The sequence below is a fragment of the Bidens hawaiensis genome, unplaced genomic scaffold, assembly GCF_021521415.1.
Source record: "Bidens hawaiensis isolate Kalapana, Puna unplaced genomic scaffold, B.hawaiensis_p1.1 tig00013771_1, whole genome shotgun sequence".
In the NCBI taxonomy this organism is placed as follows: domain Eukaryota; kingdom Viridiplantae; phylum Streptophyta; class Magnoliopsida; order Asterales; family Asteraceae; genus Bidens; species Bidens hawaiensis.
The window spans coordinates 157,285-229,373 of NW_027492176.1; positions in this window are offsets into that span (position 1 = coordinate 157,285).

Sequence of the window (72,089 nt, forward strand, 5' to 3'; positions counted from 1 at the left end):
AGGTTCGTTGTCACTTTTACAAAGGGATTTTAAAGATAAATATGGAGATTGCTTTGTAGTAGTTTCATGGGGTTTTGACGCTGAAAAGAACATGTGGTGGGTTAAACGAAAGACCGGGGCCATTGAGTATTATAAGAAAATGAAAGATTTTGGATCTTGGACTAAGGTGGTTCTCAGTGACTTGATAAGCTCTCCATTCCACAACCCAACTAATGATAAAAGAGGTAGAGATTTCTGGAACTTTCTGAGAAGCCAAGTTGATAAAGGCTTTCTGAACATGCCAACTGCAGAATCTGTTTTGAAGAAAGCAAAAGGGGTCAAGGATCCAAAGACAAGAAAGACAATGGTCAGCGATATGTGGCCTTCTACAAAGAAGGCCACTCATATTCATGTGCCTAAAGCTATTACAGATGGTACTCTGGATAACATGAGACTCTGGATGTATGATAGTGAGACTGCCACCGTTGTTATACGTTTGTAGAAGGGCAAAGGGCAGTACCGATTTGTTGATCCAAGAGATTTGCAAAAGCTTGGAGAGAAAGACATCAAGACCCTCGGTACATTTAAAATAATAGCTGATCCGATTTTTGAAATGGCTGCAAAAGAATTCACAAGTATGGCAGCCTCCATTATCAGGTGCAAGTTTTGGGCAGGTGCTTTGAAAGATGCTGACATTGATTATATGGAGCATGACTGAGAACCAAGCTACAAACCAAGTGGGGGATTGTTGGGCCTAGCATAGATGGTTTTTACTTAGTTTGGTTACTTTGTGTTTGGGTTGCATTTGTTAACCGAGATCCTTATGGATCTCGGTGGGCTTTTGTAAGGCCCCGTAACCGGTAGCCCTACCTTGGTGTTGGATTTACTCATAAACGCAGTTCTAAATATCAGAGCTAATTAAAACTTTACACGGAATATAACTTCAACCATAACATATTACAAAACTGTCAAATCTTGTCTTAACAAACATTCAAATTTATTTAAACATAAAACATAGTTTTTGTAAACATCATAACATTTCCTTGAGATTCCAGTATCTTCGATTCTATGCCATGTGTCTTCAATCACGCGAGCTGCCTCAACCTATTTGCCTGCATGCATACTAATAGTCAGCTACGCTGAGTGAGTTCTAGTTAATCACATCACTTACTTTACATACACATATACGTGCCCGGAGGTACGCATTACATAGTTAACCTGTCCATCATTCATCATACACAATCATAACTAACCTTACGTTGTAAAGAGAATTCGCCCTACATACCTCGGATATTATTAGGGTCCGGTACCCTCCATCCTTGGATATTATAGGGTCCGGTCACCCTTCATCCTCGGATATTATTAGGGTCCGGTCGTCCTTCACCCTCGGATATTATTAGGGTTCGGTCGCCTTTCATCCTCGGATATTATTAGGGTCTGGTCGCCCTTCATCCTCGGATATTATTAGGGTCCGGTCACCCTTTATCCTCGGATATTATTAGGGTCCGGTCTCCCTTTCTTCCATACCTTTATAACATACTTTTCTACATACATAACCGTAAGTTTCATAAATACATACATCAATCATTCTTTTTTCATACAACATACTTATATCATCAAACCATTACCTGTCAGTACATGCAATATCCGAAGATCGTTCATGTACCGACAAGAAAACATTCATACACTTCACATAATACATATATGGCAAACACTTATCACTTAGGATAAGTTTATTAACTAATCACATCGAGTATGCACACAGCTTCGAACACATAACAAGGAATGGGGCTAGAAACTCATCTGAATGAGGTTACGTTCACCGTTAATCGTAATCCCCTTCTTGAGCTGTGCCCGGCTAACTGTATAATATTCACATGTATCAATTAACTATTACTACTCGTATCGTAATTCTGTCTTTATATAAACCCACAACGAACGGGGGTCCGGGGGCAGCGGGGTTCTAGGGGCGGCAGCCCCTAGCGGGGTCCAAGGGGCAGAACCCCTAGCTTGGGTTAAGCTGCCAGGTCAGATTGGAAAATATTTATTTCCATTAACTGTCTTAACACATTTTGCATTAACATTTTAAGTTGTTTTCTAAGTTGGGCTTGTTTGTTAAGCTTAGGATAATGGGCTAGTTTGCTTTGTATGGGATATGGGCTTAAACTCGTGGACTGAGCTATGTCAGGCCCAACAGTCCATTTTGGTCAATCAGATTCAGCCCCGAACCCAACAGAGAACTTGGCCGAGAACTTAGTGTTGGCCGAGAACCCTTATGGTTTGACCGAGATCCCTTCAAAACCGAAAACCCATGTTTTCGGCCGAGACTCTGACCGAGAACACAAGGTTGCCGAGAACCTTTCTGGACAATAACCCTTGCTGGCCGCCTGTTGACCGAGAACCATGAGGTTTGACCAAGGATCCTCAAACTTGGCCGAGAACCCTCAGCTCATTTCATCCTTCTATCTTTTCATTTCTTTCGTAGTCCAGTTAACTGTTCTATGGTTCAAATCATGAACTTTAACCACTTTTCTTTACCATTCGTATTCGTTTTACACCCATTATCATCACGGCTTCAATATCTAACCCATTTTAGACATAAAGCTTAAATCTTTATAGAGTTAAAACGTTTTAGGCTAGATCTAGGGTTTATCTTTGAGCCGTATACTACCATAAGTCTATAAGGTTCATTTTAATCATCAAGTTTGCATTTTTATGGAACATCTAGGCCCGATCTACTCTAGGGTTAAGTTTCATGGCTAACTGTCCATAAAAAAGTAATCTTGAAGGCCAAGAACATACCTTTATACGGTTAATAGGCCACGGCTTGACTTGTTTATCAACCTTTATCTTGTATCTAGCTTGCGTAATCGATATGTATTGGTATTCGGCTTGGATTTGGTCTTGGATCTCTCTCTCTCCCTCAGACGATAATAGGAAGGGTTTGTGTGTGTGTTTTGAGTGTGTAGGGAATATTATGGATAAGATGGATGAAAATGGAAAGATTTATGGTTTAAGGGGTATTTATACTCCCTTAAGCCCATGGACCTAAGGCCCATCTTTTCTTTTTAGTCCACAATTAACTCCATCTATTTAGCCTACTTATCTCTCTTCCTTCATTATTTTATTATTCCCGCAATAAGGCAAGTAAATATTTTCCGTCATGACAATTTAATAAAAAATATTATTATTTGAAATTTTAGGATGTTACAAGTCTTTCCTCCTTAATGAGGTTTCGTCCCCGAAACCTAACTCTTACTTAAACAAACTAGGGTATAACTTGCGCATCTCATCCTCAGATTCCCAAATAGCATTCGACCCCTTACGATGCTTCCGAATCACTTTCACCAAGGTTATAACTTTGTGAGGAAGTTGCTTCTCCTTGCGATCAACAATCTCTATCGGTTGCTCGATTTAGTTTAGTTGTTCATCAACCTCGATGTCCATCAATGGCATGTGAGACGTGTCATCAGCTAGACACTTTCTCAGATGAGAAACGTGGAAGGTCGAATGAATTCCTTCTAACTCATCGGGTAAATCTAGTTTATAATCTACTTCACCCACGCGAACCTCGGGCTTAACTTCCCTCTCTTTCTAAAATGAATAATTCCCTTCCAAGGAGAGACCTTAAGCATCACTTTGTCGCCAACATTAAACTCATTCGGTCGTCGCCGCTTGTCGGCATACGACTTCTGTCTGTCTTGAGCAGCTTTCATTCTTGCTTTGATCTAATCAAACTTTGATGAGGTTTCTTGCACAACTTCTAAACTTCCCATATCCTTCTGACCAATCTCTCCCCAACACACAGGAGTTCTACACCGTCTACCGTAGTGCATATCAAACGGTGGCATACCAATACTCGAATGGTAGCTATTGTTATTGGAGAACTCTGCCAGATGCAGATGATCATCCCAACTTCCACCAAAATCTAAAACACAAGCACGTAGCATATCCTCAAGGGTTTGGATCGTCCTCTCAGACTGCCTCTGTTTGAGGATGATACGCCGTACTGATGTTCAACCTCGTTCCCATAGCTTCATGGAATTTCTTCCATAATCTCGAAGTAAATCAAGTATCTCTATCAGACACGATCGATAGCGGTACTCCATGCTTAGATACAACCTCTTTGATGAACAAACTTGCAAACGTTTCTGACGAGATGGCCTCTCGTATAGGCAGAAAGTGAGCACTTTTGGTCAGACGGTCCACAATCACCCAAATGGTATCCTGATGCTTAGCTGTACGAGGTAGCTTAGTTATGAAATCCATAGTGATGTGTTCCCATTTCCAATGAGGTATCTCAAGCGGTTGCATCTTACCATAAGGCTTCTGATGTTCGGCTTTGACTTGTGAGCAAGTTAGGCACTTACTAACATAATCCACTACATCATCTTTCATTCCTGGCCACCAGTAATGTCTTTTCAAATCTTGGTACATCTTTGTAGCTCCAGGATGAATCGAGTATCTTGACTTATGAGCTTCATCTAATATTCGACCTCTGAGATCACCATGGCGTGGGATCCACATACGGTCGAACCTAGTCTTAACACCATGAATGTTTTCCATCAACTCATTTTGCTGGCTGTAAATTCTTTCCTTTTTTACTAACTTCTCGTCTACTAACACTTCTGACTGCACTTTGATGATCTCTTCAAAAAGACTTGAATTCATAATCAGCTGGTATGGCTTAATTGTTGCAAGGACTTCCTCATTCTTACTGCTTAGCGCATCGGCGACCACATTAGCTTTACCAGGATAGTATTTAATGTTGCAGTCGTAATTCTTAATCAACTCCAACCATCTTCTCTGTCTCATGTTCAATTCCTTCTGTTCGAAGAAATACTTTAGACTCTTATGATTGGTGTAAATGGTACACTTAGTATCATACAGATAATGTCTCCATATCTTAATAGCATGCACTATAGCTGCTAGCTCTAAACCATGCGTCGGATAAGTACTATCATGGACTTTCAACTGTCTAGACGCATAGGCTATCACTCTTCCTTGTTGCATCAACATGCAACCAAACCCTTGATGCGAAGCGTCAGCACAAACAACCAAATCCTCATCACCTTCGGGTAGAGCAAGGATTGGAGCTTGCATGAGTCTCTTCTTTAATTCTTCAAAAAATTCTTCTTGAAACTTACCCCAACTGAATACTACCGACTTTCGGGTCAAACCGGTCAACGGTGCGGCTATCATGGAGAAACCTTCGATGAATCTCCTATAGTAGCCAGCTAACCCTAATAAGCTTCGTATATCAGTTGGATTCTGTGGGGTCTTCCAATTCGTTATCTCTTCAATCTTGGCTGGGTCCACGGTAATCCCTTCAGGATTGATCACGTGACCTAGAAATTGCACTTCCCGTAACCAGAACGCGCATTTCGAAAACTTAGCATACAACTTCTCTTTCTTCAGAGTCTCCAATACCTCATTCAGATGCTCAGTATGGTTAGACTCACTCTTTGAATAAATCAATATATCGTCGATGAAGACAATAACTGACTTATCCAACATTGGCCGACACACCCTATTCATCATGTCCATAAATGCTGCAGGAGCATTTGTTAGACCGAATGACATCACGAGGAACTCGTAGTGTCCATACCGCGTTGTTGGGTCAAGAAATTGACCTAAGGGGAGATTGTTGAGTCAAAGATTTGACCTAAATGAAGTACATGGAAGATTGGAATCTTCTCAACCTCCTCTGAATTTGTTAAGTAATGGATCCGAGCACACCTTAGACCTCCGAGCAAGCTTTTACTTAGCCGAGTATGATATTTTGCCTACCGGGCAAGGTTTATTTCAAATAGTCTTCTTAAGTAGTTATCCGAGCAGGGTTTGCAAATTAGTGTTTTTCCGAGTAGGATTCACTAGTTTATGTAAATCCGGGCAAGGTTCGCTTTATTAAGCAAGTCTATTCTTCAGAACCAAGTATATTACTCTTCCAAGTAAGGTTTGGTTAACCAAGTCCAAGAAGCCAAGTGATTGGAAGACCAGGCAAGGTATTCATTAATAAGTATGATCCGAGTATGCTTGATAATCTAAAGGAATATTTCTAAGTAATATCGAGTAAGGTTCAGCTCGAGAAAGGAACAGTACTCCCGAGTACACTTTGCTAATAAGTTATTTTATAGCAAAGAGCTGAAATGGATCATTGAAGAACAAAGTTGCTAGTAAGGAGTTGTCGGGCAAAGTCTGGCAAATTCTAGAAGACTGAAGTCTACTCGGTGAGTATTTTACTTAGTGAAATACTCTTTAAGTAAAGTCTACCCGGAAAATGATCCCGAGCACACTTCTATGTTACCAAGTTATGAAGGATGGACTAGCATACTCGGAAAGACAAGATTGATGAAAAGCCTACCCGGAAGACTTGTTTTACACTTAGTTTATTTTGAATATGTAATCTGAGTATATATGTTTGTATTTGGGGGTTTCTAGAAGGAATGACAGCTGTCCTAGGTTGGCAGGCCTATAAATAGAATATTTAGGCCACGCCGCCTAAGGGAGCACAATATGGATAAGACCGACACAATTAATTGAGAGAATATTGTGTGACGGCTGTCTTAGGATTCCTAGAAAACCCTAAATCGATTATCCTTTTGTATGATTAATATTATATAAATGGAAATCTTTTGAGTGAATCTTAAGTGTGCTTTCTACATTTGATTATTCATTACAACCGTATGTTTGTTATTGATTCCGCCTTTAACAAACGGATATCTTTCTAAATATAGTAACCCGTCATTAACTCTATTGTCGACACATCAATCTGTGTGAGTTATGACATGATTAATTAAGATCCAGGTGAAATCGAGGGGACCGACAAGTGGTATCAGAGTTTGTTTCTGCTATTTTGGAAAGATTGTTGCTGATTGAAGATTTGAAGAAGAATGACGTAAGCAGACCTCTGTTCCATTGATTTGTGACGTCAGCAGGCCTGTTTTTTATTTTTCTTCCAGATCTACAATCTACCGGTGTTTTCTCTTCCTTATTTCAATTAAAGTTCTAATCTTTATATCTAAATCTTGTTCTAATCACATCAGACACGTCAGATCTGAGTATTCTGTTTTCAGATATGATTATTTTGAATTTTTTTAAAGGAAACTGATTTTTAATTTTTCAAAATGTCTGGATATGAGGAACAAGAGGTGTCTACTAACAAGATACCAAGGTTGTATGGACAGGAAAACTTTATCAAATCGAAAGTACTCTTTGAAGCAGCCATATGCTACAACGATATTGATATGTGGAACTCCATCAAGAATGGTCCACAAACTGCTGTTGAAGAAGGTGCAAATGCTACTGCAACTGCTGCTGTAAGTGAAAAAATGAGAAAGGTGGACGACAAAGCCTTAGCTATGATTAAGCTAGGCTTGTCTTGGGAGATTCTGACCAAGGTGGCTCATCACACAACTGCCAAGCAAATGTATGATGCCATCCTTGACATGTATGAAGGGAATACTTGTTGGGTTTTAACAAGATTATCAAAGTGATAAAATCCTTATTTTACCAAAAACGCAGCGGATATAAGTTTTAAATCTTGTTAGTTTTAGTGTATAGAACCAATTCAATACATGCAAAACCCAAACCCGAATCCAAATACGAATTACACACTATCAAACACATGCATGTCACTATAAGTTCATGCATGTTAAACTACCTTTCAAGTAACCAAAGAAGTGTGAAAAGGATGATGATTGAAAGGCAAGAACTTGAATATGGAAGCTCCTCAAGCTAGTATACCCAAAGCTTCAACAACACACCTTCTTAGCTAGGATTTAAACACTTGATTAACACCTTCTTCCTTGCCTTAATTTGGCCGAAATCAAGAGAAAGAAAGGAAGAGAGAATTGATGTTTACTTGCATGTATGTTGTGTGTGTTATATGAAAAATGAAAGAGAAAAGTTTGGTTTTATTCAAAGCCATCTTTCTCTCCACCAATCAAACCCTTTGCATGTCTCCACTCAATAATAAAAAAAATAATATATTTGAAAGAGTTATTATCTTTTTCTTTTATAAAACTTTAAACATATATATATATCCATACATATATACTTTTATAGGTTTATAACTTATAACTTATAAAACCTATTATATGTTAAGAGACATGCTTGGTTATTATTATTCACATATTGTTATTTAACCAACTTAAATAACACTATGTAATGTTCTTTCATAAAACATAAATCATCCATATGATTTGTTTATTACACAAGTACATTTTATTTAGAAACCCCTTTCCAAATAACTCAAGTGTTAATATTCATTTGTTATGATCACATCATATATGAACGAATATTATCGGTGTTTGTCTAGCTTTTTATTGGGTATGACCCGACTTGGATCATAACGTACTAGCCACATCAATTTAATATGTCTCTTGGGCAGACCGAGTCCAACAATCTTCCACTTGCACAAGATACATAGAAGATTGATGCAAGTAGCAAATACCGCCTAACTACGGTTTACTACCCCTAATACGTATGACGAAGTGCCATTCAATAACATCATCCCTTTCAAGTCCCATACTTGAAAATGATTTAGGTGAAACTATCATTTATCCTTTCGCCACAAATGTCATGTTAAATCCAGAGACACAGAGTGATCATTCTCTGTTGATTTAACTTTTCAGGCCTTAGACATTTAACTCTCAACGAATAAGAGAGACAAATCCCTTATTGACTACATACGTCTCTTACTATCACCTTGTACTATACTTGAGCTTAGCCTTATGTACTGACATATTTCAGAGTAACGAAGAACTAAGTCAAAGCATAATGGTCGATGAATATCAAGACCCAATATGTATCTCCGGTCGGAGGATCCTATGAAGTTCGCCTTTACTCAAATTTACTTATGATCACAAACCCCAATATTTATCCCTTAAATATATATGAACATTGGCAGCAACCTTTTGCTATATTCATACCTCATGAATATCTACCAATCCAGGTTCATAATAGTCTTACTTTCACATTTGTTCCCACAAATATGAATGACTACGGACGTTTAGAATAATTCAAATTATTCACAGATTTAAACATACTAAAATGGAACATAACTCAAGAACATGACCATAACCAAAACCATATGATTGAGTTAAAATAAAATTGTTCTAATATCCAAATACAAATTTTGATCAAATCCAATCAATAGAATATCGAAGTCCTAATGCGCAAGTATGACCCTCATGCTTCGGCCTTTCAAGGAGTTTCGTGAGTGGGTCTGCAATGTATTGATCAGTGTGAACTTTGCGAATACATATCTTTCCCTTTTCAACTTCATCCCTTATGTAGTTAAATCTCCGCTCAATGTGCCTAGTCTTTTGATGTGCGCGGGGTTCCTTTATTTGAGCAATCGCACCCTCGTTGTCACAAAAGATTTCTAGAGGGTCCTGAACGGTACGGACTACCCCTAGATCGGTAATGAACTTTCTAATCCATGCAGCTTCTTGAGCTGTCAATGAGGCGGCGATGTATTATGATTCAGTGGTGGATAAGGCTACCACATCTTGTTTTGCACTCTTCCATGAGACAGCACCACCATTGAGAACGAAAACATATCCCGATTGTGATCGAGAATCATCTCGATCAGTTTGGAATCTTGCATCAGTGTAACCCTTTACAACGAGTTCCTCCTCACCAGAGCCATATATTAGAAACATATCCTTAGTCCTTCTAAGGTATTTCAATATGCTCTTAACAGCCATCCAATGGCTAGTTCCCGGATTTTGTTGGTATCGACTTGTCATGCTCAAGGCGCATGACACATCCGGTCTAGTGCAAATAATGGCATACATGATGGATCCTATAGCAGATGCATATGGGATACCACTCATTTTGTCTTGCTCATCCTTTGAGCTTGGACATTGAGAAGCACTCAACATCGTTCCTCTTTGAATAGGTACCAAACCTTTCTTAGAGTTTTCCATCTTGAACATTTTCAAGATCTTGTCAATGTATGCACTTTGATTCAAACCTATCAACCGCCTTGATCTATCCCTATAGATCCTTATTCCCATAATATAGGCGGCTTCACCAAGATCCTTTATGGAAAAACAGCTTCCAAGCCAGGCTTTCACACCTTCCAAGGTTGGAATGTCATTTCAAAACAGTAATATGTCATCGACATATAATACCAGAAAGGTAATGATGCTCCCACTAGCTTTCTTATACACACAAGCTTCATTAACATTTTTGATGAATCCAAATTTCTTAACTTCATCATAAAAACGGTGATTCCAACTCCTAGATGCTTGTTTCAATCCATAGATTGATTTCTTCAACTTGCATACTTTGTTAGGATGTTGTGGATCGACAAAACCTTCAGGCTGAACCATATAGACATCTTCATTAAGATGCCCATTTAGAAAAGCAGTTTTGACATCCATTTGCCATATGTCATAGTCATAATATGCGGCTATGGCAAACAATATCCTTATAGACTTTAGCATCGCCACGGGCGAGAAAGTTTCATCATAATCAACCCCTTGAGTTTGAGTGAAACCCTTTGCTACAAGTCTAGCTTTATAAGTATCCAAGTTTCCATGCATATCAGTTTTCTTCTTGAAAACCCACTTACTTCCAACCAGCTTGGAATTTAGAGGTGGAGCAACCAAGTCCCATACTTGATTGTCATGCATGGATTGCATCTCAACATTCATGGCTTCTAGCCATTTGTCACAATCAGATTGCGACATTGCATCTCGGTATGTGGTGGGTTCATCCGAATCTACCACATAGCATCCATCCATGAAAAATCCATATCTCTCAGGTGAAATGCTAATTCTACCAGATTTGCGAATGTTTTGTGTGTTTTGATCAACCATTTGATCATCCTCAACAACCTCTTGTTGATTGCTAGTGTCAACCAAACGTGTATCGGCTTGTAGTTCTCGATCCTCTTCGAGTTCTACAGTTCTATCAGTTCCTTCCATAAGGAACCTTCTTTCCAAGAACTTAGCCTTTCGAGCTATAAACACTTTATGCTCGCTTGGATTGTAGAAATAATATTCCATCGAATCCGTGGGATATCCTACAAATATACACTTAGTGGATCGACATTCAAGTTTGTCAGGGGTGTAGATCTTAACATAAGCCTCACAACCCCATACCTTTAAATATGAAAATTTTGGAGCCTTTCCATGCCATATTTCAAAAGATGTCCTATCCACTTTCTTGGTTGGTGCCATATTTAAAATACGGGCAGCGGAGATCACAGCGAAACCCCAAAATGATAGAGGTAATGAGCTTCTAGCCATCATGGATCGAACCATGTCCAATAAAGTTTGATTCCTCCTCTCGGACACACCATTATGTTGTGGTGTTCCAGGTGGAGTAAGTTGTGAGACAATCTCACAACTCCTTAGATGTTCTAGAAACGCATCATTGAGGTATTCACCTCCTCTATCAGAACGTAGTACTTTGATTGTTTTGTTGAGTTGATTTTGTACTTCATTTTGGAAGACTTTGAACATTTCAAAGGCCACATTTTTGTGTCTTAACAAGAACACATACCCATAGCGACTATAGTCATCGGTAAAGGTAATGAAGTATCTCACCATTTCTTGTCATTGTCTTAAAAGGTCCACATACATCCGAATGTATGATACCTAATAACTTTTTCGCCCTCTCATTTGTTCCATTAAAGGGCTCTTTAGTCATCTTTCCCAATAAACCAGATTCACATTCATCAAATGAATCAACATTTGATTTCAAAAGACCATTCTTTCGAAGTGTATGAATACGATTCTTGTTTATGTGACAAGGACGACAATGCCAAAGAAAAGTATTACTCAAATCCATTTTGAGTCTTTTGGTGTTAGCTTGGTACAACGAGTTATCAATGTATGAGTCATCATGAATTAATTCATAAATGCCATTAAACGGCATTGCTTTAAAATAAAAAACATTATCCATGAAAACATAAATACCATTATCAACAAACTTAAAGTCATAACCAGATTGTCTTAATACAGAAACAGAGATAATATTCGTAGTCAAACTAGGGGAATATAAAATGTTTTTCAAAATAATTTCCAAACCATTTGGAAGTTTTAAAACATAATCTCCTCGGGCTTGGACGTCAACCTTTGCTCCATTGCCCATGAAAAGACTTATATCTCCTTTCTTCACTTCATTTCTTCTTTTGAACCCATGCAATGAATTGCATATATGAGTTCCACATCCGGTATCCAATACCCATGTATTAGAAGAAATAATATTAAGATCAATGTGAATCATGAAAGTTGTACCTGAGGTTTGCCCCGCATCCCTCTTAGCTTTCAACTCCTTGAGATAGGTCGGACAGTTTCTCATCCAATAACCTATCTCACCACAACCAAAGCACGGATCCTCAGTGCTAACCTTTAGCTTCTATGGTTTTGGTTCCGCCTTTGCCTTTCCCTTGAACCCCTTCTTGACTTGCCCCTTGCCAACGGCAACCCTTGCCTTTGGTTCCGGGTGATGCCTTTTCTTTGAGCCACCCTCATTGATCGCAAGAACGGGTAAAACCTTTTTACCCATGCCGGCTTCGGCTGTCTTAAACATTGCGTGAAGCTCACCAATACTTTTGTCCCATCCGTTCATGTTGTAGTTCATGATGAATGTCTCAAACCTTTTAGTTAAGCCATTTAGGATCAAATCCGTGGCTAACTCTTTTGAGACGGGACAGTTAAGCCGTTCAAGCCGATCAATGTGTGTCTTCATCTTAAGTACATAAGATGAAACAGATTGGGTTTCTTCCATATGACATGCATGAAGCGCTCGAACCGTTTCGAATCGCTCAACCCGGGCTTGAGTAAGGAACATTTCCTAAAGCTGGGTAATCATGTCATACGCCCCATGATTCTCGAAATCCTTTTGGATCTCAGGAATCATTGTTCCCAACATGAGGCAAGAAACTTGCACCGAATCCTCGTTGTATTTCAGCCAATCCGCATAGGCATCCAAGTTGTTGACATCGGGTTCATCGAGAATAGGATCGTCTAATATATAGGACTTCTTTTCTTGCTTGAGAACAATTCTCAAGTTTCGATACCAGTCCATAAAGTTGTTAAAGTTTAGACGATCCTTATCCAGAATTGATCTTAGTGATAGATTATACACGTGTGGGATAATTGCGTTTGGTGCGTTGTTTGCGGCCTTCTAAAAGAATTTAACAAAGTTCAAATTAGTATTTTCGATATTAATAAAATTTTAATCTTTAATACCCTTTAAATGTCTTCAAGACAATTATTGATTAAAATCTAGAACCCAACGTTTCATTCAAATAGTAGTTAGGTGACCTTTATCCTACTATCCAAATTAACAAGGTAGTCAACGTTTGACGATTGCAACCCTTTGCAACTTCTAGTTTTATGGGATCGGTTAAACATCATATGTTTAGTTGGTATGTTTAATCCCATCAACACCTTTGGATGCCATGTTAAGGTGACCCTATAGTTATGGTTTCCAAATCAAGTTGTCCTACTTACACACACGTGTGAGTTTACTCATACAAGTGGTTAGGTGATCCTAATGCCAAAAGTATTTGTAAAATCACCTTAAGATCACAAGTTTTCTTAAAAGTGCTTAGGTGATCCTAACCCACTATCAAGTCTACAAGTGACTAAGTGTCGTATAAAAGGATGATGGTGTTTAACTTGTTTTTAAAAGGGATTTTAATTTTCTAAATTCTAGATTGGAAAACTATTTATTGTACCTTTCATTTGCATGCATTCAAATGTATGGTACTTAGTTGAAAAACCCATTTTCAAAATTCCTTTTAATAAAACCCCTTTTATTATGAAATCATTAGCTATTAATAAAACCAATTTTATTACCTAACGATTTCTAAGGAACCAATTTTATGCTAGTTGATTTTTAGTTGTTAAGCAAACCATATTGCAAATAATAAGTAAATCAATCATGCAAGCATAAAATATACACAACCACAAGTTCATAACCATAGCCTCCTATTGTTGACCACACTTGTTGACCGAAGACAAGTGTGTCAAAAATTCTCTACTAAGGGACCCAAAAGAACATGCACTTGTGTCGGTGAACTCCCACTTAATTCCGCATCCATATGCTCCAAGTGTTTACTTCCGGTGTTGTGGTCTTCATCATTTTATTTGGGCTTCCATCCATGCATCTTCTTTAACCAAATATATCCTAATACATTTTTCTTGTAAAAGAAATACATCTAATCTACTTATTATTACAAGCCATATGAATGAATAAATAGATTACAAACCCAAATAAATATTACAACCAAATCGAATGAACAAACAACCAACACAATCATTCAACCAAACACAAGGCCATGGCTAGGTTATGAACATCTATTACACATCCAAATATGCAATAATACAAGACCAAAATGGTTCCCCTTTTTGCCTCAAAACTTTCGGCCAAGCTTAAGCAAACCGAAAGTTTCGGGTTTTGTCCAAAACAAACTAAACAATCATCCAAATGACTTGGTTTTTCAAGATTACCACATGCATGTAAAGTATAACCTTGAAAAACCATGGGGTAACCAACACCCCTAAAATTTTTGGCCAAATGGTGAAACCCACCATAAAACCGAAAAATTTTGGGTCTAATGAAGCATGCATTCGTATAAGCGGCTCTGATACCATTGTTGGGTTTTAACAAGATTATCAAAGTGATAAAATCCTTATTTTACCAAAAACGTAGCGGATATAAGTTTTAAATCTTGTTAGTTTTAGTGTATAGAACCAATTCAATACATGCAAAACCCAAACCCGGATCCAAATACGAATTACACACTATCAAACACATGCATGTCACTATAAGTTCATGCATGTTAAACTACCTTTCAAGTAACCAAAGAAGTGTGAAAAGGATGATGATTGAAATGCAAGAACTTGAATATGGAAGCTCCTCAAGCTAGTATACCCCAAGCTTCAACAACACACCTTCTTAGCTAGGATTTAAACACTTGATTAACACCTTCTTCCTTGCCTTAGTTTGGCCGAAATCAAGAGAAAGAAAGGAAGAGAGAATTGATGTTTACTTGCATGTATGTTGTGTGTGTTATATGAAAAATGAAAGAGAAAAGTTTGGTTTTATTCAAAGCCATCTTTCTCTCCACCAATCAAACCCTTTGCATGTCTCCACTCAATAATAAAAAAATAATATATTTGAAAGAGTTATTATCTTTTTCTTTTATAAAACTTTAAACATATATATATATATATATCCATACATATATACTTTTATAAGTTTATAACTTATAACTTATAAAACCTATTATATGTTAAGAGACATGCTTGGTTATTATTATTCACATATTGTTATTTAACCAACTTAAATAACACTATGTAATGTTCTTTCATAAAACATAAATCATCCATATGATTTGTTTATTACACAACCCTTTCCAAATAACTCAAGTGTTAATATTCATTTGTTATGATCACATCATATATGAACGAATATTATCGGTGTTTGTCTAGCTTGTTATTGGGTATGGCCCGACTTGGATCATAACATACTAGCCACATCAATTTAATATGTCTCTTGGGCAGACCGAGTCCAACAATACTGAACTAAAGAACATAAAGAAGCAAAGATTGAAGCAACAGTCGGAAAGATTCAAGTATAGGGATGGAGAAAGGTTGAAATCAATACTAGAACGTTTTCTAAGTATTGTGAATGAGTTGAGGACAACTGATTAAGTAATGACTGACTTTGATTTGAATACAAATTTACTCAACTCAATGCCAAATGAATGGTATACAGCTTGCAAATTCATCTTTCACAAGCAAAATTTCAATGAATTGAAATTGGATGATGTGGTATGCTTTTTTCAGGCTGCAGAACTTGAAATGATAGAGAATGAGATGATTAAGGAAGATAGACCCTGCTTCAATGTTTCGAATGCATTGATTGCACCCATGGGAAATCTGTCTACCAAGAACCAACAACAAATTCCCATCATTGAAGAACCGGTTGAAGATAATGTTGTTACTCCAAAATCTTTCATTGGAGGTAGCACAAGTAATCAAAGAAATCAGCAGAGGTTCAATGTGCAACTGATTGACGATACCAATTCTGCCTCCAAGCCAAGTGGAAATGTTTCTTATACTGGCACAGGACACGGTCAAAGCAATGAAACACAAGCTTTGTTGTCAATGTTTACTGAGTCATATAATGCATTTGTTGCAAAGAATATAATTCACACAAGTGTGGTACAAGATGATTTAGAACAAATTGATGCAGATGACTTGGAAGACATGGATTTGAAGTGGCAAGCTGCCATGTTGGGTTTGAGAAGTAAAAGGCTGTATAACAGAACTGGTAGGTCTCTGGTTTCTGGTCCTAATGACAGGATTGGATTTGACAAGAAAAAGCAATCTGCTACAATTGTCAGCAACCTGGTCATATTGCAAGAGAATGTAATCAACCAAGAAACTTTCAAATGAATCAATTCCAGAATCAACAACCAGGAGGTCAGCATCAATATCAACAACAAAGAGGTCAGCAAAATTACCAACAAAATCAGCCAAGATTCAACAACAACAACAGTCAGATGAACAACTTTAACAACTTCAATCCCAACAACAATTACAACCCCAACTTCAACAACTTTCAGCCTCAAATGAATAATCAACAACAAAGTATGCAACAGACTCAAGGTTTTCAAATGAATAACAATCAAAACCTTCAAGCAGCTCAAAATGTTCCAAACAACACTGTTCCAGCAAATCAAAATAAGATCAGAAATCAAGGAAATGTGGCAGTGACTACACAGCATGAAGGAAATTTTGATTGGATCAATCATGAAGAGCATATTGCAGATGATATCTGGAAAGCAAATGTGGCATTCATGGCCATAATTGAGAAAGAAAAAGGATCATCATCTCAGGTACACTATGCTCCTACAGTTGATTTAAATGAACTTATCATTGAATTGAAAACAAAGGTAGGCAAGCTGTAAAGTGAGTGTTTTAGAAAACAAAGCATCATCAATGAGTATGAGGCAAGTGAGTTGATCAGTGATGAAAAGATTAAAAGCTTTGAATATGATTGCATGATCATTTACAGAACTCAAACTAGATACACCACTGAGATTGATGGATTAAAGAAGATGTTGGTTGAAGAAAAGGTGCAAAACACAAGACTAATGGTTGAACTGAATTTCTGAAGAATTTGATCTCAACAGGCAATATATGTGGTATACTGAACCAGGTGAAGGAACAAGACAAATACAAAACAGTACCACCTCCATTCAACAACAACTTCATGCCAAAAGTTGACAAAGAGAAAAGAGATGCATACTTGCAACAATTCAGAAATGTCTTTCAAGACAATGAAGAATTTGTTGATTTGTACAAAAAGGTAGAAGTGAATGAAGAAGGAGAGTTTGTGATTAAGAAAGAAGTAAAAGAGAATAAGTCAATTGGAGTTCAAGTCTCTGAGGATGACTTTGATTCAGTTGAGTTGGATTAAGATGATTTGAGTGATCAAATTACTGAAAAGGAAATCAAAGCTGCTGAAAGAGGAAGAAAATATAAGAAACCTGAATCTGTTGATAAACTTCCAAAGTATCCACCAGTCCCACCAAGATTGAAGAAACAAAATGATAAAATGAAAAGAGAACATTTTTCTTTTGATATTTGTGAAAGGAGGAAGATAAACTACAAAGCAGTCAGACCACCAAGAAAGGCTGTTTTGGATAAGATAAAGCAGAACAACAAAAAGAAGATGGTGACTGAAAAAGTTGATACAGAAAATTTTATCCCAGTTTATCCAATCTTTTCTAGTCATGAGGTGTTGGATGTTGGAGAAGTGGAAACTATGGAAGAGTATGAGAAAAGACAGTCAAGGGTTAGAGAAAGCAGTGATGAAGAACCTATGATTATGGAGAAGATTGTCTTTGTCAAAAGCAAATTTGAAAGACAAGACATCAAGATTGAGGAATTTGTTCCTTTTTCAATTGATTTTGATGGTTTAAAGAATCAGAAGACTCTAGGAGTCAAGACACCTAAGCCAAGTGAAAGATACAAGAAACCAAAAGAACATGAAATATTCAAAAGCAAGGTTTGGTGCAAAATGTGTGATGAATATGGTCACCACACAGATTCATGTAATGAAAGATTCAAATTCAAACCATTTCATGTACCAGATGGAACAAAGTATGGGCAAGACTTTGTCCTGTACAAAAAGAAGTATGATGAATATCTGGGAAAAGGAAAGGTGTGTGGAAATGAAACCATGAACAAAGAAGAGAAGAAATCCGAAAAGGAGACAAGGATTGAAAAGAAAGTGGCTGAACTAGCAAGAAGAAGTAAATCTCTAAAGAAGAATGAGAAATTGACCAAAACGAACTATCAGTCTGTGAAAATCAAGCAAGATACTCAATCAGTCAAATCTGATAGCTCACAAGGATCATCAAGCAGTGAGAAGACAAGAAGAAAAGATGCACATTCTAGAAATAAACTAACAGAACTTACTGGTGATGAGAAGTTTCTATTAAGAGATGGATATGAACCACATGGTTTCCTTTGGAAACCTAAGACTGAGAGTAAGGTTGAGCAAGATGCTGATGTGAGAGACTACTCTGAGAAGAAGGACTATGTGATAAAGGAGTATGCCAATGACTCAGATGAATACCACTGCCCAACCTCACTTGTCAAAACTCCAAGAGAGTGTGGTTATATAACTGATCATTCAGACAACTTAGAATTGACTCATGAAGATCCTAAACTAACAACACTCACTTCCCAAGCTGTGTCTGAAACTGAATCTGATGAACTGCAAGTTGATAAGGCTTGCACTTCATCACTTAACTAATCAAATTTTCTTTGTATGAGGAGGAACCGTCCACTCCTCTAAATGACATATGGTATATGGATAGTGGTTGTTCTAGGCACTTGACTTGTGACAAGAGATCTCTTGTCAATTATGAAGAGAAGTATGAAGGTCCAGTAGCTTTTGGGAGTGATGAGAATGGTGGAAAGATTGTTGGAAAAGAAATCTTAACAAATGGAAAAGTCTCATTTGATAATGTATTTCATGTTGAAGGTCTTCAGTACAATCTGCTGAGTATATCACAAATGTGTGATAAGGGTTACAAAGTCAGTTTTGATGATTCACACTGTTTTATTTTTAAACCTGAGTTTTTAATTCCACCTGAAATGATTATGATTATGGCACCAAGAAATGGTAACTTGTATGAATTGAATATGAAAGAAGCTGTTTCAAGAGGAGGTGCATGTTTTGTTTCCAATGCCACTGAAAATGAGTCAAAATTGTGGCATACGAAACTGTGTCATGTGAACCTGAAGAACATAAATAGACTTGTCAAAGGTGAGCATGTCATAGGCTTACCTACAAGAGAATTCAAGTTGGAAGATCATTGTGATTCATGCCAAAAGAGAAAACAACACAAATCTACTCATAAGCCAAAGCTCATCAACTCAATTTTGATCAAGTACATGAATTACTTCACATGGATCTCTTTGGTCCTCTGAGTGTACCAAGTTGGGAAGAAAAGATATTGTCTGGTGATCATTGATGACTATGCAAGATACACCTGGGTTTATTTCCTAAGTACCAAGGATGAGACTGCAGAGTTGATTAAAGGTTGTGTAACAATGATTGAGAACAAGTTGAATAAGATAGTCAAGATGATGAGAAGTGACAATGGCACTGAGTTCAAGAATGGAGTTATGCAAGAATTCTGTGAAGCAAAAGGAATACAACAACAATTCTCAGCTCCTAGAACTCCTGAACAAAATGGTGTAGCTTAAAGAAGAAACAAAACACTTATTTCCTAATCTGCCTGTCAATTTTTGGGCTGAAGCTATAAATACAGCCTGCTATGTTCAAAACAGGATACTTGTCAACAAAAGGCTTAACAAAACTCCATATGAAATATTTCACAACAGAAAGCTTTACATTAAGTTTTTCAAGACCTTTGGAAGCAAATGTTTCCTACAGAACACAAGAGCCTATTTGAACAAGTTTCAAACAAAGTCCCTGGATGTTTCTTTGTTAGATTTTCTACATACTCAAAAGCCTACAGAGTCTATGTAAAAGATCACTTGAGTGTTATAGAATCTTCTTACATCATTTTTAATGAGAATCAATTCAATACAGTTGAAGGTACAGCACGGCTGTTTGATCATGAGAAGTTAATAAGGTCTTTCAAGATTTATACTGAAGACTTTGATGAATCTTTCTACAAGACCAGTCAAATTGAAGAGAAAAAGAAGAAGTCATTGGACTTGGAAGAATTATGGAAGAAGGTTGCTGAAAAAGAAAAGGAGTATACTTTTGTGAAGAACTACCCATGTGATATTGGTGAACCTAATCAAGAAAAGAATCACAATATTGAACATAATCATACTGAGAACAATCAAGACAATCAAGATGCACAAAATGATCAATTTCAGAATGAGGGTGACACAAGCAACCAAGTAAGTGGAGAAGAAGCTGCATCTACTGCAAGATTTCAAGATCTATTTCGAAGATTGAACTTCGAAAATAATGGTGCATCTACTTCAAGACAACATAATGATGAAGCACCAGAATTTCATGATGCAGAGACTGATTTGATCATTGAAGAACCAGAACTCAATGAGTCAAATCTTGACACAACTATGTCTACAGATATGATTGTTCAAACTCCTTATGTGGAAAAGAATCATCCTTCTGAAAACATCATTGGTGATTTGCATGAAAGAGTTACAAGAAGTCATTCTGAAATTGCAAACATTTGTCTTTACTCTTGTTTTCTATCCCAAATAGAACCAAAGAACATAGCACAAGCATTAAAAGATAATAGTTGGGTGGAAGCAATGCAAGAGGAATTGGCACAATTTAGAGACCTGCATGTGTGGGATCTTGTTGATAAGCCATTTGACAGATATGCAATTGGAACCAAATGGGTTTTTAGAAACAAAAGGGATGAAAGGGGTTTAGTGATTAAGAATAAAGCTAGACTTGTAGCACTAGGATGTCTTCAAGAAGAAGGAATAGACTTTGAGGAAGTTTTTGCACCAGTTGCAAGACTTGAAGCTATCAGGATGTTTCTTGCATATGCTGCCTCAAAGAACATTAAAGTGTTCCAGCTTGATGTTAAGTCTGCATTTCTAAATGGAAAGATTGATGAAGAGGTGTATGTTACTCAACCTCCAGGTTTTGAGGATCCAATGTATCCAAATAGGGTGTATAAGTTAAACAAAGCCCTTTATGGTTTGCATCAGGCTCCTAGAGCATGGTATGATGAGCTTTCAAATCATCTTCTTGAAAATGGTTTCAAAAGGGGAGCCATTGACAAGACACTCTTCTACAAAAGAAAGGGATCTGACTTGCTTCTAGTAAAAGTGTATGTGGATGACATCATCTTTGGTTCTACAAATGAACAAATGTGTATGGAGTTTGAAGGGGTAATGAAGTCCAAATACAACATGAGTTCTATGGGAGAAATGAACTTCTTTCTAGGATTGCAAGTTCAACAGAAGGCTGAGGGGATTTTCATTCATCAAAGAAAATATGTGCAGAACATCTTGAACAAGTTCAACTGTCATGAGTACAAGACTGCTTCAACTCCAATGGACACCAAAGAAAAGATGATTGCAGATGAAAAGGGGGAGCCTATAGATGAACATGAATATAGAGCCAAAATTGGATCTCTGATGTATTTGACTGCAACAAGACCAGATATCATGTTTGCTTTATGTTTGTGTGAAAGATTCCAATCAAGTCCAAAAGTCTCCCACATGAATGCTGTTAAAAGAATATTCAGATATATTAAGGGAAGACCAGACTTAGGGATTTGGTATCCAAAGAACCAAGCTTTTGATCTGATTGCATATACAGACAGAGACTATGATGGCTGCAACATGAGCAGAAAGTCAACCTCAGGAGGATGTCAAATTTTGGGTGAAAGGCTAGTGTCATGGCAATGTAAAAAGCAGACTACAGTTTCAATCTCTACTGCAAAAGTTGAATATGTTGCTGCATCTGCCTGCTGTGCACAAGTTCTATGGATTCAAAATCAGATGCTGGACTATGGTTTGAATTTCTTGAACACCCCTATTCTTATTGACAATAATGCTGCATATTTTACTGTTAAAAATCCTGTTCAACATTCCAAAACTAAGCACATTGAAATCAGACATCATTTCATCAGAGACTGAAGTGAAAAAGGTTTGATTAAAATGCAAAGGGTTGATACAAGTGACAATTTGGCTGACCTATTCACCAAACCACTTGATAGAACCATTTTCAACTTTCTTTTGAAATCTGATTAAGGATGTGTGCCTGGTTGTGTGTCTCTCTGTGATAACTGATTATTTTATTAGAAATTACACAAACTGAATGTTGATTGAATATGTTTTGAATATGTTTTAACTGAATGTTGATTGAAATTGCTTTGAATATGTTTCAACTGAATGTTGATTAAATATGCTTTGAATACGTTTCACCTGAATGTTGATTGAATATGCTTTGAATATGTTTCAACTGAATGTTGATTGAATATGTTTTGAATATGTTTCAACTGAATGTTGATTGAATATGCTTTGAATATGTTTCAACTGAATGTTGATTGAATATGTTTTGAATATGTTTCAACTGAATGTTGATTGAATATGTTTCGACTGAATGTTGATTGAATATGTTTGAAGTTAACTGATAGGCGCTTAAGGAAATATCTGTGCAATTTGTTTGAAAATTGATGATAATTCTTGACTATCAAGTTACCTGATCTGATGTTATGATAAGTAGTTTGATCTGTTTGGGTGAAATTAAATGCTTATCTGATGTCATGAGTAATCACATGTTTATGGTTACTTGAATATGCTCTTTATCTTAACTTCTATTGTTGTTAAGATAGGATAGACATTGAATGTTATTACAGTCTGTTTTTCTTGATGATGTTAAGAATGATTAAGATTTGATTGTGTGATGCAACTGTCTATGTCAAAATTAAGTGATTCAATGAATTTTATAATGAATTTTGCATAAATACTTTATTTTGGTCAAAACATGAGCAAGTTGATTAATGGTGTAGAGATATGATAAGATTATTCAGTTCAAGCTTTTAAGAATCTTAAAAGAAGGATTTTTAAAGAGAAGTCTCAAGTAGTTGTTTTTGCTGAAAAGTATGTCATTTGCCCAGTTGGAAGGACATGCACTTGTGTATGTTTGGTCCTTAAATCTCTATAGATTCAAAGGATAGCCATTGACCTGAAAACTGAATGCATTTGGGGCAATTATGACTTGTTTCTTATTCCTTTACTTAAAACTATGTCAATAGCTCTAACTTTGAAAGGACATATATTCACATGTATGTTTGGTCCTGTTGACCACTTTTGGTCAAACAGGATGGTCATTAACCTGACAATGAAGAGATATTGGGGTGATTGAATATTAAACTGTGTTTATGGGAAATGATAGTACATTGACCACTTAGCTGATCATATGGAATTAATAGGCTAAAAGGACCTTAGTATAGTCATTAACATGTATGGTTGCTTTCCCATGATGATGTAAAATCTAAGGTGATATAAACATAATGAATATGCTAATCTTTATGTGGAGATGCATAGTTGTCTTTGCATGTCTCAAGATAAATCTCTCCGAATGATATGGCAGAAAAGTGATTACCCAGTCATACACAAGCCTGTTGTTATTTGGTCAACCAAAAATGAAACATCTTTAAATATGACAAGGAACATACTTTAAGAAAATTTGAGAAAATATCAAAAACAAGCGGAAGAATGAATAAATCAACCAAAAGTTGATAAGTTTTTTAAATATTTTATCAAACAAAAGGGTTACAACAAGAACTACAAAGATGTTGGCAAAATCTGTCTCATCTTGAATGAAAGGCATGTTGCTAACTGTAAGTCCAACGTTCAACCTCTATATATGTTTGAATCTAAAAATACAAAAATACAATAAATTATGTCATACAAAAACTATATTTGACTAAATACAGGAGGTTGGAGTCAAATTGGGGTGATCTGGGGAAAGCCAAATAAGCTTTGAGAAGAGATATGAGGCATCATAGCATAGTGTTGACCATTAATGCATTATGCTTTAAATGAACCTAAATCATATCACCAAAGAGATGAAATTCATGCTAAGTTTATACCTGCTGTTAACCTATATGTTGTCATAATAATGTTGAGAGTGAAGTATTGAGATAGCTACTTAGTCAATATGATCCCATTCTTGAGATCTTTTCAGTAAATGGAAGAAATTGTTTTGAAGAGAAATATAACTGAAATTTGATCCCTAAATGCACCATTTGCTCTTAAACTATGATATGAAAATAAAAATATATTTTGACAAAGTGGTTTAAGTCAAAAAGTGTTGCATTTTGCCTAAAATAGGTTGAATACATAAGTTCGGGTAAGGTTTGATGCATTATAACCTTTCCGTGCACAAACTGTTTGAATATGTAGTTTCGGGTAAGGTTTAATGATTTACAACCTTTCCAAGTACAAAACAGTTGATTATGTGTGAATATGTTGTTTCGGGTAAGGTTTGATAATTTTCAACCTTTCCGAGTAAGCTTAGTCATATTTGACTAACTTTATGATTTTCGGGCATGCTTTGAAGTGTTTACACTTTCCGGGTAGAGTACACTGTTGTACTCATTTCCCGAGCAAGCTTGAAGTCTTGAGATGATAATGTGTTGTGGTAGCTAGCTTTTAACAAGAAATTCTTGTTTCGAGCAAGCTATGCATGTCATATGCTGATTGTGATTCCAAGCAAACTTGATGAACTTAGTCAAGTACATCAAGTAAGCTATGTGATTTGTGTGAATATGTCGTTAGGAAAGGTTTGTTAATCTTTCCGGGAATGCTTAGATATTACTATTTAAGTTTGTCATTTTTCAGGTATGGTTTGACATGTTGAAATCCCTCGGGTAAGGGCATACCTGAAGATTGAATGTGTTTGTCCTAGCAAGCTTAGTGCTAACATAGGATTTTCGGGCAAGCTCTATGAAATTTTAGACTACAGCACACTTAAATGCCTATGTGTTTTAATTTCATTCCAAGCATGCTCTGTGATATGTGTGTTTATAATTTCTTTAAAATTACAAGTGTTTTCGGGCAAACTTTGTTTTCCGGGCACACTTTATATTCCGGGTACACCTTTGTTCCTTCAATATACTTGGTAATTTCAAAACTTAACTTTCCGAGTACACTGTCTGCAAGATTTTCTTTCCGGGCACACTTTGTACTATATGAAGGTTATTCGGGTATAATTTGCATAAGGTTGTTATTCGGGCACACTTTACATCAGAAAGGTTGCTCGGGCACATTATATTTTCAAGCATACTTGAATGAATGTGTTACTTGATTGAATATGTTAGTTAGTATGATAAAATTGATTATGATAAAATCGATTATGATTCTTATAAGGGTTCATGCTAGATAAGTTTTAATTTGAAATTGAGAAATCTATGTGGGGATCTTAATTGATTCTTAGTAAGGATGTTTATTTGATGATTATACTTGATTATTTGCCTTGTGATTAATTTCTCAAGAAATCTAGTATTTTGGGTAAGCTTTCTTCATCATGTCTTAACTTTAAATTAACTTACTTGATCGAGCAAGGTTTATGAATAGACGAATTCGGGCAAACTTTGTATATCCAAAATTAAAAATTTTTCCAAGCAAAGTTTGACCGGGTAAGGTTTGTAAGTGAAAGTATACCGAGTATACTTTGGATATATTAATCTTTCGAGTAAGGTCTTATGAACTTAAATGAAATTAATGTTTAATATATCAAGTGGATAATGTTACTGGTTGACAGCTAATAATTAAAAAAAGGACAAAGAGCATTTAAAATCCACTTTCAAAAGGTATAAAAGAGGGAGTTAGGAAATTTTTCAAAATTATTTCCCTCTCTCTTCTCCCACTGCAAATCCTTGCTCTCAAAGAAACACACTTTACCTTATCTTTACACACTTTTAAATAGATAAGAAATTTATAAGCTAAAAGACAAAACACTTTTCAAATTTCTCACTTTACCTGGCATGTAAAAGAAAAAGGCAGAAACAAAAGAACTTTATCTGCAATTTTGGCAAAAAAATGCTGATATGTACTTTACATTTGTCTTAACTCTCATTAAAAGAAGACCTGCATATGCTATTCAAAATTGAAACTTCACATTTCAAGAGTAACTTACATTTGTGTTTTGTGCAGATTTCTATATCATTCAAGACAACGGTTTGAATTGAAATATCATTTATACCTTAATTTTTTTTAATACTTACTTTGAGATCAAACTGATAATTGTGTGTTCATTGTTATAACAGAAAATCAGCAATGGATCCAACTCCAAGTAATTCCAATTCGTACAACATCATCTTTCTGAAGAACTGAAGAAAGCATTGCAACGAATTCAAACCATAATGTCTGAGGTTGAGAAGATCTCAGCTGCCCCAAAACAGGTGGAGAAATCACCAAAACAGGGGGAGAATTCGCTGAAGCTTCTCTCAATTTATGAAAAGAACAGCTTAGATGATGAAGCTGACAATGTTCCAGAAGATGAAAAGAAAGATCTTGAGGAAAGAAGGAAATTAAAAGGGAAAGAAATTGCTTAAAAGGATGATGAAATTCAGACTTTAAATTCTCGGAAGGAGAATACAATGGACTCAGAAATGAATGAATCTGAATCAGAAGCTAAAAGAGTCTATGTGCAAAGAATGACAGAAATTTATGACAGAGAATTTCTTTCTCAAATGATGTCTGATAAAGACTTTGAAGAACAAGAAAACTTGATGAAGATGTTTGAAGATGAGAGAAAGCTAAGAGATGAAGTGAAGAATAATCAGAGAGAAGTCTTACAAGAATTGATTGGAAACTGTTTAAATGATGAAGAAATTCCAAATGGTGTGCTAGTATCTCTACTCAAGTTGATTAAACAAGAAGAACCAGAGACAGAGGTGAAAGAGAAACTAGACACTGTTATTGATAAAATTTCAAAAACACTGAGTGAAGAAAAGATTGTTCAAGACAATGAAGTGAAACATTTGAAATTGAAAGAAGATTTGGAACAAGAAATGGAAGTTCAAAAGTTCTTGAGTGAATATGATGGTAAACCAAGATTTTTAGTTGAGAATGGAATTCCCTTTGATTCAGTAAAAATAATGACAAGAAAAGAGATTTGAGCAACTTCAAGAAAATGAAAGGACAACAGCTGAACATGAAGAAGGGAGCAGCTCAATCTCTAGTTGGTATGAACAAAGGAATATCCAAAAAGATGGCTAGTCTATCAAAGATGACAATTAAAAGAAAATCCAAAGTAAAGGAATTATGCAGAAAGAAAACATCTTTGGTCTCAAAATAGAACAATACAAAGAAAAGGAAGATGTTTGTGACTAATCAAGAAAAATCAAGGCTAATGCACTTGAAGATGGATAAACCTTTTGTCAAAACTGCAGTAAAAGCCAAAAACCCTTCAGTCAACCATAATATTATGCCAAGCGGAATATTTTGTGACTCCATGACTGAACATCTGAATGTTATGATAGAAAATGGAGAGATTGTGAAGATCTTCTCTAAAAATGACTTCAGAAAATTCAATCTATGGCAATTGAAGGTGATTGCAGCACTGTATCTCTCTGATTGCAAAAAAGTCAAAGGCCTACAAGTGCTAAGCAATCAGAACTGTTTAGATTCTTGGTTGAGCAAGAAAATTAAACAAGCATATCTGGCTGAAATGAAGAATTTCAAGAAAGGCTTTGTTTTGTAATGTCTTCGGACAATTTTCTGATTATGTAATTTGTTTATGTTATTTGAATATATAATTTTGATTTTTGATTTGATGTGTATTTTTGCTGAGTGTAAGTAACCATAGAAATGTTTTGGTCAGCTGAGGTGTTCCAATCTAGGGGGAGATTGTTGGGTCAAGAAATTGACCTAAGGGGAGATTGTTGAGTCAAAGATTTGACCTAAATGAAGTAAATGGAAGATTGGAATCTTCTCAACCTCCTCTGAAATTTCTAAGTAATGGATCCGAGCACACCTTAGACCTCCGAGCAAGCTTTTACTTAGCCAAGTACGATATTTTGCCTACCGGGCAAGGTTTACTTCAAATAGTCTTCTTAAGTAGTTATCCGAGCAGGGTTTGCAAATTAGTGTGTTTCCGAGTATGGTTCACTAGTTTATGTAAATCCGGGCAAGGTTCGCTTTATCAAGCAAATCTATTCTTCAGAACCAAGTATATTACTCTTCCGAGTAAGGTTTGGTTAACCAAGTCCAAGAAGCCAAGTGATTGGAAGACCGGGCAAGGTATTCATTAATAAGTATGATCCGAGTATGCTTGATAATATAAAGGAAAATTTCTAAGTAATATCGAGTAAGGTTCAGCTCGAGCAAGGAACAGTACTCCCGAGTACACTTTGCTAATAAGTTATTTTATTACAAAGAGCTGAAATGGATCACTGAAGAACAAGGTTGCTCGTAAGGAGTTGTCGGGCAAAGTCTGGCAAATTCTATAAGACTGAAGTCTACTCGGTGAGTATTTTACTTAGTGAAATACTCTTTAAGTAAAGTCTACCCAGAAACTGATCCCGAGCACACTTCTATGTTACCAAGTTATGAAGGATGGCCAAGCATACTCGGAAAGACAAGATTGATGCAAAGCCTACCCGGAAGACTTGTTTTACACTTAGTTTATTTTGAATATGTAATATGAGTATGTATGATTGTATTTGGGGGTTTCTAAAAGGAATGACAGCTGTCTAGGTTGGCAGGCCTATAAATAGAATATTTAGGGCACGCCGGCTAAGGGAGCACAATACGGATAAGACCGACACAATTAATTGAGAGAATATTGTGTGACGGCTGTCTTAGGATTCCTAGAAAACCCTAAATCGATTATCCTTTTGTATGATTAATATTATATAAATGGAAATCTTTTGAGTGAATCTTAAGTGTGCTTTCTACCTTTGATTATTCATTGCAACCGTATGTTTGTTATTGATTCCGCCTTTAACAAACGGATATTTTTCTAAATATAGCAACCCGTCATTAACTCTCTTGTCGACACATCAATCTGTGTGAGTTATGACATGATTAATTAAGATCCAGGTGAAATCGAGGGGACCGACACGCGTTCGAAACACTGTCTTAGGTATGTCTGCCTCCTTCATCTTCAGCTGATGATAGCCTGATCTGAGATCAATTCGTGAGAACCAAATCAAACCTTGCAGTTGGTCGAACAGATCATCAATTCTTGGCAGTGGATATCTATTCTTTACCGTAAGCTTATTCAACTCACGATAGTCTATTCACATTTTCATGCTTCCATCCCTCTTTTTCACGAACAACACTGGTGCGCCCACGGGGAAACACTTGGTCTTATAAAACCTTTGTCGAGGAGTTCTTGCAGTTGGGACATCAATTCCTTCATCTTGGACGGTGCTAGGCGGTAAGGCGCTTTCGCGACGGGTTGGGCTCCTGGTACTAAATCTATCTGTCACACACTCAAAATCCACTAACAGAGTTTTACCGTCAGAGGGTGTGAACTGGCAGGATCGGAATAATTAGTTATAATCAAACCATAAAAACTTTTAAATGAAAATAAGTGCGGAAGCGTAAAACCATAGAAACAATGTTACGTCACGCAGGACGATTTAAAACCAATGATAACAGTTAACAGTAAGTTTGCATAGATAAAAGTTTTTCAAGCAATACATGTTCCCAAACCGCGCGCCCGCCTCGGCTACCTGAGAATAACATACTAAAAGTGTCAACACGAGGTTGGTGAGTTCACAAGTTATATAAAAATAAATCGTTTAGCGTTTGCGTTCAGCGTTTTGCGTTACAGCGTTACAGCGTTACAGCGTTTTGCGTTACAGCGTTACAGCGTTTTGCGTTCCAGATAGTGTTATGTCAAATTATATATCGATAGGTAGCTAGTCTATACAACAAGTATTACTAAGTGTTCGACACCGAAGCTGACTCGTTTAATAAGTGCCTTGTCACCCGGGTCCTCCAGACCATGGTACGTGTTAGCCAAAATTACACCCGCTCGACCTCCAGTCGAGTTTAGCGTTGGGTGGGGTTGTCAAACCCAGTAGTACTACTCAATAGTGACTCGCTATTCTAAATATTAACCGGTTCGATGTGTAGGACTTCAAATATTTCGTTTGCCACTTAGCCTTTACAAGTGATATATAATTTATAACAAAATCTTAAATGCGTTGTGGAGTATGTTATCTCCCCCAAGTGAAAAGCGTTTGAAAACAGTTTAAAGAGGGGAAAGTGAAACTCACTGTTTGCGAAGAATTTCCCAAAATAAATCACCAAGATGCGCGTCACCGAAAAACTCTCTCTAACGTTCTAAAACAACAAAGAGATTTTTCTAAGTGTCGGAATATTATCGAGTCTCTAGACCCGGCACATAATACCTATGCACATAACATGTTTCGTGTTTCGTTCGTGAATCGTGTGTGACTTTAACAAGTGTTTTTTTTGTGACACATCACATGTGTAAGCAACCATATACGTGTCATGTATTCATAACGTACATTACTAGCAATTCTTCCCCGTAAGGGCATTTTGGTCAACAATTAACAATTAACTAGCCATGATTCCCATAAGGGCATTTTGGTCAAATTATGACAATCAATTAGCAGTTATTCCCCGCAAGGGCATTTTAGTAAAAACACGACAATAAATTAGTAAGTATCATATTTCATGCATTTTCTCAAAACTCAGCAGCTAGTTTCACCGAGACAGAAATCCTACTAGAAAGATTGTACTACTTCACTGATCATAGCATCTCAATTAATTTACCAAAAATCATCACAGAAGCAGATACGTCTTAGGTTTCCAGAACATATTTTATCACATTTTTATTCGTCATAGTTTTCTCACAATCATCAAATCATTACAGCAAACTCATAACAGTCAGATTCATGCACACAGAATGTTATTTGCAATTCCCGTTAAACGAAAAATCCAATAAATGCAAGACCACTTGGGTTTGGTTCCTAACTCAATGAGTCAACTTCCAGAAATGGAACCAACCCAATTGGTCTCGTAGTTCATGAGATATAACATTTACAACATAACCTAACAGCAGGTCTAACAACTCAGCTTTGCACAACGTTTTTGTAAAATCATAAAAGTTAACTTCTACTTGTCCAAAAATTACAAATTTATACTTTATAGAAACTAGACTCAACCTAGTTTACTGTAGTACCCACTGTCTCAACCGACATTCACGTTACACTTTGTTACGGTCACTTAAACATCATATACACATTCTGTCCAGAATCTGTTTGCATCCAAACTCAACATAATAACAATCTATGAACTATCATGCATCCATATATCCTTCTAGACTCCATAAACACCATCCATGCACATCAATTTCACATTACATACAAGATTAGGGTTTTTGTTTGAACTCAAATCATAGACACAACAATTAACATGTAACAACATCAATACTAGTTATCAATCATCATTAATTCAACAACAATCATGTTAGCTATGTACATACTCAAAATCGGCAGCCTAGGGTTTGTGGTTAACCCAACAAACATCAAAATCAAGCAACAAGATTGTAAAGGATGATCAATTATACCTTCCTAGCACCTAGTTCTTCAATCAAACACTTGATTTGATGGTTGAATGTGTGTATAGAGTGGACGGCAGCCAAGGGTTCACAAGGGAAGGAGGCCGATCGGACTTGAGGTTAATAATAAGGAGTTAGGGTTAAGTTATTAAGGTTATATTTATAGACATACAAGTTACACTCAAGTCCCTCCACTTCCAATTTTTGTTTTTCTAACTTAACTAACTTAGTTCTTGTTTCTTGTCTAGCATTACACACCATATAATCAAGTAACACATAAGTTAACACATAATTTCCCACAATTATTATGCTGACGTTTTTCGTTTATTCCTCAATCGTTTGCGTCAACTCGTTTGCGTTTCGGTGCAAATCCCGAAAGGACTACACATGTAGTAAGTGTTAAGCGTCATTTAAACCCTAGTTTAAATGTAATGAAGTGTGCGTTATAGATTCAATGATCTTTAAGTTTGAATTGACGTAGTTGAGTTAACGGAGTTAACCTGAAATTGACGATTGTCACATCATTCCCATGTTAAAGAATTTTCGTCCCGAAAATTTGAGTCAAGTCGTGATGAGAGTCTGAAAGAGTAAGAAAAAAAAAATCAGTTTGTCATATCATCCCCTAGTAGAAAGAAATTTCGTCCCGAAATTTAATTCATACCTCCGGTGATGTCTGACGGTTTGCCGAGTTTCGCGGTTTTCTGTCTTTGGTTAGCCCTTCAAAAAGGTGAGGATACTTTTTCATCATTTGATCCTCGCGTTCCCATGTGAACTCTGGTCCACGTCTTGAGTTCAAACGAACCTTAACGATTGGAATTTTGCTGTGCTTGAGCGTTTTGGTTTCCCAATCCAAAACCTCGACTGGTTCCTCAATGAAACGTAATTGTTCATCAATTTGCAGTTCCTCCAAAGGAACTACTTGGGTTTCATTAGACAAGCATTTCTTCAAATTTGATACGTGGAATACATCGTGTACGCCACTGAGTTCTGTTGGTAGGTCCAGTCGGTACGCCACCGGACCAATGCGCTCAGTTATCCGGTACGGACCAACATACCGTGGGTTGAGTTTGTTTCGCTTCCCAAAGCGAACCACACCTTTCCAAGGTGAGACCTTGAGTAACACTTGATCGTTCACTTGAAATTCGAGAGGTTTTCGGCGCTTGTCGGCGTAACTCTTTTTGCGATCTCGTGCTGCTGCCATGCGATTTCGGATTTGAACAATCTTTTCCGAAGTTTCGAGTACCAGTTCTGGACCAGTGATTTGGCTGTCACCCACCTCTGCCCAGCAGAGTGGTGATCGACACTTCCGTCCGTACAGCGCTTCAAACGGCGCTGCCTTAATACTTGCGTGGTAGCTGTTATTATACGAAAACTCTACCAAAGGTAAGTGGGGTTCCCAACTTTTTCCGAAATCCAAAACGCATGCACGCAACATATCCTCCAGAGTCTGAATAGTTCGTTCACTTTGCCCATCTGTCTGAGGATGGTATGCTGTACTCATATCGAGACGGGTGCCTAGTGCGCTTTGCAGCGACTTCCAAAAGTGCGAAGTGAAACGAGAATCTCGATCGGAAATGATCGAGACAGGCACTCCGTGTCTCGACACTACTTCCTTCATGTAAACACGAGTCAGTCTTTCCATTTTGTCCGTTTCTTTAATCGCTAGGAAGTGTGCCGATTTAGTCAACCGGTCAACGATCACCCAGATGGTATCGCATCCCGTCGGTGTCTTAGGTAAACCCATAATAAAATCCATTGAGATGTGTTCCCATTTCCACATTGGGAGTTCCGGTTGTTGCAGTAGACCAGATGGTGTCTGGTATTCTATCTTGACTCTGGCACATGTCAAGCATTTGCTCACGTAGGTGGCAATGTCGGCTTTCATGTTCGGCCACCAGTAAAGTGCCTTTAAATCATGATACATTTTATCTGAGCCAGGGTGGATAGAATATCGGGACATGTGTGCTTCGTCCATCACTAGAGTTCACAACTCTCCGTATCGTGGAACCCAAATCCGGTTCTCAAAATATCGAACCCCGTCCGATTTGGTTTCAAGTTGCTTGTTCATGCCCCGCATGAGTTCCGATGGAAGATTGTCATCTTTCAAAGCTTCAAGTTGCGCATCGCGAATCTGATCGGGTAAGCTGGCATGAATCGTGAGTTGCAATGCTCTCACCCGTCTGGGTTTATCTGTTTCTTTTCTGCTGAGGGCGTCGGCCACCACCTTGGCCTTGCCAGGGTGGTACTTGATGGCACAATCATAATCCTTGAGCAGCTCGACCCAACGACGCTGTTGCATGTTCAGCTCCTTCTGATCGTAGATATGTTGGAGACTCTTGTGGTCGGTGTAAATGGTAAACTTGGTACCGTACAAGTAATGCCTCCATATCTTAAGAGCAAACACCATAGCTCCGAGTTCCAAATCGTGGGTCGTGTAGTTCTTCTCGTGAACCCGTAGTTGTCGAGAGGCGACCTATAACCTTCTCGAGTTGCATCAGCACACAACCGAGACCTTGTATAGATGCGTCACAGTGTACCTCAAAATTTTCCGTTCCCTCGGGGAGGGCTAGAATAGGGGCGCTAAAAAGCTTGGTTTTCAACAGTTGAAAAGCGGATTCTTGCGCTTCACCCCAATTGTACTTAGTGCCCTTGTGAGTCAAAGCGGTGAGGGGTTGAGCAATCTTTGAAAATCCCTCGATGAAACGCCGGTAGTAGCCAGCCAGTCCTAGGAATTGTCGCACCTCAGTCGGAGTCTTAGGTGCTTCCCAGTTTTTGATGGCCTCTACCTTACCGGGATTGACATGGATACCATTCTCGTTGATCACATGTCCTAAAAAGTGAACCTCGCGAAGCCAAAATTCACATTTCGAGAGTTTAGCATACAGTTGTTCCTTCTTCAATAGTTCCAGAATTACCCTTAAGTGCTCTTCGTGGTCAGTCTCGTTATTGGAGTAGACGAGAATATCATCGATGAAAACAATCACAAACTTGTCGAGGTACGCCTTGCATACTCGATTCATGAGATCCATAAATACGGCTGGTGCGTTGGTTAGGCCAAAAGGCATAACCGAAAACTCGTAGTGACCATACGGTGTTCTGAAAGCCGTCTTTGAGATATCTTCTTCGCGCACTCTAAGCTGATGGTAACCAGATCGCTGATCGATCTTCGAGTAGTAACTCGATCCTTGAAGCTGGTCAAACAAATTATCAATTCGGGGTAAAGGATAACGGTTTTTGACCGTCACCTTGTTCAATTCCCGGTAGTCGATGCACATTCGGAAAGTCCCGTCTTTCTTTCGGACAAACAAGACAGGGGCTCCCCACGGCGATGAGCTAGGTCGGATAAAACCCTTATCCAACAAATCTTGCAACTGAGTGGACAACTCCTGAAGTTCCGCCGGTGCGAGCCGATACGGGGCTCGTGCTATGGGTGCTGCACCGGGTGTCAACTCGATTTGGAATTCGACTTGACGAATAGGAGGGAGTCCGGGCAAGTCCTCCGGGAAAACTTCCGGGAAGTCTCGCACCACAGGTATATCTTCAATTCGTTTCTCCTACGCAGGTTTCTCAACAATCTGCGCCAAAATTGCCGGATGACCCTTTCGTAGATACTTTTGCGCCTTCATAAGGGTAATGACGCTGGTGGTCATGCCGCTTCTCTCGCCTCGGACCAAAATGATCTCGCCGGAAGGGGTGGTAATATGGACTATCTTATCGTAGCATATAATCTTCGCTTGGTTCTCGGATAACCAGTCCATGCCGACAACGACATCGAAACTACTAAGCGTAAAAGGAATAAGGTCGATATCAAAGATATGACCTGACAGTTTTAACTTACATCCCGCAAGTACATGAGTCGTTACTATGGTCTTACCGTCAGCTAATTCAACAGGAAACTTAGCATCTAACGGAATTGGAGTTACGTCTAAGAGTTGACTAAAGGCTTTCGACACAAAACTCCTATCAGCTCCAATGTCAAACAATACAGAAGCAAAACAATCGTTTACAGGGAACTTACCAGTCACCACGTGCGGAGCATTGCGGGCTTGACCTGACCCAATCACAAACGCTCTTCCCTTGCCATTGCTTCCACCGTTACTGCCACTTCCATTACCCCCATTGTTGTCATTCTGTTTCAGCTTGGGGCAATCTTTTCTGAAATGACCTTCCTGCCCACATTCAAAGCATCCTTTCGTCGTCATAGGTGGCTTAGGAGCACCCTTTGCCGCAAGGTCTCCTCTACATTCTTTCGCTTTGTGATCCATCTTTCCGCATCTCTGACACTTGGCACTGTCACACTGGCCAACATGATGATAGTTGCACCTGTTGCACTTTGGATATTTCCCAGCATATCCGCTCGAAACCTGCCCACTACCGTTGTTGTTGTTGTAGTTGTTGTTGTTGCTCTGGTTGTCACGGGCTTTAACGGTCGAACCCCTAGGTGGTAACGCACCTTGGGTCACAGCCTGATCCGTCAGTTTGTGAGCTAAACGGATAGCTTGTTGGATCGTGGCTGGTCTGGAAGACGTTACCATGCCCTGAATCTGCGGTGCTAACCCATCAATGTACATTTCGATCCTCTTGCTCGGCGGATCCACCATCCGCGGACACATCACAGCCAACTCGTGAGAACGAGTAGTGTAGGCTTCAATTTCCGAACCCACCATCTTCAGTGACCAAAATTCCGACTCCAACTTTGAAATCTCCTCTCTCGGACAGTACTCCTCTCGCATCATATTTTTGAACTCCTCCCAGTTCATCGCATTAGCCAGTTCCAACCCAAGGATCTCGACGTTTGAATTCCACCAAGTGAGGGCGGAATCCTCAAGTGTCCCAGCAGCGAATTTGACCCTACTGGCAGGCGGACAATTGCACATCTCAAATGCCGACTCAGCCTTCTCAGCCCAACGCAGGAAGCTTATTGCTCCCTCAGTGCCCTTAAACGTACTGGGCTTGCAGTCAAGGTAGTTCTTGAAGGTACACGTTCCACTCGGACCTCCAGCTTGATTCTGAACGTGTGCGGCTAAAGCGGCCGCAACATGGTCGTTCAGCAGAGTTTGGAGTTCAGCTGCAGTCAAGCTGATGTTACCACGTCCTCGTCTAGCGTTTCTTCCAGCCATTTCCTAGAATCACAGTATAAAATGTTAAACATGAATTTTTCTTTCATATACAACACACCATACATGTAATAAAAAGATAGGTAAGAAAGAAATAAGAAACAACATCACATCACAACCACATATTAGTCTAAATAAAAATTCATGATTAAAACCATTGTATTCGCTACAAAGTATTTCCAATCAATCCTTAAAATCATAGAAAAATAATAGTTCGGATGGAGACAGCCCCTCCATCTAAGTGTCATCATTACTAGATGTCGTCATCTGAGGACACCTCTGAGTGTGCCTCCTCCTCAGTCGGTTCTTCCTCCGGTTCTTCTTCGGGTTCCTACTTGGGATCTTCCTCAGGCTCCTCTTCAGGCTCTGCCCCAGGCTCGGCCTTAGGCTCTGCCTCAGGTTCGGCTGCGTTCTGAGCAAGTTGCATTTGTATGACATCGCAACGCTCTAGAGCCATCTCGGTTCGGGTCCTTGCTTCATGGAGTTGCTCTTGCAAGTCTATCATCTCAGCTTGCATCTTCATCATAATCTTCATCTGTTGATCACTAGCCTCTTGCATTTCATTCATTGCCACTGCCATGCGGGAAATCTCCTCCTTAGTCTCGGTTCCGTCTTTTAACAGTCCGGAAACGTTCGCTCTCGTATAGCGCATGTAACCAACATCACGCTCCAAACAAGAAACAATAGCTGCGATAACTCGCTCTACAGGTTCGGTTATGGGTGGTAGGGTGTTGGGATAAGCAGGGTGGTTCGGGTGAGGCAACGGGGGAACTTGTTCGCGATAGACCATACATCTGATCATGTTAGGGTACCAATCCCAGCTAACGTCGTTTTCGTAAATGCCTCCAGATAGGCGGTACCTCTTCGGTGCGGGAGCTTCGAGTTCCGGGACTACTCGGGGTGGCGAGGCGGTAGGTAACTGCGGTTCCTTCCCGTGAGCATGCGTCATCGAATCGGATGATGATGAGGGTGGCGTCGACATTCCTACAGGTAAGCCGTGTATGCGCGCGCGTATGAGTGAAAGAGGTAAAGAGATAAGATTACAAGACTACACAAACCTATGCAGTGCGTATCATTATAACTAATGGGTCGTCGCGGTTATAGTCTAGTATGCATGCAGCTTCTAGTTCGCTATAACCAATGTCTCTGATACCAATATGTCACACCCTCAAAATCCACTAACGGAAATTTACCGTCAGAGGGTGTGAACTGGCAGGATCGGAATCATTAGTTATAATCAAACCATAAAAACGTTTAAATGAAAATAAGTGCGGAAGCGTAAAACCATAGAAACAATGTTACGTCACGCAGGACGATTTAAAACCAATGATAACAGTTAACAGTAAGTTTGCATAGTTAAAAGTTTTTCAAGCAATGCATGTTCCTAAACCGCGCGCCCGCCTCGGCTACCTGAGAATAACATACTAAAAGTGTCAACACGAGGTTGGTGAGTTCACAAGTTATATAAAAATAAATCGTTTAGCGTTTGCGTTCAGTGTTTTGCGTTACAGCGTTACAGCGTTTTGCGTTACAGCGTTTTGCGTTACCAGATAGTGTTATGTCAAATTATATATCGATAGGTAGCTAGTCTATACAACAAGTATTACTAAGTATTCGACACCGAAGCTGACTCGTTTAATAAGTGCCTTGTCACCAGGTCCTCCAGACCATGGTACGTGTTAGCCAAAATTACACCCGCTCGACCTCTAGTCGAGTTTAGCATTGGGTGGGGTTTGTCAAACCCAGTAGTACTACTCAACAGTGACTCGTTATTCTAAATATTAACCGGTTCGATGTGTAGGACTTCAAATATTTCGTTTGCCACTTAGCCTTTACAAGTGATATATAATTTATAACAAAATCTTAAATGCATTGTGGAGTATGTTATCTCCCCCAAGTGAAAAGCGTTTGAAAACAGTTTAAAGAGGGGAAAGTGAAACTCACTGTTTGCGAAAAATTTCCCAAAATAAATCACCAAGATGCGCGTCACCGAAAAACTCCCTCTAACGTTCTAAAACAACAAAGAGATTTTTCTAAGTGTCGGAATATTATCGAGTCTCTAGACCCGGCACATAATACCTATGCACATAACATGTTTCATGTTTCGTTCGTGAATCGTGTGTGACTTTAACAAGTGTTTTTTTGTGACACATCACATGTGTAAGCAACCATATACGTGTGATGTATTCATAACGTACATTACTAGCAATTCTTCCCCGTAAGGGCATTTTGGTCAACAATTAACAATTAACTAGCCATGATTCCCCATAAGGGCATTTTGGTCAAATTATGACAATCAATTAGCAGTTATTCCCCGCAAGGGCATTTTAGTCAAAACACGACAATAAATTAGTAAGTATCATATTTCATGCATTTTCTCAAAACTCAGCAGCTAGTTTCACCGAGACAGAAATCCTACTAGAAAGATTGTACTACTTCACTGATCATAGCGTCTCAATTAATTTACCAAAAATCATCACAGAAGCAAATACGTCTTAGGTTTCCAGATCATATTTTATCACATTTTTATTCCTCATAGTTTTCTCACAATCATCAAATCATTACAGCAAACTCATAACAGTCAGATTCATGCACAACAGAATGTTATTTGCAATTCCCGTTAAACGAAAAATCCAATAAATGCAAGACCACTTGGGTTTGGTTCCTAACTCAATGAGTCAACTTCCAGAAATGGAACCAACCCAATTGGTCTCGTAGTTCATTAGATATAACATTTATAACATAACCTAACAGCAGGTCTAACAGCTCAGCTTTGCACAACGTTTTTGTAAAATCATAAAAGTTAACTTCTACTTGTCCAAAAATTACAAATTTATACTTTATAGAAACTAGACTCAACCTAGTTTACAGTAGTACCCACAATCTCAACCAACTTTCATGTTTACACTTCGTTGCAGTCACTTAAACATCGTATACACATTCTGTCCAGAATCTGTTTGCATCCAAACTCAACATAATAACAATCTATCAACTATCATGCATCCATATAACCCTCTAGACTCCATAAACACCATCCATGCACATCAATTTCACATTACATACAAGATTAGGGTTTTTGTTTGAACTCAAATCATAGACACAACAATTAACATGTAACAACATCAATACTAGTTATCAATCATCATTAATTCAACAACAATCATGTTAGCTATGTACATACTCAAAATCGGCAGCCTAGGGTTTGTGGTTAACCCAACAAACATCAAAATCAAGCAACAAGATTGTAAAGGATGATCAATTATACCTTCCTAGCACCTAGTTCTTCAATCAAACACTTGATTTGATGGTTGAATGTGTGTATAGAGTGGACGGCAGCCAAGGGTTCACAAGGGAAGGAGGCCGATCGGACTTGAGGTTAATAATAAGGAGTTAGGGTTAAGTTATTAAGGTTATATTTATAGACATACAAGTTACACTCAAGTCCCTCCACTTCCAATTGTTGTTTTTCTAACTTAACTAACTTAGTTCTTGTTTCTTGTCTAGCATTACACACCATATAATCAAGTAACACATATGTTAACACATAATTATCCCACAATTATTATGTTGACGTTTTTTGTTTATTCCTCAATCGTTTGCGTCAACTCGTTTGCGTTTCGGTGCAAATCCCGAAAGACTACACATGTAGTAAGTGTTAAGCGTCATTTAAACCCTAGTTTAAATGTAATGAAGTGTGCGTTATAGATTCAATGATCTTTAAGTTTGAATTGACGGAGTTGAGTTAACGGAGTTAACCTGAAATTGACGATTGTCACACTATCTGAAATTCTATCTCTAGCTCCGGTGGCAACCCCGGAAGATCTTCAGGGAATACTTCTAGGTAGTCGCACACGATAGGAACATCTTTCATCTCTTTCGTCTCGACCGCAGCGTTGACATCATACGCCAGGTTGGCACCGCACCCTCGCCTTAACAAACCCTCGGCTTTTATCATCGAAATGACATTAAGCCCAGAACTTTCCTTATCACCATAAACCGTCACCACGCTACCATCTAAGGACTTTAACCTTATTATTCTACTCTTACATACTATCTGAGCTTCAAACTCAGATAACCAATCCATTCCCAAAACCACATCGAACCCTCCTAAGGTCATAAAATACAAGGTAACAGGGAACTCATGTCTCTCTAACTCTATCTTACAGTATTTAACCATTTTCATTATTTTAACCGAGGTGTCACTAGCAGTTTCCACTATAAAGGTTTCAGACATTCGGCAACATTTCATTTTAGCTAATTTACTAAATGGTGTAGCTACGAAACTTTTATTCGCACCCAAATCAAACAATACCGAAGCAGAAATACCGTTTACTAAGAACGTACCTGTCACAACGTCTGGAATCTGTTTGGCTTGCTCCTGGGTCAGCATGTAGGCTCTGGTTCTTGGTCTAGCATGATCAGCATCTTTCTTTCCACTACCTCCAGCCCCACCATCAGTACACTCCCTTGCCATATGACCCGTCTTACCACATTTGTAGCACGCAGGCTTTCCATCACATTCATTAGCATAATGCCCCACCTTTCCACACTTATAAAAGGCATTTGTCCCAAGTCTGCACTCTCCACCATGAGCCTTTCCACATTTGTGACACACATCCGAACCAGTACCCCACTTGCACTCGCCACCATGCACCTTCCCACACGTCTTGCATGTCATCCTCTCCCACAGCTTGTGCTTCTTGTCTTTGGGGTTCTATAACTGAGTACCGGGTCGTTTAACAGGAGCGACCCACTTCTCATCCTTCTTCTCCTCTCCCATAACAACATCATCCGCAGCCAGGTCTGCATAAACCATATCTGCAAGTTCAACGGCAGAGTCAAAGGTAGCAGGTTTATTTTCCCTGACTAGTATGCGAACTTTTTGTGGCAATCCCCTCGTATAGCACTTGATTCTCTTAGCCTCAGTGTTGACCATATCGGGCACCAACCTAGACATTCGGTTGAACTCGGTGATGTACTCATGATGTGTCATTATCCCAGCTTTCAAGTTCAGGACCTTCATCTCCGCCCTCTCAACCTCGGCGTCAGTACATAATTTCTTCATAACCAACTCTTTCAGATCCTCCCACCTCATAGCCTTGATTTCCTCTCAACTCCTTCTTTGCTCAATCGATTCCCACCAATACATCGCCTCATCTTCAAACGATTGGGTGGCATAACCTACAGCTTGATCGGGACGACACTCGCTAATGCGGATAATTTTATCCATGGCGGTTATCCACTGAAGAGTAGCGATTGCATCTCCCAAACCAGTCAGCTTCGACGGGTCACAACCCTTAATGGACTTATAGTTGCAACCACCTCGGCCTCTCTTCATATCGTCAACTTTCACAGACTTAACCACACGCGAGGCCTCTCTTTCCCCTTCACCTTCTACCCTACCATCTCCTTCCGTCCTTTCAGCAGTTCTTTCACGGTCTCCAGCAGACCTCTCCGAATTCATGTACTTTACAGCAGCGGCTACCGCTTGGACAATAGCTTCTTAGATTAAGGGATCTAGCTGAACCCCTTCATTGTTGTTAAGGTTTCCTCCAACTGCGCTTCCTTCTTCTTCGGTGTTGGAAGCTGTTTCTACCGAAGGTTGTTAGATACGACGAGGCCTGCCACGTCGTCCAGTGCGGCCTCCTGCAACAACAGCTGCTCTAGATCCAACCATCATAATCTAGAAGGGAAAACACAAACGTCATCACTAGAGGAACTATTTAGTACAAGGATAGTAAGGCTAACAGATAATAACAGTGGCCCGCTTTGATTAGCTGATCACGTTACTTTCCGTGTCCTATACACTTCCCTTTATGAGTCTATTTGTGCTGGTTCTACTTTAAACAGTTAGTCAATCAAAGAAATCAGGTAATCCTATCCCTATCATTTACATAACCTTCCTTATCCTTTCACATACGTCTTTTAACCATACACCTTACCTTTACTAAGCTTGCTTGAGTGACACATGGCATTCTGGAACAGGCATCTTATTTCTTTTCTTACTAAAATCCCATTCTCTGTTCGAGTCTAAGCATGTAGGATGCTTAAATCTCTCGAACTTTGCTCTGATACCAAGTTGTAAGGCCCCGTCACTGGTAGCCCTACCTTGGTGTTGGATTTACTCATAAACGCAGTTCTAAATATCAGAGTTAATTAAAACTTTACGCGGAATATAACTTCAAACATAACATATTACAAAACTGTCAAATCTTGTCTTAACAAACATTCAAATTTATTTAAACATAAAACATAGTTATTAAAAAAATCATAACATTTCCTTGAGATTCCAGTATCTTCGATTCTATGCCATGTGTATTCAATCACGCGAGCTGCCTCAACCTATTTGCCTGCGTGCATACTAAAAGTCAGCTACGCTGAGTGAGTTCTAGTTAATCACATCACTTACTTTACATACACATATACGTGCCCGGAGGTACGCATTACATACTTAACCTGTCCATCATTCATCATAAACAATCATAACTAACCTTACGTTGTAAAGAACATTCGCCCTATATACCTCGGATATTATTAGGGTCCGGTACCCTCCATTCTCGGATATTATTAGGGTCCGGTCACCCTTCATCCTCGGATATTATTAGGGTCCGGTCACCCTTCATCCTCGGATATTATTAGGGTCCGGTCGCCCTTCATCCTCGGATATTATTACGGTCCAGTCGCCCTTTATCCTCGAATATTATTAGGGTCCGGTCGCCCTTCATCCTTGGACATTATTAGGGTCCGGTCACCCTTCATCCTCGGATATTATTAGGGTCCAGTCTTCTTATCTTCCATACCTTTATAACATACTTTTCTACATACATAACCGTAAGTTTCATACATACATACATCAATCATTCGTTGTCATACAACATACTTATATCATCAAACCATTACCTGTCAGTACATGTAATATCCGAGTATCGTTCATGTACCGACAAGAAAACATTCATACACTTCACATAATACATATATGGCATACTTTTATCACTTAGGATAAGTGTATTAACTAATCACATCGAGTATGCACACAGCCCCGAACACATAACAAGGAATGGGGCTAGAAACTCACCTGAATGCGGTTACGTTCACCGTTAACCGTAATCCCCTTCTTGAGATGTGCACGGCTAATTGTATAATATTCACATGTATCAATTAGTTATTACTACTCGTATCGTATTTCTATCTTTGTATAACCCACAACGAACGGGGGTCCGGGGGCAGCGCTCCTGGCAGCGGGGTTCTAGGGTCGGCAGCCCCTAGCGGGGTCCAAGGGGCAGAGTCCCTGGCTGGGGTTAAGTTGGGCTTGTTTGTTAAGCTTAGGATAATGGACTAGTGTGTTGGGTACCCTAATATAGAACATATTGTATAGGGTTGTGGGTTGTTCATTGAGTTTGTTTTTGGCCGTCTAAGGTTAGTATAGACGAGGTTGTAAACATTTTGCTTAAGCACCCGATGTTGAATATAACGTGTGGTTTGAAGCAATTTTTGGTGTTCTACGTGTTTGAATTCCGTGTTCTTGAATCGTCTAATGTTGGATTTCCGCACGAAGAGTTAGATCCGTTGATATCATAACTGAAAGATCCGTCTTGGACCTTACACAATCAATCCGAACCAATTTAGAACACAATTCAAGTCACAAATCAGTCAAAACTTAACCAATTTTGACTAAATAAAGCTGAAATCCAAACGTTCAAACCACTGTTGTTTCCCGCTCAATCCAAAACCCATCATTCATTTCATTCAACCAATCCTGATCAAATTCAGATATATATATATGCACAATTATACTCAATTATCAATCCAATCGTCCTTCATTTATTAATTTCAGTTCGTTCAAGGTTCATACATGTTGTTCTATCAAATTAGTCAGAAAAAAATTCAATTAACATATTCTAGTTCACGAATTAATCAATGAAAACGTCCAGACAGTTTTTATACCAGTAAACATATCGATATGACCAATTTCAAATGATTAGGGTTACGGTGTGTAAGAGTGTGTATTGAGAGAGAACTTGGGCAGCGTAACAAGAGAGAATTAAACAAGTAAACATATCGATAAATTTCACTAAGTTATAGGGGTATATATAGGAGATTACTCATTCTCTACGCCATTCGCTAGACATCTCCCCTGGAGAATGACCATATATATTATCCTCCCATTCGCTAACATTTTGTAGCGAACGGGGAAACAAAACTGTGTTCATTCGCTATACAATCCATAGCGAATGAACCTTTACATTAATTCAAAACTAGTCCACAGACTATGACATAATTTGAAAACTGAAATACAAAGAATGAGACAAATATAGATGTATCAACATATACATATAGTTTATATATATAACCATTTAAGAAACGGTCATATACCATTATAAAACGATTATAAATTTTCAATTGTAAATAACTAATTATCAATCTCAATTCTTCCAAAAATATTTTGATAAATGATTCACCGAGTTTTGGCGTTAGCCATCATAATGCTAATATTGGTTGCGGTTTTACTCTATATTCTCCCACCAAATTTTTTTAATTGTTTCTTGTATGTTTATTTGTTTGTAGATCTACGTATGTATGTTATTTCAATTCTTATGAGTGTGTTGGGTTAGGCTTATCACATGGTTTATACTTGATCTTATGGGCTTGGTTTTGGTTAGTATATAACACTGAAAACACTATGTTTTCGGTGGGCTTATATTTTGAGATTGGGTTGTAGTATGCTAAGCTATATATATACATTGCATTAGGTCATTAAAGGGGGTCGATCATTAACGAAGTGTGTGGTGGTTAGTAGGTTACAAGGGTTTGCATTCCAATCATATTGTAATCGTTTATTACGGGCTTAAGCACCCGACGTTAATATAATGTGTGTTTTGGAGCATATAGTGTGTTGGTTTGTGGTTATTCTTTTTACTTTTGAATCATCTTGTTGTTAGTCTCCGTCTAACAACAAGTTTGTTTGATATCACATTGAAAGATCCTGATTTTAGACTTACAATTCGTATCAACGCATATAGACTTATTCTAGGCTCGGTGTTGGTGATATATAGGATTCAAGATCATGTTTTGGTTGATAATCAGTGGGTGTGTTTTCTAGAAATCAAGATCACGGGTATTCTTGTGCTCTTTGTGTTCTTCGGGAAAGCTTAACAAATTAGGGATAAAATCTTTTCAAAACTTGAAAGACTTTTTAATCCTTGATTTTTCGGGATCAAAGTTATTACCAAGTTACCAAGTCAAAGATCAAGAGTTCTCAGCAACGATTCATGGTTCTCGGCTCAGATCAAGAGTTCTCGGCTCAGATCAACAGTTCTCGGCAACGATTCAGGGTTCTCCGCTCAGATCAAAAGTTCTCGGCAACGATTCAAGGTTCTCGGGTTTAGTTTGGTGATATCGGCTCAAATCAAGGGTTCTCGGATTCTGTTGGGTGTTCTTGGCTGTTGTGTTCTCTATTCTAAGGTTCTCGACTACAGTTAAACTTATTGGTTCTCGGCTACCATTGTTCATGGGTTGTCTGTTTAGTTTTGGGCATGGTTTATTGGGCCTTTATTGGTTGGACCATTTTTTAACTCTTGGGTAAAATGGACCAGTTAAGAAACATAACATCCACCACCGCTTTGCATAAAGAGCTGGAATCACTCATGGGAACTACCAATCGCATACCTCGTCTACTGTCACTTGAAGGGTTTGCTGAGTGGAAGTTCATATTCGAGAAATACGTTAAGATGAAGGATGCAAAAGTCTGAAGAAGTATTGTCAGGGATCCTCAACCCATTACATATGAGAAGGATGACGGTGAACTCGCCATAAAACATGTCTCCATGTACAGTGATGCTAATTTTAAGTAGGTGGAGGAAGATGAAAAGGCTCTTGCCACTCTTACCATAGCTCTTTCACTTGAGATTGCACAAGGATTTAGAGAGCTAAAATTTGCTAAAGGCATGGGGGAAACTCTCAGTGAGGTCTATGAGGGAAATGAGGATATGAGAAGGAGTCAACAAGATCTGTTGCGACAAACGTTTTACATGTTTAATCATGTTCTGGGAGAGTCTTTGGAGACACAGCTTCAAAGATTTGTTACTTTAGTCACTGAGATGCGAACTGCAAATATTAGTCTAAGTCTTATTGAGACAAATAACAAGCTGGTCAACTCAGTACCTCAAAGCTGGGACATGAATGTTGCAGTGATCAAAAATACAAAGGACCTAGCTAGATTAACTTTGTCAGAGGTGATGGTAATCATTAAGTCCTGTGACATGGATGACAAGCAACGTGACATTAATCATGCTAACTCCTACAATGCGGCTATCTACAATACTCCTTCAAATAATGCCTTCGTATCATAAGACAATTTTTCAATGTTTAATTCATCTCAAGGTCCATATGCTCAGCCACCGCAAACTCATAACAACTTCTCAATGTTTAGATCTTCTCAAGGTCAATCTGCTCAGCCACCACCTCAACATACTCATGTGTTCTTTCAACGACCTACTCCACAAACTAAACCTCAATCGGCTGTTGGGACTCCTAGTCAATCTCCCACTCAAGTTCCTACTATTCCAAAGAAGACACAAGAAAACATTGCCTTAATGGCAGGATACATGAACTGCTACAATGATTTTCTTGCTAGAGACTTGGTTCATCCGGTCATAGCTGCTGAATTCGATCAAATTCATCCTGATGATATGGAGGAGATGGATATATCTTGGCAGATTGCCATGGCAGTGTTCAGAGTGAAGAAATTCACCAACAGAACAGGCATAAATAACTGGAACATTCATGCTGACAAGAAGGTTAGGTTAACAAGGACATCCCAGGTGCTACAACTGCCATGAGCCCAATCACTTCCAATCCAGCAAAGGAGGGAAACATGGAAAGGGCTCGAGGAGAAAATGGGAGTGTAGCTAGGGAGAATAAGTGAGGATTAGCTTCTCAACAGTTTGATTGGATGACCAGTTGCAAGCACTCAACATAAACAAATAAGCTGTTAATCTCGCTCAGATTCATGCGGATAAAAAGAGAACGGTGTAGAGAAGCTGGTCAAGGATCTTTAATTTTCTTTTATGGCCTCTATTCCTTCTAGCTCATCTGAGGTAAGTTCTAAATTATACTCCCAATCTTACATTGATAAAGTACAACTATATAGAATACATAATAGTAATCTTCTTAGAGAAATGGAGGGTGTAACACATGAGAACATAACCCTTAAGAAAGCTGAAAAATCTTTAAAAGATAAACTAAAGGCAAAAAAAAAAGGATTTTAAACAACTTCATAATGATTTTAGTGTAAAATGTTTGTCACTACTTAGATGGAAAACAATGGATTGTTGAATCTATGATTGAAAAACAGTTTAAATGGAAACATAAATGGAGTGAGGGTATTGGATACACCGAGGTGCCACCTCCATATAATAATAGCTACACTTGGCTTCATCTTACTAAAGAAGAGGAAGAGATGGAAAATATTATGCATTATGGTAAGCAAAGTACAAATGAAACAGTTGGTCATGATTCAGTCAAACCTATTGAACAAATCTTGAGAGTGAACGATACTAATGTGTCTACCTCGCGTGTAGATGAACTAAAAAAGGCTTTAATTCTACTATTTCTTTGAATTAAATGCTTTAGAATTTGTTGCTACTAATGCTTGTCTGGGCTCTGTTTTTAAGAACAAAGACAATTTTGTGGTTGATCCTTTTAACACATTTAAAACTTGTGGTGCGGTTTCGAATAAACATGAAAAAAATAAGAATTTAGAAAAACATTTGTCACCTAAGTTTGTTAAAGAAGGGAGTTCATGTGTACATGATTGTAGTAAATCATATGTAAAGGCTAAAAGGGGGCGAACTGGCTCACATAAAAGATCAAAACCAGTGGTTGGCCACAACAAACCTTTTATTAAAAAGAAAAACATGTTTTAATTGTGGCATTCCTGGACACATTGCTAGAAATTGTCCGCACCGTCCTTATGTTCAATTCAACGAACATAAGCAGAGGAATATGCCTCGAAATACATTTAATAAACTTAATTCTAAGGTACTACAAGGCACAACCCTCTAATGGTGATTGGAAACAAAAAAAGGCTGAAAGATTGAACTCCTATCAGACTAAGCCTACCATATTTCGAAAGCAAGACAGAAAATAAATTTCAATCCCGAGACCAAATCCGGTTTCTAGATCAAAATCGATCTGGAAACCAAAATCTAACGAGACTTCCGTCAGCAAACCAGAGACAAAGACAACTGTTTGCATTAGTCAAAAAGTTTTGAAACCCGACTATAAATGGTTGCCTAAATCTTCGGTGTCCAAATCACTGAATGCTTCCTGTTCAATCCTAGATAACCAGGAAGATATGTCATGGAAACATGTATCTTGCATAGATGAATCAGAAGTGCCCAACATTATTATGAACTGGGTACCAAAAATTAATTAATCTCGCACATCGCACAGGATCAGCTATGGAGGAATATCATCAAACATTTGTATGTTGATAGTGGCTATTCCAGGAACATGATAGGTGATATCTCTCAACTTCACAACATTCAACAAATTAATGGAGCGTATGTCTCCTTTGCGGGAGGAGAAAATGGGAAGATCACGCAGACGGGTAGTGTAAGTAATGGTATTCTTAAGTTCGAAAATGTCAATTTTGTTCCAGAGTTGAAACAGAGTCTGCTCAGTGTCTCACAGATTAGTGAAAAGGGATTTTCAACACATTTTAAAAAGAAAATATGGTATCATCATACCAGAAGATTGGGTTCTTGTTCGATCAGAAAGAAAAGATAATGTATACGTGATAGACATGAATAAAATGTTCCAGAAGAAATCACGTGTTTATTTTCAAAAGTGTTGAAACATAATGCCATGCTTTGGCATCGTCTTCTTGGTCATGAAAATGTTAAAAACCTAAATAGTCTTGCTAAAAATAACCTTGTCCGTGGATTGCCGGTAAATGATTTCATAACAACTAAGAAATGTGTGGCGTGTGTGCAAGGCAAACATCATCGTAAATCACACAATCCAAAACTGGTCAATACCATCTCTTCTGTCTTTCAGTTGCTTCATATGGATTTGTTTGGTCCTGTTCATGTATTTAGTCTCTCTCGTAGTTTATATTATGTATTTATAACTGATGACTACTAACGATTTACGTAGGTGTTTTTTTTGTCAAATAAGAGTGAAACTACATGACTGATAAAGCGCTTTGTGGTGCTAATGGAGAATCTAATCAATTTGAAGTTAAAAGGGATTCGATGAGACAATGGCACGGAGTTCAAAAACTCAATGCTAAATCATTTTTGTGCCGGGAAAGGGGTGCTCAGACAATACAATTCAGCTCGTACACCACAACACAATGGTGTAGCTGAGAGAAGGAACAAAACCCCAATTGAAGCTGCGGGGACCATGTTGTGCGACTAGAAGCTACCTCTGTTCTTATGAGCTGAAGTAGTCAACACAACGTGCTATGTTCAAAATCGGGTGCTGATCAACAAAACACAGATGAAGACTCCTTATGATATTGTCTATGGTCAAAAGCCCACTGTAGCACACTTCGGTGCTTTTGGATGCCCATGCACTCTGCTGAATCTTGAATCAACTACAAAGTTTGGAGAAAAGGTTGATGATTTCTACTTCGTTGGTTATGCTGGTCGCACCGCCTACAGAGTTTATAACAATCCAACCCAAGCAGATTGTGGAATCTTACAATGTGCGCTGGCTAGAGGAGAATGAAATCGACGCACGTGTCTGTCCTGACTGGTTATTTGATTATAATGAATTGTTTAAGCCGTTTAATGTGTTTCCAGTTGTTGATGCATGGAATTCAGGTGCAGGGATTTTAGATTTTATTGATGAAGAAGAAGACATCTCTGTTGGTTTCCAAATGTCTCCGGTGCTGGGAATAGATCCTTCAGGATTGTATCATACAACTCAGCCAACATCTTCAAGTCAAGTAGAACATGTTCCTAAGACTGATTCTTCACAAAATTCCCTTGAAGAGTGTGAATTGCATACAACTGAGATACCTGCATCTGATGTTTCATCAGCAGAGGGGGAGAGTACCATGTCAAATATTTGGCAGCACTCTGTTTCTAGATGTTATACCAAATGAATACATTTCTAGTATCTCGTACTCGCACAATACCTCGGCATCTGGACGGGGGGAACTTGCTCTCTGAACCCCTTGGAGACCCAACAAATTTACCGGCTACCCGTTCTGTTTTTGATCATTCTGTTCCAACAAGGATATAACGGGATCATCCATTCAAGAATGTCATATGTCTCCTTGAAACGGGCGTTTCAACCAGAAGTCAAACATGAAGCATCACAACTATCTGTATTCTTGTTTCATCTCTCAGATTGAGCCAAAGTCTGTTGAAATGGCATTGCAAGAACCAAGTTGGGTGGAAGCTATTCATGAAGAGTTAAACCAATTTGAGAAACTCAAGGTTTGGAGATTAGTTGAGTTACCCGTCGGGAAAGAGGATTTGGATACGAGATGGGGTTTCCGTAATAAGCAAGATGACACTAGTGTTATTGTTCGAAATAAGGCGCAGCTTGTGGTTCGTGGTTTTCGTCAGGTTGAGGGTTTAGATTACACCAAAGTATATGTTCCAGTGGTCCGTCTTGAGGAAATTCGAATTTTCTTGGAATATGCTTCCAACATGGGTTTCACAATTTATCAGATGGATGTCAAGACGGCATTATTGTATGGAGAAGTAAAGGAGGAGATATACGTGGATCAGCCACTGGTTATTACTGATTCGAAGCATCCTACTCACGTATACAAGTTGGACAAGGCTCTTTATGGTCTTCATCAAGCTCCTCGGTCATGGTATGCCACTTTGACGGTTCATCTGTTGGAACATGGGTATTAGAGAGGAACCATCGATCAGAAACTGTTTCTCAAGACTATTGGGAAAGATCTGATTTTGGTTCAGATTTATGTGGACGACATCATTTTTTGTTCCACCGGCAATGTTCTGTGTTCTAAGTTTGAGGATGTAATGAAGAAAATGTTTGAGATGAGTTCGTTATGGGATACGATGAAATTTCTGGGGATACGGGTTCGTCAGAGTTTGAAAGGAATTTGGTTACACAAAGGAAATATGTCGAGGACATGTTGGTAAAGTTCGATTTACATGATTCTAAGTGTGTGGCGACTCCCGTGGAAAAAAGAGCTCCTCTTTCATCTGATCCTGAAAGAAAATCCGTAGATCAAACTAACTATCGATCAATGATTGGATCCTTGATGTATCTCACTGCCAGTCGCCCTGACATCATGTTTGCAGTCTGTCAATGCGCGTGTGTCCAGGCTAATCCTAAACATTCTCAGTTATATGTTGTTAAACGTATTTTTAGATATCTGAAAGGGCAACCAAAGGTAGGTCTTTAGTATCCCAAACACTCAGATTTTGATTTATATGCTTTTGCTGACAGAAATTATAGAGGTGATCATATTGACAGGAAATCTACGTCTGCTAGATGTCAATTCTTGGGAGATCGGATCATTTCATGCCAATGCAAGAAATTACAAACGGTGTCCACATCCACTGCTTAGGCTGAGTACGTTGCTGCTTCTACCTGTTGCTCCCAAGTTAGCAGGATGCAACACCAATTGCTGGATTACAGTTTAGAATCTCTTAGCACTCCTATTTTTTTGTGATAATGATGCTGCTATTGTCATTGTGAAAAATCTTGTTCAACATTAGAAAGCCAAGCACATTGAAATAAAATTCATTTCATCTGTGACTGTTACGACCGTAAATTAATTTATCTTGAGCAAATCCACAAAGATAATAATGTGCGGAGCTTTTCACAAGACCGGTCGGAACAGCCAGATTTAATACGCTTGTTGGGTTTCTCAAAATGCTATGTTTCGACGATTTTGTCTTTTTGGGGCGGAAGCCGTCATTTATAATAAAATATTAATATATATTTTGAAACATTAATTTATTTGTAAACATTTATTTAAAATAAGAAATTATTTAATTTAATTGGAAAGCTTCTGGGATAAATATCCGAGTGTTTACTTTACAAATCCTGTTTAAATATTTTTTACAATATTTTTCTAATTAAAAAATGAGCCATCTCTACCTTGTGAGAATCTAACTCCATGAATGGTTCTAATTCCTTGCTACCTGTGCTAACTTTATTTCCTGAAATGTTTGGAAAAACACGTAAGCGATATGCTGGTGAATAGTTGACTCTAAAAATATTTATTAAATGTTTCTTTGACTGACAAGATAGTTTTCTTTAAAAATCTAAGCGGAAACGTCTCTTATTTATGGGATTTGTTCCACTGTCATACACACACATTTACGGTTCTCTGGGAACTGACACCCATCGGAGAACTTCTATTATGATCTCTAGTTTGCGGCCACGTAGCCTTGATGGAAAGACTAGACGAATTATGTTTGGATCCATACAAATGTGTACTCTGTTTGAGTTGCTTTTATTTTCTTTCTTGTAAAATAAATAGGGAACACGCAATTCCTTAAATATTTATGTTAGAGATTACGTAATCTCAAAAATATTTGACTGGCTTTGTTTAAGATAAACAATCCATTTATTTTTACTAAATGAAAAATGTTTAACGTATTCACCTTTGACTGTCTGATCTGAATGATGTGGTGATCACGTTTGAAAACCTTTATGAATGATTGATGATTAACCTATCCTGAAATAGGTTTATATAAATATCATGATCGTCTTTTAAGCCAACTACAGAACTTTAGTCTGGTTTTGATAGCTTTAAACCTTGGCTGATCTTTTGTTTGAATCAAATATTTTTTATATGAATTTCTTCTCTTTATTTGCCAATTATGTGTTATGTTTCTTCTTAAAGAAGAAATGTCGATGATATGTTTCTTCTTCAAGAAGAAACGTCATTTGTCTATAACCTTGATATATATAAAATCTAATGTTTCTTATTTATGAAGAAACACCATTCTTGACTATACCCATTGTAGATAAAAGCTTGTCTTTTCTTAATCGTGAAGAAATAATATTTTAACTAAATCCTCATGTATATTATATTTCTTAATTTAAAGAAACATTATTTTATCTTAACCTTTGTATTTTAAAATTTTTTTATCAAGGTCTAGGCTATATCCCCGACTAGGGTCTTAGCCATAATAATAATAAAATAATAACTTAGGCATAATTCCTACTATACGCGAGTATTTGGAGTTTATATACCTAGCTTTGAATCTGCAACACTTCTAGTTTTATATCGTGTACTAGAGTTTAATTCGTCAAAACTTCGGGTTTGGCACGTACTTCGAGGTTGGCACACAAAAATAGGTCCACCAACCGTCATGACTTGTCGCACATACTTCGAGGAAAGTCGGTTTACGAGGATATAATTTTCGAGTCTAGGGAATGGTTTACGATGTAGAGAGAAAATATGTTTTATAGAGAGAGAGAGAGGTTTTGGTGTGAGTAATGGATGTCGTGACCCCTTTCTTTCTAAAGCTGATTTTGGCTCCCATCGCGATACGCGATGGACCCCTTCTTATGGTCATCGTGTATCGCGATGACTCATGTAGATAAGAGAGTGCCACGTGTCGCCACGTGGTGGGCACACATCATGATTTGTCAAAGTGCGCCATAAAAGCGCCACATTGCGCCCTTTGTCGTCGCCATCGCCATCATCCTCGTCCGAGCCCGTGGGCATGCGCGTCTGGTGCTCTGCACCCTCCGTTAGGACCACTAGGTGCATTCTTCGCAAAAAAGAATATTACTATGGAAATCTTTTACTTATAAAGAGCTTCCATTTATTTCTTAATTTCCATGTGGGATGTAATTTATATTACTTATTTATACCCATGTGGAATGCTTCCATTTTCTTTCATCTTTCCATGTGGGATGGATTCTTTTCTCCATTTTTCTTAATATGGGATTGAACTTCCTTATTTGAATTTTCATTTCCTTAATCCCTAACATGAAATGTTTTTATTTCTTTTATCTAAATTTTCTATTACATATTTTGAGAAGATTTTTGATCCTTCAACTTTCCTAAGTTGTCAAATTTGGATCGAAATTTTGGGGATGTCACATCCTCCCCACCTTGGAATGAATCTTGTCCTCGAGATTCGTTGTGAGTAATTTCCTTACTATCAGATTCTTTCTAACCTGTTTCTTGTGTTTTAACTCGAATTATTTCAATGATTCCAATTCCTGATTTGTTGTTAACTCACATTTTTGGATGATGTATTCAGTTAATAGTTAAGAATGTCATAAGTAATTGTAAATTGCTAAGCACAAAGTGGCCAATTGTGTTTAACTATGTGCCTTACCTTTTGTATTCAAAACATTTTCTTATGTTAACTAGATTTCTTATTGGATTCAGTCTATCGAATCCTTTTGATTCAATCATCTTGATAACATTCAAGATATTCATACTCGAGTAATGATATCCTTTACTTCATGATCTTGACGGATTCCTTCCGCTTATTTCCGTCAATTATACTCTTGAACTTTCAAAGTTCGAATAACTGATTTTCTTTGAGTAGACATGTTCTTATGTCTTAGTTTAATTCATTCATTTCATCATTAGTTCATATTTCTATAGATGATGAAGTATTTTGAATAATATAGTCTAAATTTAAATATCTCTTTTCATGGGTATCAACATTCGTATGTAAAGACATGATCTGTATGCTAATATCTTCCTTTATTTACACTAGGGATTTAAATACCCTTATACGATTAAAAAATTTCTCGTTTAAAACGAGATTACAAATAGTTTACAAGAGTTAACTAAACTATTAGTTATTTCTAATGCCTTTGGATCTTGAAAATTCATTTGGCATACTCTTGTCTACTTCTGTTCTTGATTATCAGATGCCCTTTGTGCGTTTAACATATTTATTTTAACTTTTCCTTTCTTTGTACCGCTTTTACTTGTGTTGCTTGTCTTTTGCGTACATTCTGAGCTGAAGTGTCCGTTTTCTCCACATATAAAACATACAACTGTTTTCCTTTTGCAATTTTCTTTCGTATGCCCGAGCTTCTTGCAAAAGGTGTATGTTACTAATGGAATATTTTTTATTGTTCTTAAAGATTTCACGTTAAGTGTTTTGCTACAGTTTTGGCAGATTGGTCTTGTGAATTTAAAAGTTCCTTCCTCCTTTTCTTTGTTTTTCTTCTTTTTCTAAGTTTCTTCTTTCTTTCCTTTGCTATTCTTATCCTCTTCTTGATTTCTGATAAAATTCATAACGTAACCGGCTAATTCCATGGTTGAATCAACGGTTTGAGGTAAATGAGATCTCACCATGTCTCTAATTTCCTGAGGTAAACCCCAAATGTAGCGGGTTATTATATTGAAATCAGGTGTTTCCAAGTGTGGTATCAATCGACAATACTCATAAAACTTAGTATTGTATTCCTTGAGATTAGTGTCTTCTACCTTTTGGTTCAAAAACCTAGTTTGAATAAGATCAGTTTCATGCATGGGGCAGAACTTTTGTAGCACAAGTTCTTCAAATGCTTCCCATTTTACTTAATTTCTCTACCCTTTGACATGATTAGGGTATTCCACTATTCCAAAGTTTCGACTTTAAAGTATTAAGAGGTGTATTGAATCATTTGAATCTCATACATTGACTGATGATAACAATGGACTCAATTTCTTCAAGCCATCGTAAAGTTGATATGACACCTTTATCGCCATAAAATTCTTTTGGTCCATAGGCTTTGAAGTTCTTGAAACTATAGCCTTGGATTACTAATTGTTTCTTAAATTTATGATTGAATTTGCTCTCAGCATTGGAGCTATGAGAGCTTTCTTCATGATGAGAAGGATTTCAGTGTGGCTGTGTTCTAACATTATTGTTTGAATGTTAAGATTTACTTTTTCATGCTTCCCCTTTCATTGCATCGATGAGAGGAGTCATTGCATTATGAATCATTTCTATTATTTTGACCATATATTGCTCAACAATCTCTTGTGCAGGTTTAGTCATAACCTTTATGCTTCTTTGAATTGAAGCTTCATCATTATTCTCTTGATTTTTGGGTTCAACATTCTTTAAACAGAATAGATTTTAGTATGAACGAAATTATTACTTAGATACTAATGATAAAATGTTTATTACAAGAGTGTGACATTGAACAATTGATATAAGTGCAAAAGATTGATTTGTTTATGAAATGTTTAATTAAGTCCGTCGCACTTCGAGGGAATTTCTTTTTAATCTTTCTTGAGGTTGTTCGTCTCGTAATGTCACAATCTAGTTGTTTTATTCTTTCTTTGAGAATTTGATATTTGGGATAATCGTATGAAACGATAATTCCCTTATATCAATTTCCGAGTATCTTAATGATGATAGTCGATAAAATTCTTAAAAGGCATTAATACTTTCTTGTTGTATAGCTACTACATCTCTTATGTTCAAGCAGACCATGAGAGTTTCACTAATTCTCTTTCTTAGGTCTATTTCATTTTAATCATTGCTAATTATTTTACAAATCATTGATTTTGGTGATAGTTATCTTTTTTGATTTTTGTCCACCTGGACCTTTCCTTTGTCTCCTAGCTAATACTCTCTCACTTTCAGATGTACTGAAAGAATTATCTTGAGAGTTTGTGTAATCTTTTCTTGACATAATTCTTTTAAAAGATACTTTACTAATTTCAAGGAAATTTAAATATATATCTTATTTATGTTGTTACAAGATTGAACGACATTTATTACAATCGCATTTACTAAGATTCTTATTTCTTCCATCGAATAATCAGCTTCTTAATCTTGTTGTCCTTCATGGTGTTTTCTCTTTTCTCCTTTTCTTTTCGCCTTTCCTCAGCATCCATTTCTTCCTTAAGCGTTGTTTCAGCTTTTTTAGTGGCATTGATTTCATAAAGAGTTGAATAATCTACAATGTCATACATTCCTTTATAATCCATGTTCTGACGTTTACCTTTAGTGTGAGCAAAGTAAGGATCTTGAAGTGTTGAGTAATTATAATGTTCGTGACCCTGAGGATTTTCTTTTGGATAAGTCATTACTTCTTTTCCTTTCGACATCATTGGTTTCTTGGATTCACTTGGTCCATCTTCATACTTTTTCTATCTTGGAATAATCTGAGCTAATGGGATGTCAAAATCAAATGTATTTGAATCTTCCTCCATTGTTGTTTGGTATGAATTTTCGTCGCTAGATATAGTAATTGGGAGAAAAGATGTTCCCATATATCCTTTTCCATTACCAGATCGAGGTTGAATTGATTCTTGGCTATATTGATGATTAGACATCTGTACGAGGTTATATTAAGGATATGAGTATGTTTAACTATCTTATCCATACTTGTTTATATCTTATCCGTAATGATTATAATCATTTAAATGATTATTTCTTTGATATTCTCACTTGGATACTTATGATTATTATAAACTTATTTCTGATCGAAGCCTAAGTATGAATAAATACATAATTTGCTAAGATTGATGGCTCCGATACCAACCTGTCACACCCTGACTTAGGGTCTAGGCGTGTGACCAATAGTTGGTACATGTTTTGTAAGTATGTCAAAGTTTGCGGGTTATTTAGCGGAAGTCTTCATTTATAATAAAATATTAATATATATTTCGAAACATTAACTTATTTGTAAACCTTTATTTATAATAATAAAATATTTAATTTAATTGAAAATCTTCTCGGATAGTAAATATCCGAGTGTTTACTTTATAAATCCTGTTTAAATATTGTTTGCAATATTTTAATAATTAAAAATTGAGCCATCTCTACTTTGCGAGCATATAACTCCATGAGTGGCTCTAATTCCTTGCTACTTGTGCTAACTTTATTTCCTGAAATGTTGGAAAAAATACGTCAGCGATATGCTGGTGAATCGTTGACTCTAAAAATATTTATTAAATCTTTATTTGAATGACAATATAGTTTTCTTGAATAATATAAGCAGAAACGTCTCTTAATTCTAGGATATGTGCCACTACCATACACCCATAATTACAGTTCTCCGTGTAAGGCCCAGATCCCGGTGCCCTACATTGGACGTTGGATTTACTCATAAACACAGTTCCACAATCAGAGTTAATTAAAAACTTCCGCAATATATAAAAGTTTAACCACTTTACACAAAACGTTCAAATATTGTCTTTAAACATATCAAAAACATCGTATTAAAACATCACTTCTTCCATCCTTAGATGCCAGCCATTCGATCCATGTCATGTGCCAACCTCATGCAAGCTCTTTAAACCTATAAACATGCGTGCCTACTAAAAGTCAGCTCTGCTGAGTGAGTTCTAGTTAATCAGGCAACATACAATACGTTCTTATACATACGTATCTGAAGATATATATTCATACTTAACCTGAGTACCAGCTTTACTCTTAGCACTTAACAACTTTTATAAATATCTATAAGAGGAACGTTACATAATATCCATCAAAAGAACATTTACTATTGTCCATACGAGGAACACCATTTATATATGTTCCATTGAAGGAACAACGTGTATTATCCATAGAAGGAACACTATATATTATCCATAAAAGGAACAATGTGAATTATCCATAGAATGAACGATCTATATATTATCCATTGAAGGAACAACGTGTATTATCCATAGAAGGAACACTATACATTATCTATAGAAGGAACAATCTTTGTATTATTTATAGAAGGAACACTATATATTATCCATAGAAGGAACAATCTCTATATTATTCATAGAAGAAACACTATATTTATTATCCGTAGAAGGAACATATACTTTATAATATGCATATAAGGAACACTCATAAGGTCCAAAGTCCACATCCACGCTATCACATGCCATGTCTATGTCCAACAGAAGTTAGATGGATTTGCCATCCTAACTTACTATGTCAAACATAGAGCCCGCATATCGTACATACTCTTTCTTATACGTACCACATATACTATAATTATATATAATGTACCAACGTAAACAAATTACATCATAACATACGGACACACTAGGCATCCTTCACATAAATATTCTATCAATCACCTACCTTGGCGATACGTGCAATATCCGACGATCGTACACGTACCGACAAGCATTCGTTCATAACCTTAGTATAATAACTATCATGTAGTTCATATATGACATACATTTACCACTTAAGGTAAATGTATTAACATTTACCACTTAAGGTAAATGTATTAACATTTCACATTGAGTATGCACACAGCCCTGAAAACATGACAAGGAAATGGGGCTAGAAACTCACATGCAAGCCATTCCTTTCTGAATTTATGGTAATACTCTTCTTGAGCTGTGTACGACTAACTGTGAATCACATAGCAAGCATCACTTGTCATGATTATATCATATTCCTAGGTAATTGTAACCCCTAGCTACGGGGGTCCTGGGGCAGTGCCCCTAGTAGCGGGGTTCTAGGGGAGGCAACCCCTAGCGGGGTCTAAAGGGCAGAGCCCCTGGCTAGGGTTAAGCTGAAATTCAATTATTTAATAAATCTTAATAAAAACCTCATCAGAAAACTAAAGTTCAATTATTTAATCAAATCAAATCTTCATTTTAATAGTTACCTTTCATCATTAGTTATTTAGTTGTTCTTATCTTAATCATCATATAAGTCTATATCTATCGTTCACATAGGTATGTGCCGTTTATCTTTCGTTTATTAAGAAAATCACTTTAAGCCCGTATAAGTTTCTAGGCGTATAAGTTCCTCCCTGCATATAAGTTGTTCAACGTATAAGTCATTGGCGTATAAGTTTTTCCCCGTATGGGTCATCTTAGTATGTAGGCTTACACGTATGTATAAGTTATAACTTATGCGCTGCGTATAAGTTACACGCATAATGGATTTATACGTTCTATAGTTACACGCTGGCCACACATATACGGTGCATGCATACTTATACGTTGCCTCTACTTACATGCTAGTCTCACTTATACGTGACCTACACTTATGCGCTACTCAACTTACTCACTACACCTATCCGGTCAGTCCCTCCTTCACGCGCTTTTATGGTTTTTCTTCGATTACGGTGCGGTCAGTCGCCGTTAACCACCATGGATGGTCGTGGTTTGATCGTTTATGACGTGGGTAGTTTCGGAGTGTCCATATCTGAGTTAAGGTGGTCCTTAAGCTCGTTTTTGGTTGATTAAACACTCGAATAAAGCTAGATCTAGATTCAAATGGCTCATACAGCAACACGGGGATGCGGTGTTGGCATCTAATATGTTGGGTCAGCTGAGATAAATGATTGCTTACCTTCGGTTGGTCTCGGATCATTGAAAGAAATAGAGTAGAGAGTGTGTGGCTTAACTGTGTATTTTTGATGGTGTAGGCTATGGTGTAGAGATGGATGTAAATGGACAGGATTAAGGTTTAAGGGGTATTTATACTCTCTTAATCCCATGGACCTTAGGCCTATCTTTCTTTTTTAGTCCATATTTAATTTGTATTTATTAGAGCCCACCATCTTTTTATCTTATTATTATTATTATTTTATTATATCTCTACTAACTCAAATTAATTCTTCCAACGCAATTAATATATATAACTATTATTCAAGAAATTTTGGGATGTTACAAGTCTATCCTCCTTAATAGAGGTTTCGTCCCTGAAACCTAACTTATTCCTTGAACCGTTTTATCCTTCCTACTCCTGACCTTGCAGTCACCGAGTGGTGTTCATGTGTTTTAGCTATCCAAGGTAGTTTGTCTCGTCCATGAGGTCCTCGATGCACTGCTTCATGCTCTAATTCAGCAAGTTTCGTCTCGTCTTTCATTGTTACATACTATTTTAACACTATCGCCTAAAACGACACTCTATCATAACACAAATAATTATCATAACCAAAATCCATTCACAACAATTTCATAGCATATTTAATTTTAACAGTCACCAATCTAAACTTTAATATAAAATAACAAGTATCAAGTCATTAGAATAAAATTTATGGCTAGAAACTAGCCTTCTTGAACGATCTTCCCTAAGTATCAAGCATTCTTCTCTTGACTTACTGCAGCCCCTTGCCATGTGTTCATGCCCTCCACAGTTGTGACACCAATGGTAATCCTTGCACTCCCAGGAGGAATGTCCTACTTTTCCACACCTGAAGGAAACACCTAATCCCATTATTGTTGGTGCATGATGCCAGTAGTTCAGTATCTCATGTTTATTTGTGTCTGTAAACGTTTAAATTGTTCGTTTTGTGTTGAACCTGTTAAGTTTGGTTTAATATTTTGGCGAACTTGGGTTGAGCAAAGTTAGGACAACTTCGCCTAGTATGTTAGGCGAAGTTGTCGCTAATATATAGGTTTAACTTCGGCTCATTCCAAACAAGTTGAACGGTTTGGTTTTGGTGACTTTGGGTGTCACGTGTTTGTTCTTTGTTCATTACCTTTGCAATATAACAAGCATTCCTTTATACTTGTGTGTCTACTTGTGATCACGTGTTCATCGTTATAGAACTCGTATCGTATACGTAGGGGATTCCGCACCCTCGTGTTACGAGATACTCCTGTGTAGATCCGGCTGGGAAGGAAAGCCTAAGCTGGGACTCTGGTACTCGAAATGAGGAGAACTGGATCTGGTAGCATACACTGACTATGACTATGGAGGATGCAATCAGAATATGAAGCCAATAACCGGTGGATGTCAATTTCTCGGAGGAAGATTGGTGTCGTGGCAGTGCAACAAGCAGACCTCTGTAGCCATATCCACCTACAAAGCAGAATACATGGCAGCTTTAAACTGCTGTTCCCAGGTTTTATGGATACAACAACAAATGCGTGATTATGGTCTGAATTTCACTCAAACTCCTATTTGCATTGATAACACTGCTGCTATCTCAGTAACTAACAATCCCGTTAAACATAGTAAAACTAAACTTATTGACATTCGTCATCATTTCATACGGGAATGTGCTGGGAAGAAATTAATTATGCTTGAAAAGGTTGATTCATTAGATAATTTTGCCGATCTTTTTACAAAAACGTTTGACCGATCCCATTTTCAAACCTTGTTGAGCTAAATGGGATGATCAATCCCGAGTAACCTTGTTTCTTGTTTTTCACTTGAAAAAAACAAAAAAAACATCACTATCGCTTAAAATTATATCGGTTGCTCAAGTTTGACGGACATATTCCATGAATATGTTTGGTCCTTACATCTACGTGTAGACTGTGAGGATTGCCATTAACCAGATGACTTAAAGCGACCGGGGTGGTTTATGATTGGTTTTTATTCTTTCGCTTAAAATTATTTGTTCATACTTAGTTGGAGGGACACATACTTGTATGTGGTCGGTCCGGCTGATCCACTGGATCTTCAGGATAGCTGTTTACCTAAAGACTTCGACTTGATCGGGGTGTCTAAATTTAAATGTTTTTTTTTTGGGAAATGATATATCTTTTCAGTCTATAATTTCACAAGAAGTTTCAATATTGGTGTTAAAATAAAAATTGATCCAACCTTGGAAAGTGATAGATAAACTGATTTTGGGTGCTTAATCGGTGAAGTAATTAGGCCTAAAAGACTCTAGAACAGTCATTGTATGTTATGGTAGCTTTCTATGGTGCGTAAAAGTAGAAGTAATACAAACTAAATCTTCTCGATTTACTGTGGAGAGTCAATTTGAGTTGTTCATGTCTCCACATACATCTTTCCGAATGATAGGGAGAAAAGTGATTAACCAGTCATACACGAGCCCGTGAGTGATCTGATTCCCGTGAAGATAGTGTTACGTTACTGCAGTGATCCAGATTCGGGACTTGCAGTTGTATTATTATAAAAAAAATAATTCGTTATTATTCTTATGCCTTATGAAGATTACCTATTTACAAATATCAAGAAAGCGGCAAGAAAGCATATTTCAAAGTATAAGAAAGTTAGGGAAGACGAATCGGAAAGTCGACATGTAAATATTGATTGATCAGACACTACGGGTCGAAGTCAACTCGGGGTGACATGGGGAGAGCCAAATACACCTTGAGAATAGATAGGAGGCATCACAATCTCTCATGTGATGTCCATCTAAATTTTGAGCTTAATTGAACCTAATCCATATCACAGAAGCAATGAAAACCATACTAAGTTTTATACCTGCCTACAACCTGTTTCTTTATATCATAATACCGCTGAACATGGATCTGAGTGACAGCCTCTTAATCAGTATGATTCCTGTTCGGATCTTTTCTAAAAACATGCTTGGTTCCTACCCGACTGAAATTTGATCCCATCCTTTTATTTAGCTGTTGTTATGCGTTTTGTCTTATGGTTTGACTTCATAAATAATTGGTTACTTGTTGTTGAACGTTTATTTTTTTAATTTGTATCTTCACTGTGGGCGAACTTAACTTAAGGGCGAAGTTGACCATGGGTTGACCATGGGCGAAGTTAGTTTAACTTTGCCCATGGGGTTTTCCTAAAGTATTTAAGTGGCAAAGGTGGTCAGACGAGGTCAAACTTTTTCTTCTTATACACTCGACGAAGTTATACATTGAATCAAACCAAATTTTTATCAGTTTTAAACCGCAATCAAGGTTCGTCTGATTGTAGTAACTCATAATTCATTTTGAGTGGTTGTTAATCTGTCCCACAATGTCCTGATTTGAACCCGTTTTATTACCAAACCCTATAGTCACTTGTCACGTCGATTGAGGGTTGTTTTGGAAAATCAAAAATTGATAATAACCCTAATCGCACTTCACGCTGCACATGTTAAACCTCTGTTTGTCCATTCTTTAAACAAATCGTGTGTTCTTGATGAACCGCATTAGTGGCGAAGTTAGGGTTTCGGCGATGCTGATATAACTTCGCTAGTACCTCAACATCGCTAAAGCTACAACTTTGCCTGTATTATGCAGGGCGAAGTTGTAACCTGTTGCCAATTTCATTCTTTATTTTGCAGATATGGCTGCTGTGGTAGGTGCCGGTGGAACTGGTGGAGACGAAAGAGACGGTGATAAGAGACAATTTTTCCCAGGACACAGCATGTATATCACCTTGGATCTGAATGGTCGTGGAACTTATGACTTCCGTGAGATTATTACATTTCTCATTCGCTCACGTATTTTTCATGCCATTACTACTACTCTTCCGATTTCACTACCAAATATTGAAGACTTTTGGAGAACCGTTGAATATGACTGTAGGGTTGAACCTCCAGTTATGCGTGCCACTGTCAATAACCTAGTGGTACAGTTCTCGGCAGATCAGATCAGGGAAGCACTATAGTTCGGGGTTGAGACGACTGAGGACCGTACTGAGTTTCCGGCTACGTTCAGAAATGGTGTGTTTCTTCGCATGGGATATTTGGGTCCGTTGGGGGACTCTCAGAGGAGAAAGGGGTTTTTGTTAGATCATTGGCGGTTCTTTATGCACGTGATGATTGTGTGCATGTCCGGTCGCAAAGCTGGTACAGATGGTATGGGTGCGACGATGCAATCTGCGATGACTGCGTTGACTTACAACAAGCCTTACAGTTTCAGTCAGATGATATTCTATGAGATCGATCGTCAGCGACGCGCAGTGGCACAGGAAAGGTTTTTGATGTATCCGAGATTCTTACAGATGATTCTCAATCATGTAGCTCCCAATCTGCCGCAACGATGTCCTATTTCTTATGTGGAGAGTGTTTCTAAGAGAATTTTTGCTCAATGTCGATCATCGAGTGCACGTAGCAGGGAAGAGCTACGTCCAAGGCATACGGCATTGTTTGAGTATTTAGTGAATCCTGATTATGTTGCTCCTCCAGAAGATGAAATTAATGATCTAGTACCGCAACAGGCTGATATCCCTCAACCACCTCCTGTGGTTCAACCACCACCAGTGGTTCAACAAGCACCTCATGCTGACCCTGTTGCAACTCCTGAAGAACAAGTTGATCTTGAGATTGCCTTTGGAGGGCAAGGTTTCTTTGATATGGAAAGGCTTGATCCTGCTGCTGAAGTTCAAGCCTCAGTAGTTGATGTGTCTGGTGTAAATGTTTCCATGGTCGGGCCATCTGTGGCGGATTCTGAGGGAACTATCTCTGATTCCTCCACTGATGATGTAGTTGAAGCACAGCGAGTTATTGCCAGACAAGAAAGAATCCATGGAAAATGAAAGAAAGACTCAGATGATAGTGAATCAGATTATGAGGAGGATTTGTATCGTTTGGTACGAAGATCAAAGAAGGCAAAAGTTGGTGAAAGTTCAAGGGTTGTCCATTTTTTCCCACCATTGTTATCTGGTATAACTATGTTACCTGCTTCTTCAACTATAACATTGCAGGTAACCTCGAGTATACCATTGGTAACCGTATCGTCATCATTTGGTATCCCTCCAACTACGTTCCAGTTTTCAGCACCGGAGATTGTTTCTTTACCACCTCCTACCGTTACTCCATCAGTGGTGGTTGCTAGATTTGTTGAGTCAACGCTGGTAGCGACTGCTGGGTTACCTGTCTCTATACCACCCACGGTTACTATTCAACCTACCTATGATATTCCAGCAAGTTTGGGAATTCCACTGCCGTATACTCAAGATATTTCTCATATGCGGTTTGACTTTGATGCTACCATGTCTGACTCTGAGATGATTGCGGCTCTCGAACGGGTTGTTGCTGAACACTCATGGATTAATCTCATTCAGACACAAGCTATTTAGCGGCTTGTGGCTGAGAATCAGATTCAATCATCACTTCTTATTGAACACGGTAAACTCTTTGATGCTCTAAAATAGTTCTTTGCATCTCAAGGGGAGACTAGTTGCAAGGGTGATGAACTTAGAACAAAGAAGAGACAAGACAGAGACGATGATCCCAATGCATCGAAAGATGCAGGTGGTGAGTTGCCAAGAACTGAACAAAATCTTGGGACTTCCATATCTCAGGGGGAGTCTGCTGGTCCATCAGGCAGTACAGGTGGTGAGACTGTGGTGGTTGTAGACGATGAGGATGAGTTGGGAAATGACGAGGATGAGATAGTTGATGATGTGTTGACGGTCAGTGAGATCGAGAAAATCGGGGAACATATAGAGATTGAAAGTGAGTTAGAGGAAGGAGAGATAATTGATGATGATGTTGATCATGATATTCCAAGTGTTAATGAAGTGAAGTTGGGTCAAGATGAAAATGTAACTGGTGATTTTGAGTGGGAAGAGCAGCCAAGTTGGAAAGAAGGCTGTGCTCAGTGGTTCTTCAAGACAAAGAAGCCGGCGATACCCAAAATGTTCAACAAAAGCTACAATATCAAAGGTTATGCTGAGTCAAAGAAAGGTATGATTTGCTGGTTATATGATGAACAGTTGAAGTTGTTTGTTATAAAGCGTTATGATGGGGTTCAGTATTTTAATAAGGCATTGAGATCGCGCAACACCTTGCCCGAGTGCGAGGTAAAAGATTTGGCTCGTTTGAGATTAATAAATAGAAGTGATGATAATTTTGCAAGATGGTTGGAAAGATTGTGTCGAAAGAGAGTATTAAGGAGAAAAAGTTTGAGTTTCTAAAGCCTCAGAAAGGGAAGCTGGTTGAAGATAAGGAACGTGGTATGCGGGCTGATGGTAAGCCATGGATGGTGATGAAATACAAGCCAATTCGATGTTTGAAAGAAGTTCCGATGAAACTTATGCCACAAAATGTGTTGAAGGATCTCAAGTGGTGGTTTGTTTACTGCCAGACTGCTGAAGCAGTGATGGAAGATGAAGATAAACATGAGATCCTGAGACTGTATGATCCAATGCACTTGGTTAACTTGTCTTAAGCTGATTTGCAGGTACTAAATGATAAGAAGATTTTCTATATTCCTGCGTGGAAAGACGAAGCAAAGAAGTACCAGATGGTGGTCTCTGTTTGTGTAAAACAGGGAGTTCATGCTTGAAGACTGAGGGTGCATGCTTTTTGGATTACAAGACACGAGAAAGTTTAGAGATATGAAGCTACTGCCAAGGGGGAGTCTGTTGGTGCATGATGCCAGTAGTTCAGTATCTCGTGTTTATTTGTGTCTGTAATCGTTTAAATTGTTCGTTTTGTGTAGAACTTGTTAAGTTTGGTTTAATTTTTTGGCGAACTTGGGTTGAGCGAAGTTAGGACAACTTCGCCTAGTAAGTTAGGCGAAGTTGTGGCTAATATATAGGTTTAACTTCGGCTCATTCTAAACAAGTTGAACGGCTAGGTTTTGGTGACTTTGTGTGTCACGTGTTTGTTCTTTGTTCATTATCTTTGCAATATAACAAGCATTCCTTCATACTTGTGTGTCTACTTGTGATTACGTGTCCATCGTTATAGCACTCGTATCGTATACGTAGGGGATTCCGCACCCTCGTGTTACGAGATACTCCTGTGTAGATCCGGCTGGGAACCTACAATTATACACTCTCCAGGGTGTTTCTTCCCACATTTTCCACAAACAGTGAATTCGTCCTTCCTTGCCTTTTTCTGATGTGGATCGTCTTCATTAGCTTAATCTGGTTTTGGGGCTGGGTTCCTTCTCTTTGTTTCAATCTTCTTCTTATCACTAACGACAAGGTCATCATTAACCATCTTAGCCAATTCTACAGCTGAATTAAATGTTGGAAGTTTTTTAGCCTGGCCAATGTTCGGATATTTTTGGTAGTCTTCTGATGTAGCACTTGGTTCTCTTCGCTTCAGTATTCACCATGTAGGGTACCAACCTAGATATGCGGTTGAACCCAGTGGTGCATTCATGTTGTGTCATTTTTCCCGCCTTCAGGTTCAAAAACTTCATCTCAGCCCTCTCAACCTCAGCATCAGCACAAAATCGCTTCATCACCAACTCCTTCATTTCATCCCACCTCATAGCTTTAATCTCATATCAGGTCTTTTTCTGCTCCACAGTCTCCCACCTGAACATAGCATCATCACCAAACGACTAGGTAGCATAACCCACCTCTTAATCGGGACGGCACTCGCTAATTCGAATAACGACTGGTTATCCACTAAAGAGTAGATGTCGCGTCGTCCAAGCCAGTTAACTTCGGTGGGTCACATCCCTTGAACAATTTGTAGTTACACCCACCTCGGCCTCTCTTTCTTTCATCAACTTTCACAGAACGAACTTCACTCGAGTCACCTTCCTCATTCTCATCAGCTTTCTTACCATCATCCCCCACCCTATCAGCGGTCCTCGCATGGCTTGCAACAGACTTTCCATGATGTAATTTCTTCACTAGAGCAGCTACAGCCTGAGCAATGGCTGCTTGAACAACAGGGTCAAGCCGATACCCCTCATCACTCAAGGAAGTATTTAGTACAAGGATAGTATGGCTAACAGGTAATAACAGTAGCCAGCTGTGATTAGCTTATCACGTTACTTTCGGTGTCCTACACACTTTCCTTTGTGAGTCTACTTGTGCTAGTTCTACTTCTAAACAATTAGGCAATCATGCAATCATATATTCCTATCCATAACAATTAAGCTAACTTCCTTTCACATTCTTACATTACACATGAAATTAATCATACACTTTACCTTTACTTAGCTTCCTTTAACAACACATGGCTTTCTTGAACTGGCATCTTCTTTCTTTTCTTACTTAAGCCCCATTCTCTGTTCGAGTCTAAGCATGTATGATGCTTAATTCTCTAGAACTTATGCTTTGATACCAACTTGTAAGCCCCGGATCTCGGTGCCCTACATCAGACGTCGGGTTTACTCACAAACACAGTTCTACAATCAGAGTTAATTAAAAACTTCCGCGGAATATAAAATTCAACCACTTTACACAAAACAATCAAATCTTGTCTTTAAAAATATCAAAAACATCGTATTAAAACATCATTTCTTCCATACTTAGATTCCAGCCATTCGATCCATGTCATGTGCCAACCTCATGCTAGCTCTTTAAACCTATATACCTACGTGCATACTAAAAGTCAGCTGCACTGAATGAGTTTTAGTTAATCAGGTAACATACAATACATTCTTATACATACGTATCCGAAGATACATATTCATACTTAACCTGAGTACCAGCTTTACTCTTAGAACTTAACAACTTTTATAAATATCCAAAAGAGGAACGTGATATAAGATCCATCAAAAGAACATTTACTATTGTCCATACTAGGAACACCATATATATATTCCATAGAAGGAACAACGTGTATTATCCATAGAAAGAACACTATATATTATCCATAAAAAGAACAACGTGAATTATCCATAGAAGGGACGATCTATATATTATCCATAGAAGGAACAACGTGTATTATCTATAGAAGGAACACTATATATTATCCATAGAAGGAACAATCTATATATTATCCTTTGAAGGAACACTATATATATTATCCATACAAGGAACACTATATTTATTATCCGTTGAAAGAAAATAGACTTTATAATATCCATTTAAGGAACACTCATAACCACCAAGGTCAGCCACTATTTCACGCGTATAAGTGCAGGTCAGCCCCTATTTCACGCGTTTTTAAAGTTTTTCTTCGATTCCGGCGCCGTCAGCCACCGTTAACCACCAAGGTTGGTCGGGGTTTGATCGTTTATGAACTGGGTAGCTTCAGGGTGTCCATATCTGAGTTAAGGTGGTCATTATGCTCGTTTTTGGTTGATTAAACACCCGAATAAAGCTAGATCTAGATCCAAACGGCTCATACGGCATCACGGGGCTGTGGTGTCTGCGTCTATGTTGGGTCAGCTGAGGTAAATGATTTGTTACTTTCGGTTGGTCTCGGATCATTGAACGGAATAGAGTAGAGAGTGTTTGGCTTAAGTGTGTGTTTTTTATGGTGTAGGCTATGGTGTAGAGATGGATGGAAATTGAAATAATTAGGATTTAAGGGGTACTTATACTCCCTTAAGCCAATGGATCTCAGGCTCATCTTTCCTTTTTAGTCCATATTTAATTTCTAGTTACTAAAGCCCACCATCTTTTTATCTTATTATTATTATTTTATTATATCTCTACTAACTTAAATTAATTCTTCTAGTGCAATTAATATATATAATTATTATTCTAAAAATTTTGGGATGTTACACTCCGGGAACTAACGTCCATCGAAGAACTTTTATTATGATCTCAAGTTTGCGGCCACGTATCCTTGATTGAAAGACTAGAAAATTATTTTTGGATCTAGACACATGTGTACTCTGACTGAGTTGCTTTTATTTTGTTTCTTGTAAAATAAATAACGACCACGTAATCCCTTAAATCTTTTTGTTAGTGATTACGTAATCTCTTAAATATTTGACTGACTTTGTTTAAGATAAATAACCCATTTATCTTGACTGATTGAAAAAGGTTTAACGTATTCACCTGTGATTGTCTGATCTGAATAATGTGGTGATCTCGTTTGAAATCCTTTATGAATGATTGAAGATTAACCTATAAGGAAATAGGTTAATATAAATACCCAGATCGTCTTTTAATCAGTCTACAGACCTTTAGTCTAGTTTTGGTAACTTTAAACCTTGACTGATCTTTTGTTTGAATAAAATATTTTTTTGATGTGAATTTCATCTCTTTATTTGCCAATCATGTGCTATGTTTCTTCTTAAAAAAATGTCTATGATATGTTTTTTCTTCAAGAAGAAACGTCATTTGTCTATAACCTTGATATATAAAATCTTATGTTCTTATTTATGAAGAAACACTATTCTTGACTATACCCTTTGTAGATAAAAGCTTATATTTTCTTAATCTTGAAGAAATAATATTTTAACTAAATCCTCATATATATTATATTTGTTAATTTATAGAAACATTAGTTTATCTTAACCATTGTATTTATAAATTTTTGATCAAGGTCTAGGCTATATCCCCGACTAGGGTCTTAGCCATAATAATAAAATAATATTCGGAGTTCATATACCTAGATTTGAACGAGCAGCACTTCTATTCTTATATCGTGTAGTAGAGTTTAATTCGTCAAAATTTCGGGGCTTGGCACGTACTTCGAGGTTGGCACACAAATCGAGGTGCACCGATCATTGGGAACTTGTCACACGTACTTCAAGGCAAGTCGGTATACGAGGATATAATTATTTAGTCGAGGGTATGCATTACGAGGTAGAGAGAGTATTTTTTAGAGAGAGAGAGAGAGATTTTGGTGTGAGCAATGGATGTGGTGACCCCTTTCTGTTATAGGTGATTTTGAGACCCATCGCGATACGCGATGGACTCTTTCTTATGGTCATCGTGTATCGCGATGACTCATGTAGATCAGAGAGTGGCACGTGTCGCCACGTGGTCCGCCACGTGGTCTGCCACGTCTGCCACATGGGGGACACGTGTAATGATAAGTTAGACCACGTCATCGCGTATCGCGATACCTCCTTGGCTATGCCCATCGCGTATCGCGATGGGTTAAGATATCATAAATTTTCGTTTTAATCCCTTTACTTTACTAACTCGTCATGCAAAGTGCACCATTACAGCACCACATTGCGCCCATCGCCCTTTGCCGTCGCATTCGCCATCGCCATCG